At 43.4% G+C, this 68720-nt stretch overlaps 2 protein-coding genes across 2 annotated transcripts; both read left to right on the top strand.

The window, feature by feature from the left end:
- Positions 1 to 8046: 8046 nt before the first annotated feature.
- Positions 8047 to 23257, top strand: nrgna (neurogranin (protein kinase C substrate, RC3) a). Its single transcript, XM_014137124.3, has 3 exons — positions 8047 to 8196; positions 18842 to 18988; positions 22786 to 23257. The coding sequence occupies exons 1-3, from the start codon at positions 8182 to 8184 to the stop codon at positions 22804 to 22806; spliced, it is 183 nt and encodes a 60-aa protein (XP_013992599.1). The 5' UTR covers positions 8047 to 8181; the 3' UTR covers positions 22807 to 23257.
- A 12929-nt stretch (positions 23258 to 36186) lies between these two features.
- Positions 36187 to 45531, top strand: LOC106567569 (hepatic and glial cell adhesion molecule). Its single transcript, XM_014137041.3, has 7 exons — positions 36187 to 36376; positions 39478 to 39822; positions 40493 to 40774; positions 41533 to 41626; positions 44275 to 44369; positions 44482 to 44552; positions 44927 to 45531. Exons 1-7 carry the CDS (start codon positions 36289 to 36291, stop codon positions 45260 to 45262), a joined length of 1311 nt encoding a protein of 436 aa, XP_013992516.1. The 5' UTR covers positions 36187 to 36288; the 3' UTR covers positions 45263 to 45531.
- Positions 45532 to 68720: the final 23189 nt, after the last annotated feature.

Genomic DNA, 68720 nt, shown 5'->3' with positions numbered 1-68720 from the left:
AGTGCCTCTTTGCTGACATCATGGGAAAATCAAAAGAAATCAGCAGTCTGGTTCATCCTTGGGAGCAATTTCCAAACACCTGAAGGTACCACGTTATTCTGTACAAACAATAGTACGCAAGTATAAACACAATGGGACCACGCAGCCACCATACCGCTCAGGAAGAAGACACGTTCTGTCTCATAGAGATGAACATACTTTGGTGCGAAAGTCCAAATCAATCCCAGAGCAACAGCAAAGGACCTTGTGAAGATGCTGGAGGAAACAGGTACAAAAGTATCTATATCCACAGTAAAACGAGTCCTATAATCGACATAACCTGAAAGGCCACTCAGCAAGGAAGAAGCCACTGCTCCAAAACCGCCATAAAAAAGCCAGACTTCGGTTTGCAACTGCACATGGGGACAAAGATCGTACTTTTTGGAGAAATGTCCTCTGGTCTGATGAAACAAAAACAGAACTGTTTGGCCATAATGACCATCGTTATGTTTGGAGGAAAAAGGGGGAGGCTTGCAAGTTGAAGAACACCATCCCAACTGTGAAGCAAGGGGGTGGCAGCATCATGTTGTGGGGGTGCTTTACTGCAGGAGGGACTGGTGCACTTCACAAAATAGATGGCATCATGAGGTGGGGAAATTATGTGGATATATTGAAGCAACATCTCAAAACATCAGTCAGGAAGTTAATGCTTGGTCACAAATGTGTCTTCCATATGGACAATGACCCCAAGCAAAGTTGTGGCAAAATGGCTTAAGGACAACAAAGTCAAGGTATTGGAGTGGCCTTCACAAAGCCCTGACCTCAATCCTATCGAGAATTTGTGTGCAGAACTGGAAAAGCGTGTGCGAGCAAGGAAGCCTACAAACCTGACTCAGTTACACCAGCTCTGTCAGGAGGAATGGGCCAAAATTCACCCAACTTATTGTGGGAAGCTTGTGGAAGGCTACCCGAAACGTTTCACCCAAGTTCAACAATTTAAAGGCAATGCTACCAAATACTAATTGAGCATGTGTAAACTTCTGAACCCCTGGGAATGTGATGAAAGAAGTAAAAGCTGAAATAAATCATTCTCTCTACTATTATTCTGACATTTAACATTCTTAAAATAAAGTGGTGATCCTAACTGACCTAAGATAGGGAATTCTTACTAGGATTAAATGTCAGGAATTGTGAAAAACGGAGTTTAAATGTATTTGGCTAAGGTGTATACAAACTTCTGACTTCAACTGTAGATACATTTGGATTACTGTTACCAGGGATTACTGTTACCAACTTTCACTAGAGATGGGAGGGGACACCCAAACATTCTGAAATTGCATTTTTGTCCCCCCCTCCTTGGAATGTGGTACCAAGCAAGGCAAAGGTGTACTTTAGGGCCATATGGACGCCTCAGAGTGGTAGGTAGGCTGTTTGGAGTGTTTATCCGACTGGATAAAAAATGTTTGAAAAATGATGTCCCCCACCACTTCTAAAACCATAGTTGCACCCTTGTCTATTACAGTGCTATTTGAATTGTTAATAGCATTTTGCTGTACCCGCTATAACATCTGCTAAACTGTGTATGTGACCAATAAACTTTGATTTGATTTGCTTGTGGGCTGATTGACACCTTACTACCTAGAAACACATTGGTAGCTCAGCTCAGCTTTAGTTTTCACACCTCTGTTGTGTTGCACAGCAAAGTTGTGGAAATTATAATGTCATTATGGGTGGCAGGTAGCCTAGTGGTCAGTCACCGAAAGGTTGCTGGATCAAATCCCTGAGTTGACAAGCTAAAAATCTGTCGCTTTGCCCCTGAATAAGGCTGTTAACTGTTCCGCACTGTTCCCCAGTAGGCTGTCATTGTAAATAAGAATTTGTTCTTAACAGACTTGCCTAGTTAAATAAAAGTTCAAATTTAGTCTGAGCTGGACAGGACATTGCCTGACCTGGCCATGTAGGCTATCTGGACTGTGAATACATGTTTTAAATAGGCTAATTAAAACACTCACAGATCAAAACATCTAGCCCAAGATTGTGCTGGTGTGAGATACAGCAGCTTCACTGCACTAATCTAAAGTCTAGGAGTGATTCAAGAGGTGAATGGGGGAAAAAATGGTGTTATGTTAAAGGTTAACAACAACCCTGTTGATTTAGCTATGAACTTTTGGTAACACTTTAGTAGAATCCTCCATCATAACAACACCATAACATTGGCATAATTATGGTTGTCAGTGTCACCATAATTGTCATGCTGGAGGGTCATGTCAGGATGAGCCTGCAGGAAGGGTACCACATGAGGGAGGAGGATGTCTTCCCTGTTACGCACAGCGTTGAGATTGCCTGCAATGACAACAAGCTCAGTCCGATAATGCTGTGACACACCGCCCCAGACCATGAAGGACCCTCCGCCTCCAAATCGATCCCGCTCCAGATTACAGGCCTCGGTGTAACGCTCATTCCTTCGATGATTAACGCGAATCCGACCATCACCCCTGGTGAGACAAAACCCCTACTCGTCAGTGAAGAGCACTTTTTTCCAGTCCTGTCTTGTCCAGCGACGGTGGGTTTGTGCCCATAGGTGACGTTGTTGCCGGTGATGTCTGTTGAGGACCTGCCTTACAACAGGCCTACAAGCCCTCAGTCCAGCCTCTCTCAGCCTATTGCGGACAGTCTGAGCATTGATGGAGGGATTGTGCGTTCCTGGTGTAACTCGGGCAGTTGTTGTTGCCATCCTGTACCTGTCCCGCAGGGGTGATGTTCGGATGTACCGATCCTATGCAGGTGTTGTTACACGTGGTCTGCCACTGCGAGGACGATCAGCTGTCCGTCCTGTCTCCCTGTATTGCTGTCTTAGGCGTCTCACAGTACGGACATTGTAATTTATTGCACTGGCCACATCTGCGGTCCTCATGCCTCCTTGCAGCGTGCCTAAGGAACATTCACGCAGATGAGCAGGGACCCTGTTTTCAGAGTCAACAGAAAGGCATCTTTAGTGTCCTAAGTTTTCATAACTGTGACCTTAATTGCCTACCGTCTGTAAGCTGTTAGTGTCTTAACGACAGGTTCCACAGGTGCATGTTCATTAATTGTTTATGGTTCATTGAACAAGCATGGGAAACGGTGTTTAAACCCTTTACAATGAAGTTATTTGGATCTGTGAAGTTATTTGGATTATTCCGAATTATCTTTGAAAGACAGGGTCCTGAAAAAGGGACGTTTCTTTTTTTGCTGTGTTTATAATCCAAAAGGCTCTTTATCAGTCTCCATACCTTGTATTCCAATGTATCCAACAATATGCATGCCCACTATAGTATGGGCAGCTACTATTTGACAACTCATCTTGTTTAGAAATCAAACTCTGGTTTTCCTAATGCAGAGCACATTTTACAACTGTTTTTAGAGAAGATTATTTTGCAAGGTATGCTATATGTGTAGGCTATGCCATATGTACTGGCAAATACGCATACGCAGCTGTCATTTTAAAACCTCCATTCTAGCATACATGGCACACACACACACATCTTTCGATCTAGATATTTTTAAGTGGGTTTTTCTGTAAATTATATGATTGAATGTTTCTTCAAACATGCAGCTAGTTACTTGAAATGAGACATGCAGTATAATCATGCCAAAACATGACTCAAAAATGTAATTAATTGGCAGATAGCTAATAAAACACGAATGCACATTTACAGTAGCTGGCTAGGCTAGTCAAACTGTAACATTAGCTAGCTTTCAATAAATTGGCTAAATAGTCAAAGGAATTCCCTCTTCATACGAGCAAGACAATTCATACTGCATGCTGCATATTCCAATTGCACTCGAATTTTTTTTTGTCTTTGGTAGCTAGCTATATATGTTCCTCCAACCTGGTCTCATAGTCTAGATGTACTATAGTAAATATAAATCTTTAACAGTCAAATGAGTGTGATATGTTACGTTTGGTATGGTTACATAAGACAGAAGGTTACTTAAATACAACATACAGCATTACTCTCAAAGACATGGGGCTGACTTAGGATAAGTTTAGCCTTTTTGATCTCATCACAATGGATAAGATTATATGGACAGGAGTGAACTAATCTTACTGAATCCTTGAACAGCACTCCTACTCTGAGATGCTTGATACCTATACCTCGCATGGTGTATTGGGTGATATCATATCACCGATATGATATCACTCTACACCCAAATGTAGATAACTAGAAGTGTCCTCAGAAATAACTTGTGGTTCAAACACATACATTGATGTTTCACTTTATCCAGATCTGACATGTGTGCGTGCGTACATGTGTGTGTGTGTGAGAGAGAGAGAGAGAGAGGGGGAGAGAAAGAGAGAGAAAGAGAGAGAATCAAACCATCCAATGTGTAATCTCACATGTGAACGTTATGCCTAGGCATCTGATGTAGGCTCTGTTGAAATTGGCAGGCAACAATGAGGGATTGGGTTCCTCAAGTGAGTATATTACCATAGAAACATGTAGAGTGATGTAGCACCTCATGAAGTGAAAGCTTGACAATATTCGTTCACCAAAAGTTTTTGCAGCCACAAGCCATTTTACTTTCTAATGCAATAGGACTGTTAAATGGCTAACAAGCAAGAGCATGTCCTACATTGGTCCACTGTGAAGTATTTTCCCAACCCCTGGATACCACACACACACCTGGCTGGAGCACAGATTCTTGACTAGAATTATGATGCGTTCGTGGTAGCATCAACACTAAATCTGGAATCTTTACTTATGCACTTCTAGGCATGCGTGAGCAGCACAAAGTGATATTGTCTGTCTCCGTTCTCAAGAGAGAATGCTATATTTGGATGAACCTGTCACTTTTATATCATACAGTGTATATGATGTGTATTTTAGTTTTTTGAAAAGTGATTCAATAAAATGCTTACACACAGAGTAGACACTGTAGCCTAACAATGCACAGAAAAGCTTTGGATATAACCTTTTTTTTTGCATAGGACCTGTATGACATAGAATTCCTGCAATGCAATTACAGTCAATATTTATTCCATTAAGTGAGAAGTTAAAGTGAACCTTTGCCCACTCAGACTCACCAAACTGCACTGTCTAAGGGCATTGTGTGGTGATTGCTCTTAAAATAACACCACAGAAGAAGAGAAATGAAAGAGGGAGTGGAATCATATTATCATAACACCCCAGGGCAGAGAAGTTAGTGGAGGAACATGGGGGCTGAAGTTACTTATGATGAACATCATTCAGAGAATGGAAAGATCCCATGGGAAACAAGGTTTTCACTTCTAGTGTACTGTGGTACTGTTCTGCCTAAACAAAGTATGAAATGTTAGATACAGTATGATATAAGTATGATGAAGGCAAAAAAAAACGTTATTTATGATTATCCATTATCATGTTTTTTTTTATCAGCAAAATGCCCTGCATTGTGTAGGCTTACAAAAGAAAAATATGATGCCTAAAGATCAGGTGAATAAAGGGCACTATTTCAAATGTGCAGTACTTTCCCTACATATTGTCACACCCTGGCCATAGAGAGGGTTTTATTCTCTATTTTTGTTAGGCCAGGGTGTGACTAGGGTGGGCATTCTATGTCCTTTTTTCAATGTTTTGTGTATTTCTTTGTTTTGGCCCGGTATGGTTCTCAACCAGGGACAGCTGTATATCGTTGTCTCTGATTGGGAGCCATACTTAGGTAGCCTGTTTTCCTTTGGGTTTTGTGGGTGGTTACTTTCTGTTTAGTTGATGTTCCTGACAGAACTGTTTGGCTGTCGTTCGTTTTCTTGTTTTGTTTAAAGTGTTCTATTAAACGTATATGATGAGCACTCAACATGCTGCGCCTTTGTCTACTCCCTTCGACGGCCGTTACACATATTGTGTTCATCAATTTGTTTTCTGTAATAAATTGAGAGTTATAGGCCTACCTAATGTTGACATGTACAGTGCATTCGGAAAGTATTCAGACCCCTTCACTTTTTCCACATTTTGTTACATTACATCCTTATTCTAAAATGGATTTAAAAAAAAATGTGGCTCATCAATCTACACATAATAAAAAACAGAAATACCATATTTATATAAATATTCAGACCCTTTGCTATGAGACTCGTAATTGAGCTCAGGTACATCCTGTTTCCATTGATCATCCTTGAGATGTTTCTACAACTTGATTGGAGTCCACCTGTGGTAAATTCAATTGATTTGACATGATTTGGAAAGGCACACAACTGTCTATATATGGTCCCATAGTTGACAGTGCATGTCAGAGCAAAAACCAAGCCATGAGGTCGAAGGAATTGTCTGTAGAGCTCCGAGACAGGATGGTGTAGAGCCACAGATCTGGGGAAGGGTACCAAAAAAATGTCTGCAGCATTGAAGGTCCACAAGAACACAGTGGCCTCCATCATTCTTAAATGGAAGAAGTTTAGAACCACCAAGACTCTTTCTAGAGCTGGCTGCCCAGCCAAACTGAGCAATCGGGGGGAGAAGGGCCTTAGTCAGGGAGGTGACTAAGAACCCGATGGTCACTCTGGCAGATCTCCAGAGTTCCTCCAGAGGGACGACCATCTCTGCAGCACTCCACCAATCAGGCCTTTATGGTAGAGCGGCCAAATGGAAGTCACTCCTCAGTAAAACATGACAGCCTGCTTGGAGTTTGCCAAAATGCACCTAAAGGACACTCAGACCATGAGAAACAAGATTATCTGGTCTGATGAAACCAAGATTGAACTCTTTGGCCTGAGTGCCAAGCATCACGTCTGGAGGAAACCTGGCACCATCCCTACGGTGAAGCATGGTGGTGACAGCATCATGCTGTGGGGATGTTTTTCAGCAGCAGTGCCTGGGAGACTAGTCAGGATCGAGGGAAAAATGAACAGAGCAAAGTACAGAGATTCTTGATGAAAACCTGCTCCAGATTGCTCAGGACCTCAGACTGTGTCACGTCCTGACCAGTAAAGGGGTCATTTTGTTATTGTAGTTGGTCAGGATGTGGCAGGGGTGTGTTTGTTTTGTGTGTTTCAGGTTTTTTGGGGGTTATGTTCTATGTTAATATATTTCTTTGTTTGTTCTAGTTGTTCTATTTCTATGTTTAGTTTATTGGGTCGACCTTCAATTGGAGGCAGCTGTTCCTCGTTGCCTCTAATTGAAGGTCCTATTTAGTAGGGGTGTTTTTTATGGGTTTTGTGGGTAGTTGTTCCATGTATAGCTGTGTGGCCTTACAGGACTGTTTTTCGTCGTCGTCGTCGTCGTCGTCGTCGTCGTCGTCGTCGTCGTCGTTTGTTATTTTTATAAGTGTTCATGTTTATTAAAATAAAAGAAGAAGATGAGCTCGCACCCGCTGCGTTTTGGTCCACTTTTTACGACGCACCTGACAGACTGGGGCGAATGTTCCACTTCCAACATGACAACGACGCTAATCACACAGCCAAGACAACACAGGAGTGGCTTCGAGACAAGTCTCTGAATGTCCTTGAGTGGCCAAGCCAGAGCCCAGACTTGAAACCAATCGAACATCTCTGGATGACCTTGAAAATAGCTGTGCAGCGATGCTACCCATCCAACCTGACAGATCTTGAGAAGATCTGCAGAGAAGAATGAGAAACTCAAATACAGGTGTTTCAAGCTTGTAGTGACATACCCAAGAAGACTCGAGGCTGTAATCGCTGCCAAAGGTGCTTCAACAAAAAATATGTGTTATATTTCATTTTTTTACTTTTAAGAAATTAGCAAATCATTTCTAAAAACCTGTAAATGCTTTGTCATTATTAGGTATTGTGTGTTGATTGATGAGGGGAAAAACAAACAGTATGTATTATTATGAGGGTTATGAGGGAAAATTCATTCTACAATAGATATTTTCTGTTCATATGTGATATTCCCATCAATGCTTTTAATTACTCATAACCACAACTTCTGCTTACACTTTTGTAATGTTTTGTTTTGTGATCATAGGGCAGAGCAAGGATAACGTCAGAGGTCGTTCCTGCACAGCTAGCAGCTGATTGGAGAATGAATGTGCGTAAGCTAATGTATCCATTTGAATCACTTTCATTAGGGGACTTTTATTTTGATGGCGAACCGCAAATGTTACTATTGTGGCTAGCTTCACACAGGTACTGCCATACAGGAGTATAAGAGGCACGGGAGAGAAGCGCACGAACGGAGACGGGGATTGTTCATAAATATAAACCATTCTGTTTTCCATTCTCTCGCAATGGAATGTCTAAATGTAAGTATCGATCTAGGCTATTTTGTAAAAATTATGAAGTGCAAGCATTTAAAATGTTGAACTTTATTTCTTATGTTTTAGGATACTTTGTTAGATGTATTTTATAATGAAAATAACGGGAGACAAGTTGAAATAATGGATATAGTAGGCCTAAATAAATCTGATAAAACAACATTCAGGCATCCAAGCACAGTTTAGTCCAAGTAAATTGGCGTTCCAAAGTCGGTGCATTTTTGCTCTCCAAAACAAAAGCTGACCTGTGACTCAACGCAAAATTGCACCACAAATGTGGATCCATTTAGAAACAATGATGAGACATTGTAGTTATTGGCTGGGTTAGCCTGCTAATCATGAAGGTGGGAGAGCAGCTGCAGGCTCAGACTGGCATTATGTGATTATTTTCATATCAAATGTGCATAGAACTGTTGAGAGACCTGTTTAACTACTCAGATGTATTTATTTTACATTCTGTTTTTGTACTGTTTTAGTCAACTGTGTTTTCAGCTGTATGTCATTTTCAGTCCAATGTTCATTTGCTTGATAATTATTGGAAAGATAGGATGAGAAGTGACAATATTTGATAGGGGAAAATACCTTGTGGGTAGCTTATTGAGCTTTAGTATAATAAGCACAGGCACATGCAAATCACTCATGAAAATCCAAGCTTACTCCAATGACTGGTTTGTGCGATAATGCAGATATGATGTTTAACTGTGTTATAATGCAGCGTAAGACTTGTCATAAGCATGTATCACACCTTATAATGTCTTATTATCATTTCATAGTGATTCTGACTCAATTATTCTGACTAAGTTAAAATGTTATTTGGTGTTACCCGCAACAAGCAACCTGGTCTCAGAAAAAGATGTGTAATACAATACTTCTTCCAAGATGTATAAGAAGGAACAACATCCAATTCGTATGTTATTGTATAACCAAATAAGACGTAAGACACTATATGTCCTATAATTCGGATATTGTACGTTCGCTATTCCATTTATAATATAACATAACGTACATCACACTAAATGGGGTGTCACAGATTTACGTACAGAATAATACGAATTGCCCTGAGACCACGTTGTACTCACTGAATTGTACTCTGTGAATCATTTTAGAATATGAGATCTTCAAAAACAATCCAAAATAAGCAACTTATTCTATTGGGACTTAGGCAAAGGGAGATAAATATATTCAGTAGGGTTGGAGGATTTCTTGCGACAACAAAAAAATCTGGTATGGATAGCACCAGTTGGTACACTACAAAACTCATCCTTGCTGAACTGCGTGGGCTTGAAGGTTGTCTGTTTGTGGGAGGACCCTAGACTTTCGAGTTTTCGAGAAACAGCAATTATCTGTGTATAATTTGAAGACTTGCTACCGTGTGCTTGTGACTGAGTAGACAGATGGTAATTTGCATACTAACTCTTACCAGTCATTTGACCTGCATAGTTTGAAGATCCATATTGTCAGAGATGACTTGGACAATGATTGATAATTACATTAAAAGTGTATATATTGACAGAGCTTGGATTTTTTAAGCTAGAGTACATCATTTGTTGTGTTTCCGCCCGAGAGCATTCTATTGAAATTTTGAAAAGAGCTGGTGTGACACTCAACTTAAATATACCCTCTTTAATCTCTTGTTTCCATTTATAGTATACTCTAAGAAATGTGTTTGTTAAAGTGAACAATGAACAATGGTTCTTGGCAAATGTAACTGCCACCGATATATTTCAGTTATAACCACTAGTCAAATCCCTCTTTTGTCTTTGGTTTTGGTTATGTGACCAGATAATTGAATTAACTCAGGTCAACGGGTATAATGCATTATAACTTGTTGTAAGTATGTATGAGCCCTTATCATGTTTAATTACGCAGTCATAACATGCTATGCTTTACTCAATATGGCTGATTATTCAGGATTATTGTGAAATAATGCTAAGACATAAGGGGTCATATGTGCTTATGTCAATAATGCATAATGCCTTATGCATTATTAATGCACCATAATTCATTATATAATTTGTCTTTAAGTAAAGTGTTAGAGGCCAATATCAAGAAAAGGAAACATCCCCCACTAGAGTGGTTTGCCTCTGTAAAAGTCAGATAGTTTAGGCCACACTTCGTGTCTAACATACCCTTGGTTTCCTCGGCTTAGTTATAGTACATGAAACTCACCCGAGGATGTTGCTTTCATTTCATTTCACTAAACTACCTTCATGTCAAGCAAGCCGCATTGTACGAGGAAGTCTTCTGGCCTCTGATTCCCTGACACTGAAACATCATCTGTGTCCAAAATGGCACCCTATTCCCTATATTGTGCACTACTTTTGACCAGGGCTCTGGTCAAAGTAGTGCACTATATAGGGAATATGATGCCATTTGGGACGTAGCCATCCCCTAACAGCCAAGAGGAAATAGACGTGCTGATGGAAACTGAAGACCCCATAGGACCTGGGTGGAGAGGCACAGACAGAGCACAGGAGGCTTGTGTGCTTATAAACAAAGCATGAGGGATTCTGTTCCTAAGCATATTCCTTAGAGTTGAACAATGTACTCTATGAGACAGTCTGTTTATCCTGTCCGCAATGATATGACGGTACAGTGTTTCATGTCACTGTATGTTATTTGTATGGAATGATACATTTACATATTAGTATTTCCTTTTTATATATCTTTTAGGGTATAGGTTATTAATATCGATTACATTATATTTTACGTGTCCCGAATGATCACTACAAGTTGATAAGCAGGTATATGTGATAGCCTATCTACTGTTATACTATACCTGTCACGCCCTGATCGGTTTCACCTGTCCTTGTGCTTGTCTCCATCCGGATCGATGGACGGTTACGGGAACGTAGGACTCACTCACTCACTCGCTCACTCACTCAAGGATCCCACATTGCATCTGATGAACTCTGGAAGTCCCCGAGAGGATCCGAGGTTACCCGAGTTCCTCCGAGTTCCTGCCGAGTTGCCCCTTCCCGAGCCGATGCAGCTCGGCAGGGCTAGGCTGCCTCCAGTTGAACGCGTACACAGACTAACCACCCAGAGTTGTCTGTATTGTGGTACTGTCGGTCATTGTGTGTCTACCTGTCCCTTCAAGAGACCCAGCTCATTCGTTGGAGTGAGTACTATGGTGGGTCTTAAAGATAATTGTTATTCTCCCCTTACTTGCCCCCCTCTTCATGCCACCCTGCAGTGGGGCGACCAGTCCAAGTCTCTCCAGGTACTCATTGACTCTGGGGCCGATGTGAGTCTCATGGACGTTACCCTGGCGTCCGAGCTGGGCATCCCCACTCAACCCCTCTTCATTCCCATGGGTGTTAGAGCGCTGGACGGGCACTCTATAGGCTGGGTCACCCACCAGACCACCCCTGTCAACCTACGAGTGTTGGGGAACCACAGCGAGACGATCCAATTCCTGCTGGTTGAGTCTCCGCGGGTTCCCGTGGTATTGGGATTCTCTTGGCTCCAGCGACACAATCCCTCCATTGACTGTGCTACTGGTGCCACGTGGGCTGGAGCCCATCCTGCCACACTCATTACCTGAAGTCAGCTCTGCCTGTCCTGGGGGCTTGGAAATTGCTCCGCAGAGTAGCAAGACCTCCAGGAGGGGTTCAGTAAGGCCCAGGCCACTTCGCTTCCACAGCACTGACCGGTATCCAAGAAGGTCAAGCCTGAAGTGCTGGCACGCCGCTATAGTGCCACGGCTACTGGCCCAGAAGCCGAGACCTTTTCCCCCCCGCTCCAAGATCATTAGCCCCTCTGCTTTTCGTCCTCTGTTGCCCCGTACCCTCTGTATTTTTCCTACCTTTTCTGTGTCTAGAGTTAAAATCATAACTGACTGCCCCTAGTCTCCTGTTTCCAGGCCCACCCCTCTCCCTCGTCTCATCGACAGCAGCCCGGCGTACATGGTGAGACGCCTCCTGAAGGTTCGACCTCGGGGCAGGGGATTCCAGTACCTGGTTGACTGGGAGGGTTATGGCCTGGAGGAGAGGTGCTGGGTCTCCACTAGGGACATCCTGGACCCAGGCCTCATCTCTGAATTCCAGCGCCGGCACCCCGCTCAACCAGGTATGCGCCCAGGTAGGACGCCAGGTGGTGTCCCTAGAGGGGTGGGTTACTGTCACGCCCTGATCTGTTTCACCTGTCCTTATGCTTGTCTCCACCCCCCTCCATGTTGCCCGTCTTCCCCATTATCCCCTGTGTATTTATACTTGTGTTTTCTGTCTGTCTGTTGCCAGTTCGTCTTGTTTGTTCAAGCCTACCAGCATTTTGTCTCAGCTCCTGTTTTTCCCTAGTCTCTCTTTTTCTCGTCCTCCTGGTTTTTGACTTTTGCCTGCCTGACCACTGCCTGTCTCTGACCCTGAGCCTGCCTGCCGTCCTGTACCTTTGCTCCACCTCTGGATTACCAACCTCTGCCTGACCTGACCCTGCCTGCAGTCCTGTACCTTGGCCTCTGCTCTGGATTATTGACTCCAGCCTGCCTTGACCTGTCGTTTGCCTTCCCCTGTGGTTACAATAAACATTGTTACTTCACACAGTCTGCACTTGGGTTTCACCTTGATTCCTGATAATACCAAAACTGTGTTCTAGCCCTTGTCATTCGGATGTCTTTTCTATTTTCTTTTCTATTTTAAGTAAATTCTGAGCACCATTTGTGTGCCACTTTCATTTGTATCAAAGTGTTTGGAAATTATACCTCATTACATGGAGTAGAATATTTGGTCCACTTGACTCATAGCCGTACTTCTTGCCCAACTCTCCTTTAGGCAGATCATACATATTCAAACTTTCAATATCGGACCATCAAACCATCTTATCAGAGCTAGATAGCAACTTAAACGTTTATCAGCTGTAAGTTACAGCTGCCCTAGGCAGATACAGTTGCCGCCAAATATATTGGCACCCTTGCACTGTACTTAAATAAATCCCTATTTCTTCTAAAATAAGCTGAAATTTAAAAAAAAAAAATGTTTGTCTCTACACCTTGTTATTGGATTTTCAACATTGCAGAACCAATTTTATATTTGTAAACTTAAATTTACAATTGTAACTTAGAACATAAAGACAAATGGCATGGACCAAATTATTGGTATCCTGGAGCTAGCTACTTGGATGCACAGCCTTTGGCAAAGATAACTGCCAACAAATACTTTTTCCAGCAATCAATGAGCTTGCTGCACCTTTCTACTGGCATTTTGTCCCACTCTTCAGCAGCAAACTTCTCTAATTCTTCAATGTTTGAGAGGTGCCCTCCACCAACTTCTGTTTTCAGCTCTTGCCATAGATTATGGATATCATTCAGATATGGACTCTTCGCTGTCCACTCCAGCATTTCATCATGAACCATTCCAGGGTGCTTTTGATATTTGTTTGGGGTTGTCCTGCTGGAAGACCCACAACATTCTACATAGTTTTTGGACACTGGATTGAACATTGCACTCTAAAACACCTTGACAATCTGCTTATTTCATGATGTCTTGCACACATTCAAGGCCCCCAGTACCAGAGACAGCAAAGCAACCCCTCTTTTCTTTCAATGCTTAATTTGGTCATTGGTAAACACAGGAATTGTATTTATTTAACTAGGCAAGTCAGTTAAGAACATATTCTTATTTACAATGACGGCCTACAGGTGAACAGTGGGTTAACTGCCTTGTTCAGGGGCAGAATGACAGATTTTTACCTTGTCAGCTCGGGGATTCAATCCAGCAACCTTTCAGTTACTGGCCCAATGCTCTAACCACTAGGCTACCTGCCGCCCCCGAGGAAGGTTGCTGTGAGGAAGACCCCACTGCTGAAGAAGACACAAGAAAGCGTGATTGAACTTCTCATGAACCCACCTAAACAAGCCTAAATCCTGGGGGAAATGTTCTGTGGACCAATGGAACAAAATTACAACTCTTTGGCAATACATATCAGCGCTGTGTTTAGTGACGACCAAATGAAGCATTCAATGAAAAGAACACCCTCCCTACAATCAAAGATGGAGGAGGGTTGATAATGCTGTGGGGTTGCCCACAAGATGCATCTCAATTGAAGGTTGTTGGTATTACAACAGGACAATGACCCCAAACACACATAAAAAAGCACCCAGGAATGGTTTGAGACTAGATGTTGGACTGTTCTGGAGTGACCAGCGAAGAGTCCAGATCTGAATTACATCCAAAACCTATGGCGCGATCTGAAAACAGCAGTTGGTGGAGGGCACCCCTCAAAACATTGAAGAATCAGAGCAGTTTGCTACTAAAAAGTGTATTGATGGTGTAACGACCGTCGTTGGTGGAAAGAGGAGACCAAGGTGCAGCGGAGGATGTGTTCATCATGAGACTTTTAATAGACCGAATAGAACACTAATAACAAAACACGAAAAGAAACGGCAGCCAACAGTTCTGTCAGGAACTACACTAAACAGAAAACAATCCCCCACAAAACCCAAAGGAAAAACAGGCTCCTTATGTGTGACTCCTAATCAGCATCAATGAACTTCAGCTGTGCCTGATTGGGAGCCACACACGGCCCAAAACAAAGAAATACAAAAACATAGAAAAATGAACATAGAACGCCCACCCATTGTAACACCCTGGCCTAACCAAAATAAAGAACAAAAACCCCTCTCTATGGCCAGGGCGTTACAGATGGTTACAAGAAGCGTTTGTCTGCTGTTATCTTGGCCGTTGGCTGTGCAACCAAGTACTCGTTCCGGGGAGTCAATAATTTGTCTTTATGAAGAGTTTATTTAAAAAATTTTTTTTTAATTTTCCCCTAAAATGACATACCCAAATCTAACAGCCTGTAGCTCAGGCCCTGAAGCAAGGATATGCAAGGTTAACAGCAACATTTTGTGACAGATGCTCCCATAAAGCCCAGCTCATTGGCTATCTAGCTAGCTTTGTTTGACCCCGATTGGTACTTATTCGACAAAGTTACAGTCAATCAAGTGAAGACCGCCCGCGTCATCGGCATGCCATGATGGCGTCGCTCTCTAACCAAATTTGGTGTCTTATAGCATATACTATACTCCTAATAATATAGTGAAGTCTGGTTACGTTCTAGGATCTCTGAGGAATAAATACGAATGTGATTTGAATGGTTGAAACAACGTTTAGGGTTAGATTTTCACAGCTTCCTTTCTTTGCAAATTGAACGAGTGGAAATATAAAATCGACTGTGCATGCTATATGGACCTTTTTAGGATATGAAAAGGGATTTTATCTAACAAAATGACACTTCATGTTATCTCTGGGACCCTTTGGATGATAAATCAGAGCAAGATTTCAGAATGTAAGTACACATTTTGTAATGTGGTCTGTGTGTAGCTTGTGTAGAGGAGTCAGGCGCAGGACAGCAGATATGAGTAAATAAACGTAATTTACTAAAAGATAGACAAATATAATACAATAAAGCGAGCCCACATAACGGACCGTATTACATACAAACAATTACTCACAAACAAACATGGGGGAACAGAGGGTTAAATAATGAACAAGTAATTGGGGAATTGAAACCAGGTGTGTAAGACAAAGACAAAACAAATGGAAAATGAAAAGTGGATTGGCGATGGCTAGAAGGCCGGTGATGTCGACCACCGAACGTCGCCCGAACAAGGAGAGGGACCGACTTCGGCGGAAGTCGTGACACATTTCACCTTCAGAGGTGAATTTATCAAACCTATCGCGGTGAAAAAAGTTTTTGTTGTTAGGAGCTCTCCTCAAACAATAGCATGGCATTTTTTTGCAGTAATAGCTACTGTAAATTGGACAGTGCAGTTATATTAACAAGAATTTAAGCTATCAGCCGATATAAGACACTTATATTTACCGACATGTGTTGTTTCTCTAAAATCTGCGATTGTGACACACGGTGCAGCATGATTTACAACTGTCCCATTGATGGGACGCCTATCCCTAAGAAGTTTTAAATTCCAAAACGCTATATATCCATTTTCAGAAATGTTTGTAAATTCGCTTTTGTTGTTTAAAAAAGTTATGAAAGAGATTGGTGTGTTTTTTCACTATTTAAAATCATGGCATGTGATTGTTCAATGACAGACATGTATTTGTTTAAAATCTATCACTTGATGGTTTCATTTCAGGGAGACAAATAATCATGTTTTTTTGCTAAATGCTATATATCCGCCTCACCTAGTATTGCTAGGTTTTACGCAGTCAAATGTAATAAATAACAAAAAAAATGTGTAAAGAACTGTGCAAATGATACATTTGTGTCATCAATAGTAATATGAGATCTGTATGTAAAACATTTACATTTGACATTTTAATAATTTAGCAGATGCTCTTATCCAGAGTAATTTACAGTAAGTACCTTCATCTTAAGATAGCTAGGTGAGACAACCACATATCAGTCAAATATACAGGATACGAACATTCCATTCTAGCAAAACAATATAAATATAGCGCTTTGCAAAAAAAACATATTTTCATAAACATCTAAAATCATTTAATTAAACATCTGAGAACAGTCATATTTTACACACATATTAAGGTACCCATAAGGAATCAGTTCTGATGGAAATATGTGAAACATTTGTGGATATCATGTTTTGGAATAAACTTCTTATTTGTTTAATTTAAATTGGAAACTTAAGTTTACAAAAAAAAAATAGCTTCTGCAATGTTGAAAATGCAATAACAAGGTGTGGTGACCAAAAGCTTTTTTTTTTTTTGATTTCAACTTATTTGAGAAGAAATAGGTAATTACTTATTAAGAAAAGTGCAACGGTATGAATATACACTGCTCAAAAAAATAAAGGGAACACTAAAATAACACATCCTAGATCTGAATGAAAGAAATAATCTTATTAAATACTTTTTTCTTTACATAGTTGAATGTGCTGACAACAAAATCACACAAAAATAATCAATGGAAATCCAATTTATCAACCCATGGAGGTCTGGATTTGGAGTCACACTCAAAATTAAAGTGGAAAACCACATTACAGGCTGATCCAACTTTGATGTAATGTCCTTAAAACAAGTCAAAATGAGGCTCAGTAGTGTGTGTGGCCTCCACGTGCCTGTATGACCTCCCTACAACGCCTGGGCATGCTCCTTATGAGGTGGCGGATGGTCTCCTGAGGGATCTCCTCCCAGACCTGGACTAAAGCATCCGCCAACTCCTAGACAGTCTGTGGTGCAACGTGGCATTGGTGGATGGAGCGAGACATGATGTCCCAGATGTGCTCAATTGGATTCAGGTCTAGGGAACGGGCGGACCAGTCCATAGCATCAATGCCTTCCTCTTGCAGGAACTGCTGACACACTCCAGCCACATGAGGTCTAGCATTGTCTTGCATTAGGAGGAACCCAGGGCCAACCGCACCAACATATGGTCTCACAAGGGGTCTGAGGATCTCATCTCGGTGCCTAATGGCAGTCAGGCTACCTATGGCGAGCACATGGAGGGCTGTGCGGCCCCCCAAAGAAATGCCACCCCACACCATGACTGACCCACCGACAAACCGGTCATGCTGGAGGATGTTGCAGGCAGCAGAATGTCCGCCACTGCGTCTCCAGACTCTGTCACGTCTGTCACGTGCTCAGTGTGAACCTGCTTTCATCTGTGAAGAGCACAGGGCACCAGTGGCGAATTTGCCAATCTTGGTGTTCTCTGGCAAATGCCAAACGTCCTGCACGGTGTTGGGCTGTAAGCACAAGCCCCACCTGTGGACGTCGGGCCCTCATACCACCCACATGGAGTCTGTTTCTGACCATTTGAGCAGACACATGCACATTTGTGGCCTGCTGGAGGTCATTTTGCAGGGCTCTGACAGTGCTCCTCCTGCTCCTCCTTGCACAAAGGCGGAGGTAGCGGTCCTGCTGCTGGGTTGTTGCCCTCCAACGGCCTCCTCCACGTTTCCTGATGTACTGGCCTGTCTCCTGGTAGCGCCTCCATGCTCTGGACACTACGCTGACAGACACAGCAAACCTTCTTGCCACAGCTCGCATTGATGTGCCATCCTGGATGAGCTGCACTACCTGAGCCACTTGTGTGGGTTGTAGACTCCGTCTCATGCTACCACTAGAGTGAAAGCACCGCCAGCATTCAAAAGTGACCAAAACATCAGCCAGGAAGCATAGGAACTGAGAAGTGGTCTGTGGTCACCACCTGCAGAACCACTCCTTTATTGGGGGTGTCTTGCTTATTGCCTATAATTTCCACCTGTTGTCTATTCCATTTGCACAACAGCATGTGAAATTTATTGTCAATCAGTGATGCTTCCTAAGTGGACAGTTTGATTTCACAGAAGTGTGATTGACTTGGAGTTACATTGTGTTGTTTAAGTGTTCCCTTAATTTTTTTGAGCAGTGTATTTTGCCACAACTGTATAGACAACTAGCTTTTTTATAGCCTGAGAATCTGTTACTCTATTCAGAATTACACGTTGCCTTCCATTTTATGGCTTGACAGCAACAAGTTGTCTAAAGCAGAGACAGACTGGCACCCAGGCTGTCTTTCAAATTGTACAACAGTCAATCAGCGAATGGGATGAGAACAGCTGATATTGGCCTTGTTGTTTAAATGAGAAAAACCATTGAATTGGAATTTCAGTTTACTGAATTGACTGAATTGAAGTGGAACTGACCCCAACTGTGTTGTTTGTCCCTCTCAGGACGGGTGTCCCAAGACCCACGAGGAAGACATCATGGACATCCCCTTGGATGACCCCGAGGCCAACAAGGCTGCTGCCAAGATCCAGGCCAGCTTCCGTGGTCACATGACTCGCAAGAAAATGAAGGAAGACAAACCCAGGGAGGAGGTGAAAGCTTTAGCAGAATTAGTTTGCCAAAATGCTGGTAACTTTCCCAGAATTAACAGAATATTATGGAAACCCTGGGAATTCTGGGAAAGTTATCAGAATTTTGTAACCCTAATCAGAATCAGAAATAAAAACTGTAATTTTCATCAATGTTGACAGAAATGTATATGGGTGTAGTACAAGTTGTCGAAAGACAGCCCAATAGCTGTAAGAGAGAGGGATAAGGTTAAGAACTTTGGTCTTAGGAGGGAAATTGAGGGTCTATTGAGCATCAATTATGGCTCAGTGTTCCCTCATCATTGAGCTGCAGCCCTCCTCCTTCCCGTTGGACCACTTTAAGATGGCGTACCTCATCACGCTGATGTCCAGGAGGGCTCTCGCCTGGGCTATGGCAGTATGGGAACAACAGTCGGCCGTATGCTTCAGTCTGGAGGAGTTCGTGGTAGAGGTAAAGAACGTTTTCGAGGCTCCATTGTCTGGGAGAGAGGCTGTCCGGAAGTTGCTTCGACTTGACTCCTGCAGTGTAGCAGACTATGCAGTGGATTTCTACCTTTTGGCAGCTGGAACCCGGAAGCGCTGTTCAACATGTTCCTGCACGGAATATCGGAGGAAGTAAAGGACGAGCTTGCAGCCCAGGAACTACCAACAGATCTCAACTCGCTCATCGCCTTGACCATTCGGATCGATGGGCGACTACGTGAACGAATTGAAGGAGAATGGATTTCACTCGCCCGTCCAAGAATTCCACCTCACCTCCGAGGCATCCTGGAAGTCCCCGACGGCTCCGTTGCCAAGAGAACCCGAGGCTACCATAGTTCCCCCGAGAGTCTCCAAAGACTGCCGATTCACCTCTTCCTGAGCCTATGAAACTAGGCAGAGCTAGGTTGTTTCCAGCTGAACGTCTATACAGGCTTCACACTAAGAGTTGCCTGTATTGTGGGACTACTGGTCATTTCGTCTCCACCTGTCCACTAAAAGACCAGGCTCACCGGTAGGAGTTAGTACTCTGGTAGGCCATACAGAGAACTTTTCCTCTCCCCTTACTCACACCCCTTTTCATGCCATTTTGCTGTGTGGGAGTTGAAATATCTCTGGATAATCATTGACTGGGGCCGATGAGAGCTTTATGGACGCTACCCCGACTTCCGAGCTGGACATCCCCATTCAGCCCCTCTCCATTCCCATGGACGTTAGAGCACTGGACGGGCGCTCTATCGACCGGGTCACCCACAATACCACCCCCATCAACATATGTGTGTCAGGGAACCACAGTGAGATGATGCTATTCCTGCACATTAAGTCTCCTCAGGTTCCCGTGTTATTGGGATTCTCCTGGCTCCAGCAACACAATCCCCTCATTGACTGGTCTGCTGGTGCCATCATGGGCCGGAGCCCATTCTGCCATGCCCATTGTATGAAGTCAGCGCAGCCTGCCACAGGATGTTTTCCTGGGGGCTCGGAAGTTGCTCGGACCTCTCTGCCATTCCCGCGTTGTACCAGGACCTCCGGGAGGTGTTCAGTAAGGCCCGGGCCACTTTGCTACCGCCGCACCGACCATATGACTGCTGAATTGACTTTCTCAGAGGTACCACTCCGCCACGGGGATGAATGTACTCTGCCGGGTCCGGAGAACGAGGCTTTGGAGACCTACATTGAGGACCCCCTAGCTGCAGGGTTCATCTGTCCGTCTGCCTCCCCCGCCAGCGACGGGTTCTTTGTGGAAAAGAAGGACAAAACCCTCCACCCATGCATTGACTACCGGGGTCTCAATGACAACACGGTGAAGAACCGCTACCCACTACCTCTCATCTCATCGGTCTTCGAGCTGCTCCAGGTGGTCACCGTGTTCTCCAAGCTGGACCTACGGAACGCCTACCACCTTGTGCCGATACGGGAAGGGGACGAGTGGAAGACTGCCTTCAACACGGCCAGTGGTCACTACGAGTATCTGGTCATGCCATTTGGTTTTATCAATGCCCCTGCTGTGTTCCCGGCTCTGGTTAATGATGTTTTCCGTGACATGTTGAACCGGTTTGTCTTCGTCTACCTCGATGACATCCTCATCTTCTCCCACTCCATCCAAGAACACGTGCTCCACGTCTGACAGGTTCTCCAATGCCTCCTGGAGAACCAGCTTTTTGTAAAAGCAGAGAAGTGCAAATTCCATCACTCCATCATCCCTTTCTTGGTTACAACATAGCTGCAAGGAGTGTACAGCTGGATCCCGGGAAGGTGAGAGTGGTGGTGGATTGGCCCCAGCCTACATCCAGAGTACAGCTGCAACGTGCCTGGGATTCGCCAACTTTTATCGCCGCTTTATCCGCGGCTAAGCACCTTGGCTTCCCCCCTGTCTGCACTCACCTCTCCCAAGGTTCTGTTCACGTGGTCCCCAACTGCTGACCGGGCATTACAGGATCTCAAACACCGCTTCACCACAGCTCCCATCTTGGTTCATCCTGACCCGTCCCGCCAGTTCGTGGTGGAGGGCGATGCTTCGGATTTCAGAGTGGGGGCTGTCCTGTCCCGGCGATCTGCCCTGGACCTCAAGTTACATCCCTGTGCCTTCTTCTCCCACTGCCTCAACACCACAGAGAGGAAATATGATGTGGGGAATCGTGAGCTTCTTGTGGTGAAGATGGCATTGGAGGAGTGAAGGCACTGGCTGGATGGGGCAAAACATCCGTTCATTGTGTGGACGAACCTGGAATATCTCCACGCCTCAATTCCACGCAAGCTAATGGGCCCTGCTGTTCACCCGGTTCAACTTCTCCCTCTCATACCAGCCGGGATCCAAGAATGTCAAGCCGGATGCGCTGTCACGCTGCTATAGCCCCACGGGTACAACCCCGGAACCTGAGACCATCCTTCCCACCTCGTGCCTGGCAACGGCAGGGGAATAGGGAAGCAGGTTTGTGAGGCGCAGTGTTCCCAGCCGAACCCCGGGTCTCCCCGTCTGATGGCAACACCGCCGTCCTGACTGTAGTGGATTGTTTTTCCAAAGCTGCCCACTTCATTCTTCTCCCCAAGCTACCCTCTGCCAAATCTACTGCGTGTGTTCCACAAGGAATCAGTAACCCAGCCAGCCTCCTATCATCCAATCCCCAGATGGGGAAAAAGCTTTCTGAGCGATGCAGACTTAATTGCATGTTGCTAGGCAATAATACAGATGACATCCAGTTTATGTCATGAGAGTGCAAGATCTCCACTGAGTAATGAACGCTCACACCAGTCACATACTGTATATTTGAAGACGACGAGGAGTTTTGCACATACAATATTTTCTATAATTTAAGTTATAGCATCATGTCTGACAGTTTTTCATAATATTATTTACTTCATAACATTTGCTAAAACACCATGATGGTTAGGTATAATAGAGTGAATATTTAGAATATATTTTCTTTGGACATCCTACACTTTTGGTGTCATAATGTCCTCTCCTCATAACTTTTAGCAATACAGATTTAAAGGTGCGCATCTAGGATTGACCTGCGTCATTCATGTTCAAAAAAGCTTTTTTTTGTTTCTAGCTTTGTTTCTAGCTTTCTGTCTTTCTTTTGTTTGTTTGTTTCTTTTGTTTCTTTCTTTATTTTGTTGCTAAAGTCCTGGTGGTAATATGCTCTCATCATCAAGTGAACCTTTTAAAAGCTGTCTTTTAGATAGCCATCATTATGAGTTTGATGAGTTTGACCCATTCATATCCTGCCATTAAACCCTGTGATGCCGTGTGTGTGTGTGTGTGTGTGTGTGTGTGTGTGTGTGTGTGTGTGCATGCATGTTGTGTGCATACTTTTCAGAAGCGACGGGAGCAGAAGTAGAGGGGAGAGAGAGAGGTTCCTGTACTGTGAGGTCACGGATCCAGGCAGAAACACACACGCTACTGCAATATCAAGACCTGTATTCATGAAGAGAAATAATGTCACCGTATCACACAAATAGAACTAACTAGATGTAGGTTTGGTGTACCTGATCAGTGAACTCTCTCCTTCTCACTAACACACACACACTCACACATACTCTCTTGTTCACAAACACACTCCCCTTCCTCCACTAGTATCAGGGTAAATGTCTGTGACCCAAAATAATATTTCACGCCATGATTTTTTTTTGTAAACAAAACAAGTGCACTCAAGTGAAAAGTATGTTTTGATGGATTTGAAGGATGAAGTGGGACTTTGCTCCTTCCAGAGCAAGTGTAATGGCAAGGTGGACAGTTGATTTGGGAAATGTTTGTGCTCACTTAACTGGCTATATAATCATATACATTTTACAATAGAAAGGTACATTTCTTTGTGTGTTTTGTGTCACTCTAATAAAGTGAAATTGATTGAAGTAGAATTGATAGAACTGCTCAGTATGTGACGTATTGATTTATGTTAATGTTTCGTTATTTATGGGGGGGATGACCCAATGGCACCATTTTCTTTGTACTTTTTTCTTGACTTTGTTTCTTTGATTGTCCCTGATATATATATATATATATTTATTAAAAGTAAAGTATCTACATGGTTCAGTAAAAACGGACAAGTGTGAAAGTCTGTGTGGTGTTTGGCTGGTTTGATTGCTGTGAAAAACAAATAAATAGAGGAATAACGATTGAAGCAAGTTTGTTACCTTCTTCTTGCCTTAGGCCCTAAACAGCTTGATTTCTTTCCTTGTGTTGTGGCTAATAAATATTTTAAATCTAGCAAATTTGTCTCCCATGCAGAACTGTTGCTGGTTAAAAATGTGTACAGTGAAATGCACTCGCGATGTTCAGTCTTGCAGAATAACACATCAGAACACCTTTACACTGCATGTTGGGATTCATCTGTTTGGAAAGCTTTTAGGAGGATATAGCTCCTACTGCAACAAAGGTATGTATGCCCGCCCACCCTTTTTTTCTCACTGTCTCTCTTTATCTCTATTTTCTCCTGTCTCTCTCTCTCACACATACACATAGACCCCCCCCCCCCCCCCCCCAACACACACATACTGTACGTACATCACAGGAGGTTGGTGGCACCTTTAATTGGGGAAGACGGGCTCATGGTAAAGGCTGGTGCAGAATAGATGGAACGGTATCAAATTCATCAAACACACATCCTCCCCTCAGCAACCTCCGCTGATGTACATGAGAACAGCAGTGTTAAGACCCACTCCCAAACACCTTGCACATTCCCTAAGCTAATGCACACTGTGTGCAACTTTATACCAGCAGCTCTCATGTTTTAATTACTATGCACAAATCACAATGGTAAAGGGAGGACAAGGGAAACTGGAGCGTGTGGTAATTATCTTGTCCTGTTTTCTCTCCTGACAGTAGCTACCTCAGTTATATTTAACGCCAGCTAAAAGGGCAAAGGCTGAAGCACGCTACCGATACAGGATTCATACGTTAGCCACATCAGCAACTGTTAAGTGAGACAGATCATTGCGGTGCTATTGGTTGCTATGTAGTTGTTGGAGTTGGTGGTTGATAGTTGTCAAAAAAAGCCAAGTTGCTGTGTATTTTATTGCCATTTCTTTTGGGGTTGCCATCTCAGTCAAGAGGTGCTTGGCTGTACAAATTGTGACCTAGCTTTGCAACCGTTTCTTTGCTCATTCTCGAGGATAAGAACAGTTTGCTGGTGATTGCCTCAACTGTTTCCTTTTCTGAACTGAATCACCCTCCATGAAATAGACTGTAGTGTATAGCCACAGACTAAGCAGCACAACATATTCATTCAAATATCCTCATTACTAACTATAGCACATGTAGCCAGTTTTCCCATTTCAATTTGAACCCTCAACCTCAGGTACTGAGATAGCAAAGACACAGCAGCCCCAGCCATACAGCGTGGAGCCACACATCAGATATTTTTATGTTGCTCTTCTTGAAGTTGAACCCTCCTGTGTAGACTTGCACTCGGGCCGCTCGGAGCCCAACGGCCGCCCACGTAGGCTCCCACTCACACTGCCATGGAGTGGGAATCAGCTCTGGGATGCTAATGCAGACTCGACTCACCGAGGTGAGAGTTATGAAAGATTCATTTTTCAGGGGGTTTCCAATAGCAACCCACCACAGCCACTGTTTACTCCTCCTCTGGTCTTGTCGGTTTGAAACCCGCCACTTGGAGTTGTGGAGAACGAGTGAGTATAGCTCATGTTTAGGGAATTAACACAGTTTAAAGAGAGTCATCGTAGCACAATTGCTGAGGTGTGGTCGGGCATATGAAGGATTTATGAAGGTTGAGGTGAGCATTGAGAGGAACAGGGGGGAATGAGTGGTTCAACCAAATGGCATCTTTACCATAGAGCCTTAAAATGTTTGACAGTAGCATTGAACAGTACAATGGATCCCAATGGATGTTTGTATTAAGCCTAATGAAAAAGTAAAGACGTTTGTCAAAGTGGATAAAGTGGGTTTCGAGCTAGGCCAGATGGTATCTGGGATAGTTTATAATGGTGTCCCCTCTCAGGCCTCACTCACCCACTACCACAAATGGGAAGAGCCTGTCAATGACTACAGTAGGCAGGGCACTTGAAGCATGTTAAAACACAGACAAGCACTGACACAGCCGAACACACTCCTGTGCAGAGTATCTGCAGGAGTTAGCATGAGGGTGGGGTGTAATGGAATTGAATTGTACCACTCCAGGTTGCGAGACAGCACATCATGGAAATGGAACCGTTTACAATAGAGTTATCATTAAAAAGCACCACAACCTACAAAATCCGAATCTAAGCCCCTTATAGGCGAGGCTACTAAGTGCACACAAAGTACTGTGTCAAATTCATTGGGAACTAAACAAGAAATGCTCATTTACATTTTCCATTATAAAATGCTTTGCTATGGTGAATACCACCCTGCTGACTCATGTACACAAATTTGCTGAGCCGGATATGTTGTTTCTTCGTTTTCTACATTTCTACAGTGAAAATGTTTGGTTTTGTCACTATTGGCCACTATTCGTTGAACTTGTCATGGCCACTTGAGCTTGCTATGGTGTAAAGTGAACAGCAGGGGGTGTCATCAGAGCATAAGAACTGTGATAAGTGCCAGAGAGGATCGATGAAGACAAACAAATAGAGTAGCCCAGAGGTCTTATACCTATGGATCTGTGAAATGTAAATGAATTGATATATCTCAATATAAGACTATGCTGGTGTCAATGAGACTTCACTGGTGGGGGGGTCTTTTGTTTACATTCAGTTAAAGATACTGGGTTTCCTAGTGGCGCAGCGGTCTAAGGCACTGCATCTCAGTGCTGGAGGTGTCACTACAGACCCTGGCGTGATTGGGAGTCCCATAGGGTGGCGCACAATTAGCCCAGTGTTGTTAGGGTTGGCCGTCATTGTAAATAAGAATTTGTTCTTAACTTACTTGCCTGTGTAACCGATGTGAAATGGCTAGTTAGTTAGCGGTGGTGCGCGCTAATAGCGTTTCAATTGGGTGACGTCACTTGCTCTGCGACCTGAAGTAGTTGTTCCCATTGCTCTGCAAGGGCCGCGGCTTTTGTGGCGCGATGGGTAACGATGCTTCGAGGGTGACTGTCGTCTACGTGCAGAGGGTCCCTGGTTCAAGCCCAGGTTGGGACGGAAGCTAAATTGTTACACCTGGTTAAATATATATATATATTTTTTTAAATAGATCAGGGGTGTCAAACTCAGTCAGTGCAAGGGCCATATTGAAAAAAACACAACAGATTTGCCACCCAGACATAGCCTATTATGTTTGTTTTTACACAGAAAGGTACATACAACTGCAACCCAAATTACCCATTGTTTTATTTGAAAAAAAATGAACCTTTATAATATCCACTTAAAAGTACAGTGCATTCGGAAAGTATTCAGACCCCATCCCTATTTTCACATTGTGTTACGTTACAGCCTTTTTCTAAAATGGATTAAATAAAAAAATGTCCTCATCAATTTACACACAACACCCTATAACAACAAAGTGAAAACAGGTTTTTAGAATTTTTAGGAAAATGCAATAAATAAAAACATAAAGACCTTATTTACATAAGTATTCAGACACTTTGCTATGAGACAAAAAATTGAGCCAGGTGCATCCTGTTTCCATTGATCATCCTTGAGATGATTCTACAACTTGGAGTCCACCTGTGCTGAATTCAGTTGATTGGACATGATATGGAAAGGCACAAACCTGTCTATATAAGGTCCCACAGTTGATCATGCATGTCAGAGCAAAAACCAAGCCTTGAAGTCGAAGAAATTGTCCGTGGAGATCCGAGAACGGATTGTGTCAAGGCACAGATCTGGGGAAGGGGAAGGGGGAAGGGTACCAAAACATTCTGGGGAAGGGTACCAAAACATTTTTACAGCATCCCCAAGAACACAGTGGCCTCCATCATTCTTTGGAACCACAAAGACTCTTCCTAGAGCTGGCCGCCTGGCCAAACTGAGCAATCGGGGAAGAAGGGCCTTGGTCAGCGGGGTGACCCAGAACCTGATGGTTACTCTGACAGAGCTCCAGAGTTCCTCTGTGGAGATTGAAGAACCTTCCAGAAGGACGACCATCTCTGCAGCACTCCACCATTCAGGCCTTTATGGTAGAGTAGCCAGACGGAAGCCCCTCCACAGTAAAAGACACATGATAGGCCGCTTGGATTTTGCCAAAAGGCACCTAAAGGACTCTCAAACCATGAGAAGCAAAGATTCTCTGGACGGATGAAATCAAGATTGAACTCTTTGGCCTGAATGCCAAGCGTCACATTTGGAGGAAACCTGGCACCATCCCTACGGTGAATCATGGTGGTGGCAGCATCATGCTGTGGGATGTTTTTCAGCGGCAGGGACTGGGAGATGAACGAAGCAAAGTACAGAGAGATCCTTGATGAAAACCTGCTCCAAAGCGCTCAAGACCTCAGACTGGGATGAAGGTTCACCTTCCAAAACGACAACAACCCTAAGCACACAGCCAAGACAACGCATGAGTGGCTTTGGGACAAGTCTCTGAATGTCCTTGAGTGGCCAAGCCAGATCCCGACTTGAACCTGATCGAACATCTCTGGAGAGACCTGAAAATAGCTGTGCAGCGATGCTCCCCATCCAACCTGACAGAGCTTGAGAGGATGTGTAGAGAAGAATGGGAGAAATTCCCCAAATACAGGTGTGCCAAGCTTGTAGTGTCATACCCAAGAAGACTCGAGGCTGTAATCACAGCCAAAGTACTGAATACTTATGTAAATGTGAAATTTCAAATTGCAAAAATGTCTAAACCTGTTTTTGCTTTGTCATTATGGGGTATTGTGTGTAGATTGATGAGGGTAAAAAAAAACAATGTTATCAATTTTAGCCAGCAGTAATCATCATGAATCAAGTCAGCAATCTACTGGCAAATCCTATTTAATCCTTGTCATATGAAGATAAATAGTGTAGAGAAATTATAGATAAAACAGCCATTGGACATAAACATTACACAACAAGTTGCAAATCGCAAATTCAGCAATGAGTGGTTTGGAAGGAATCTGTAACATCGGCTGTGTACGGCGGCTGTGTGGTCCCAAATCTGGGGTTAAGGGGATCTTTTCCAAGTTTAAAATAATAAACATTCAACAATGACCATGCTGTCAATGAAGCATGATTTGTGCTGCCCCCAAAACAACTGTTAATAACTCTGAACTGTGAAAACTTGAGTTCAGTGAGTTCAACACAACTGGGAAGTCGGGAATAAACGAGCTCCGGCTGGGAAAATACATTTTGTACGGTCATCCAACTCGGAATTGTAAATCCGGCCTCTTTCTAAAGCTACGACCTGAAGTTCAATGACTTCATCATGATTCGACCTTGTTTTTTCCTGAGTTCACAGTTGTTTTGAAAGCACCATAAGTCCAGAGGATTTGATGACAAAATGTGCCTGCCGCGCCACCTTCCTGTTCAAGTACGCACAGCACAACAAGGTGAGTCCAAAAATGTATTGTATGCTGCTGCATACATGATGTAATATGCCAGGGAGATAAGTATACTGTAGCTAAGAAAGTAATACTAAGTGAATGTTGTGTAGCAAGATGTTAGTGGCCCATGTGCCTCACCCATATAATTTGGTCTATTTACCCCTCTTATTTTTCGCATACTGTTCTGACTTGGTGGTGCATGTGTAGCCTATTACTTGTTTTAGAGAGCTTTCATTGTCTGCTTATATGCCCCCTTTATTTATCCTAAGGTTCTGACTTGTTGTACAGGGAGAACACTGTAAGAACGACCCATGTTATGAATTCTGTCGCTGTGCATTTCAAAAGGGCTAAACAAATAGTTATATTCACTATGTCTCTCCTCGCTCGCTTATTAATGTCTTAATCGAAATTACGGATTGCCTCTTATCTGCTTGTCGTCCCCTTATTCCATAGTTATTAGTACATCTCAATTGTCATTAGAAACCACATTTGTTTAAGCAAGTCAGCCATATCAGCTATGTTTTTTCTAAACACAGTAAATGAGGCTGAATGAACTGTTTCACTGCCAGTCAAGGCTTCGCTGATAGCCAGGTGTAGCAGTGGTAAGATGTTGGTACTGCTGCTGGAAGTAAGTAAGTAAGGAAGGAACAGCTTTATGTAGTCCCTAACAGTTTGCGGGCACCGTTTGTCACCATAATTAACATATTGTTTAGTGTTATGTTGTGTATTGGCTTTGCTGGCATGCATCCCACTTTTTTTTTTTTGCCCCACCAAGATTTACATGCTAAAATCGCCCCTGCATTTGTAACATATTAAAACAAAACAGGAGATTAATAATATTTGTCCAGCCTTTGCTGCTATGCTTGCAGATATGCATAATATGCTGCGACTCTAATCAAAAACTATTTAATAACTCCAAATAACAAAAACGTAGCTAGGTTGTTGTAACATGTTAAACATTTTTTTTTAAATTTTTGCACTAGCAATGATCACCAGAAAGGTTGAATGCAGCGTTGCTATATGGCAGTGGAGGCTGGTGGGTGGCGTTCTAGGAGGACAGGGTCGTTGTATTTGCTGGAATGGAATAAATGAAACAGAGTCAAACATTTGATTTCCATATGTTTGATGCAGTGGTATAAAGCGCTTAAGTAAAAATACTTTAAAGTACTACTTAAGGAGTTTTTTGGGGTATCTGTACTTTACTTACCTATCTATATTTTTGACAACTTTTACTTTTACTCCACTACATTCCTAAAGAAAATAATGTACTTTTTACTGCTTACATTTTCTCTGAGACCCAAAAGTACTCGTTACATTTTGAATGATTAGCAGCACAGGACAATTGTCTAATTCACACACTTATCAAGGGAACATCCCATCCCTACTGCCTCTGGTCTGTCAGACTCACTAAACACAGGCTTCATTTGTAAATTATATCTGAGTGTTGAACTGCGCACCTGGCTATCCATAAATTTAAAAAACAAGAAAATTGTGTTGTCTGGTTTGTTTAATATAAGGAATGTTAAATGATTTATACTTTTACTTTTGATACTTAAGTACATTTAAAACCAAATACTTTTATACTTTTACTCAAGTAGTATTTTACTGGGTGACTTTCAATTTTACTTGAGTCATTTTCTCTTAACCCTAGGATGCACATGCCGGATCAAAATGACCCGGCCAAATGTTTTTTTTTGCTGTATTGTTTCCTCAGACCAGAGAATCTTGTTTCTCATACTCTGAGAGTTGTTTAGGTGCCTTTTGGAAAACCTCCAAGCGAGCTGTCATGTGCCTTTTACTGAGGAGCGGCTTCCGTCTGGCCACTTTACCATAAAGGCCTGATTGTTAGAGTGCTGCAGAGATGGTTGTCCTTCTGGAAGGTTCTCCCAGCTCCACAGAAGAACTGAGGCAATGGAAACATGTGGGGTGATGAAAAAGAGCCATGCCACCACCACTCAGAGCAGCCAGGGCCAGAAGAGGAAGAGGTGCCAGCTCTGCCTAAGCGCAAAGGATAGAAAAGTCAGCTGCTGGTGTTCTCAGTGCAACACACCCGTCTGCAAAGAGCACAGTCACATGCTTGTGGTTTGTAACAAATGCATGGACTAAGACAGAATAAGTAAGCACCACACCACACACACACACTTTGTTCCTTTTAGTGTTCATGTTTTCTGAATTCACAATTGTTAGTGTTGTCGTTTATATTAATGATGAACTTTGGATTTTCAAATAAATGTTTTGAAATATTATAAAACATGCATAAGGGGATTTTATTTAGTTTTTCACACTAAAAGGTTGAATGTGAAACTTTGATCGTAAGATTGATTGTAAGAAAAATATGCTCATATTTTCAATAGCTGTTATGAATTGTAATAACACAGTTGAAGTCGGAAGTTTACATACATTAGACCAGAGGACATTTCTCCAAAAAGTACAATCTTTGTCCACATGTGCAGTTGCAAACCGTAATCTGGCTTTTTTTATGGCGGTTTTGGAGTAGTGGCTTCTTCCTTGCTGAACAGCCTTTCAGGTTATGTCGATATAGGACTCATTTTACTGTGGATATAGATACTTTTGTACCTATTTCCTCCAGCATCTTCACAAGGTCCTTTGCCGTTATTCTGGGATTGCTTTTTGCACCAAAGTACGTTCATCTCTCGGAGACAGAACGCGTCTCCTTCCTGAGCGGTATGGTGGCTGCATGGTCCCATGGTGTTTATACTTGCGTACTATTGTTTGTACAGATGAACGTGGTACCTTCAGGCATTTGGAAATTGCTCCCAAGGATGAACCAGACTTGTGGAGGTCTACAATTTTCTTTTGCTGATTTCTTTTGATTTTCCCATGATGTCAGCAAAGAGGCACTGAGTTTGAAGGTAAGCCTTGAAATACATCCACAGGTACACCCCTTCTCCCAGAACCCCCCCCCCCCCCCCCACACACACACACACACACACACACACACACACACACACACACACACACACACACACACGAGACAGCCAGTGCACTGTATGATATCATCAATAATGCCACTGACCAAATCTTCTACCTGACCGAAAGTTTAAACGTATTGTAGGCAAAATGTCCATGCCAAGTTTCGGTTCCAACGGTCATTGCCATGGCCTACAGAACATTTGATCTTGGTTGTCAAAAAGTTATAAGATAAAGGATTCACACACAGGTATAAATAACTACAAATAGACACACAAGCAAGTATAATTGAGTCAACAGTTGAGTTATCTATATACTTCATGAAATTACGGCCTGATGCGCTCACATTGTGAATTCAATGTCAGTTGCGCTGCTTTAGTGTGTCCGTTTACCACATGCAGTAGAGGGAAAATGTACAGACACATGCCACATCCTAGCTAGGCTACTAAAATGTTGCCTTCTAGCTTCTGTTTTTAAGCTTGATACTGAATAACCAAAAAACTAAACCTGCAACAAAACACCATGCAAAGGATAAACATGAAGGCATATTACAGCAACATTTGAGCAATATTCTAGGCTGGCTACCCAAATACAAGACATTTTGAGTGCACCATACAGCAATGGAGGCTGGTAGGAGGCGCTTTAGGAGGACTCTGACTGATCGGCTATGAAAAGCCAACTGACATTTACTCCTGAGGTGCTGAACTGTTGCATCCTCGACAACCACTGTGATTATTATTATTTGACCCTGCTGGTCATCTATGAACATTTGAACATCTTGGCCATGTTCTGTTATAATCTCCACCCGGCACAGGTGGCTCTCTAGGTTTCTTCCTAGGTTCTGGCCTTTCTAGGGAGTTTTTCCCTTGCCACCGTGCTTCTACACCTGCTTCTACACCTGCATTGCTTGCTGTTTGGGGTTTTAGGCTGGGTTTCTGTACAGCACTTTGTGACATCAGCTGATGTAAGAAGGGCTTTATAAATACATTTGATTGATTGATTGATTATCAGGATGACCCCAGGGCCAACGAGATACGCCATATCCTGGGTTGATGACATAAAATCCTGCCACTATTTAAACATTTGAAATGGTTTCAAAACAAATGTCCTTGTTAAACTTTGACACAAAATAGTCTGTGATAAATAGCACAATATGTTTCATGTGAGTATTTGTTATAGTCAAAATAATCCATACATTATGCTTTTCTTTACTCAAAAATGAGTTGTATGAGCTCAGGTCAATGATTCCTACAGGCCATAAATAGCAAATAGAAGTTCAAAACTTGTAATGTTCACAATAACTTAAGTTGATACAAAGATCTAACACAACATTAGGTGATAATATATGTATTATTATGGATTTATAGTCAGCTATAATGGGGCGGTCATTTTGGACGGGGAACACAGAATTAATTAACATGAAACGAACACAACAGGAGAGTTAATCTGTTCTATTGTAATCATAGTTTATTTGATGAGTACTTAATGTAATGAGTCGGCTACATAAAGGGACATTACAAGACTGTCAGATGTTTATAGACCCCTAAAGTATTCTCATGTTGTGGGATGTGGTTTCAACTTGACATTACTCTGCTTTTGAGGTCTGAAAAGATCCATCAAATTTCCATTTATGAGTGAAATGTTCCTTTAAGGCAACCAAATAAAACAGTATTTTTCTTTCCTCTCTCTCACATAGCTAGAATATTCTGCAAATAAATGCAATTTTATCAACCCACCTTCCGTTCATCAAGAACTGTATTTGGCCCATATACCCTGGCTGTGTCCCAAATGTCACCATATTTCCTATATAGTGTTCTTTTGACCATGGGCCCTGGTCAAAAGTAGTGAACTACGCTGACCAAAAATATAAACGCAACATAAAATGTTTCATGAGCTGAAATAAAAATCTCAGAAATCTTCCATACTGTCACGGCCGTCGTAGTGATTGGACCAAAATGCAGCTGGTATGTGAATGCTCATATTAATTTTTATTGAACACTACACAAAACACGAAAACAAATGAACGACAGCTAAACAGTTTTGCAGGCTAACACCAGCAGTGCAAATACAACTTCCCACAAAAGACAGGTGGAAAAAAGGGCTACCTAAGTATGACTCCCAATCAGCAACAACGATGTACAGCTGTCCCTGATTGAGAGCCATACCAGGCCAACACAAAGAAATACACAACATAGAAAAAACATAGAAATACAAAACATAGAACAATACCCAAAAACCGGCAACACAAAACAAACACACCCCTGCCACGCCCTGACCAAACTACAATAACAAATAACCCCTTATACGGGTCAGAACGTGACACATACGCACAAAAAACTTCTTTCTCTCAAATGTTGTGCACAAATTAGTTTACATTCCTATTAGTGAGCATTTCTCATTTGCCAAGATAATCCATCCACCATGATAGGTGTAGCAAATCAAAAAGCTGATTTAAACAGCATGATCATTACACAGGTGCACCTTGTGCTGGGGACAATAAAAGCCCACTTTAAAATGTGCGGTTTTGTCACACAACACAATGCCACAGATTTCTCAAGTTTTGAGCGTGCAGTTGGTATGCAGACTGCAGGAATGTCCAATAGAGCTGTTGCAAGATCATTTAATGTTAATTTCTCTACCATAAACTGCCTCCAACCGGCCTCACAAATTGAGGATTATTTCTGTCTGTAAGAAATACCTTTTGTGGGGGAAAACTCATTCTGATTGGCTGAGCCTATGGCCTCCCAGGCCCACCCATGTCTGCCCCCCTGCCCAGTCATGTGAAATCCATAAATTAGGGTCTAATGAATTTATTTAAATTGACTGATTTCCTTATTTATTTATTTTTATTTTTATTTTTATTTCACCTTTATTAACCAGGTAGTGTCACACCCTGATCAGTTTCACCTGTCCTCGTTATTGTCTCCACCCCCTCCAGGTGTCGCTTGTTTTCCCCAGTGTACAGTATTTATCCCTATGTTTCCTGTCTCTCTGTGCCAGTTCGTCTTGTTTGTTTCCAAGTCAACCAGTGGTTTTCCCCATTCTCCTGCTTTTTGTATTCTCCTTTTTCTAGTCCTCCCGGTTTTGACCCTTGCCTATTTCTGGACTTTGTACCTGCCTGCCTGACCATTCTGCCTGCCTTGTCCATGAGCCTGTCTGCCACTCTGTACCTCCTGGACTCTGATCTGGTTTTAACCTTTTTGCCTGTCCACGACCATTCTCTTGCCTACCCCTTTGGATTAATAAACATTGTAAGACTCCAACCATCTGCCTCCTGTGTCTGCATTAGGTCTCACTTTGTGCCTTGACAGGTAGGCCAGTTGAGAACAAGTTCTCATTTACAACTGCAACCTGGCCAAGATAAAGCAAAGCAGTGCGACGAAAAAAACAACACAGAGTTACACATAAACAAACGTACAGTCAATAACACAATAGAAAAATCTATGTACAGTGTGTGCAAATGTAGAAGATTAGGGAGGTAAGGCAATAAATAGGCCATTGAGGCGAAATAATTACAATTTAGCATTAACACTGGAGTGATAGATGTGCAGATGATGATGTGCAAGTAGAGATACTTGGGTGCAAAAGAGCAAAAAGATAAATACCAATTTGTGCACCGCCTCATGGGTCTCCCATGCATGGCCAATGTGATACAGCCTGGAATCGAACCCAGGTCTGTAGTGACCCCTCATGCACTTTGATGCAGTGCCTTAGACCACTGTGCCACTCGGGAGGCCGCTGCAAATTGATTTTAACAAACAATTGGTCCCCCAAAAGATGCGGCCCTCCGTTGAATTTCAAAATCCCGATGTGGCCCTCAAGACAAAAAGTTTGCCCACCCATGCCCTAACCCTAATCCTAACCTTAACCCCTAACCCTGACCCATCCCCTAACCCTAACCTCTAACCCCTTACCCTTACCCTTGTAGCCTATTGGTAAGAGCGTTGGGCCAGTAACTGAAAGGTTGCTGGATCAAATCCCTCAGCTGAAGGTAAAAATCTGTTGTTCTGCTCCAGAGCAGAACAGCAGTTCCCCAGGTACCGTGGATGTTGATTATGGCAGCCCCCCGCACCTCTCTGATTCAGAGGGGTTGGGTTAAATGCAGAAGACACATTTCAGTTGAATGCAGACAGTTGTACAACTGACTAGGAATCCCCCTTTCCCTAATTGTAACCCTAACCACTAAGCTTAAAATAGCCTTTGTCCACATGGGGATGTGGGAAATGTCCCCACGAGGGCAGATTTTCTTTGTTTTCGATACTTGTGGGGACTTTTGGGGATTCTAGGTCCCCACAAGGATAGAAGAACCAACCCACACACACACACATCACTCTGTCTTGCCTGCTGGTGCGTTGCTTTGTTGTGCAGTGCACCCAGTCCTAGTGGAGCCCTGCCTTGGAGGAATGACTGTGCGCTCTCTGGGGGACGTGGCCAGAGTGGACAAATCATGCTGAATGTCTGGGACAGAAACGGAGTGCTAAACCCAAGATGAAGGCAGAGAGAGAGGCTCTCTCAAAAGCCATAGCCGCTCCTCAACTTTTGCTGCTCTGGTGTCTCCTTGTTTTGTCCCAGTCAGGTAAGGGAAACTTTCCCCTGTTTTTGGGAAACACATATGTGCTGACTTAAAGCAATGTGTAGTGTACACTTGCAAGGCAAGGCAATGTGGGTGGGAGGTATTTAGAATGGAGTGGACAAGTAAACGGTTTCTGACTGAGAGATTTGTTTGTCTGATAGGTTGGACACATACATTTTGTGTTTTTCATATTCTACTTGCAAGAACATGTTAAATTATGCCTACTTTTGCTTGTAAATGTGTTTATGAAAATGCATACATTCAATTCAAAATATGCTTTTCTATGTCATTCAACAGCAGCCAATGTCCCTATTATGAATGTACATGTTTCTGCATTTTCATACATTTGATTATTATATGTGCATTAGTATCATATAAAAACTATTACATTAAACACAATTTCCATGTCAAACAAGCAAATAAATGTTTCCTTATTATATATTAGCTTACACTGAGTGTACATAACATTCCTTTGGTTTCCTTTGGTCTCTACTGAGTTAAGTAAATCAGCTCTTAGGTTTTTTTTGCATGTTATCTGTGGAACAATCTTCTAAATGTTCTTAAATTTGATGTTTTGGTGCCTCTAGGCCAATTCAGAAAGCTGATTGAGGACCTTATTACTGATGAATGTGTTTGTTTTTTAATGAACGTGTTTTTGTTTCTGCTTGCATTTTGCATTTATATTTTGATGTGTGTATTTTCTGTAATTTATGAAATGTAGGGTTCATCTGTAAAAGAGACCTCGGTTTCAGTATGACTTCCTGATAAAATAAAGATTAAACAAATAAAAAATAGGAACCCCTGCTTTTTCCATAACAGAGACTGACCAGGTGAATCCAGTTGAAAGCTATGATCCCTTACCGATGTCACTTGTGAAATCCACTTCAATCAGTGTAAATGAAGGGGATGAGACAGGTTAAAAAATTATTTTTAAGCCTTGAGACAATTGAGACATGGATTGTGTATGTGTGCCATTCAGAGGGGGAATGGGCAAGGCAAAAGATTGAAGTTCCTTTGAATGGGGTATGCAGCACAGGGCTGCTGAAGGGAGAACGGCATCAAATACCTGGAAACCATGTGTTTGATGTATTTGTTACATTTATATTTTAGTAGACACTCTTATCCAGAGCAACTTACAGTAGAGTGCATACATTTTCATATTTGTTGGTAGTGGTCCCCAACGGGAATCAAAACCACAACCCTGGCATTGCAAGTGCCATATTCTACCAACTGAGTCCCACAGAACCATTCCACTAATTCCTCTCCAGTCGTTACCACGAGCCTGTTCTCCACAATTAAGGTGCCACCAACCTCCTGTGGTATGCATGTAGGTGCCAGGCACACAGGTTTGAGTGTGTCAAGAACTGCAAAGCTTCTGGGTTTTTCATGCTCCACAGTTTCCCATGTGTATCAAGAATGGTCTACCACCCAAAGGACATCCAGCCAACTTGACACAAATGTGGGAAGCATTGGAGTCATCATGGGCCAGCATCCATGTGGAACGCTTTTGACACCTTGTAGAGTCCATGCCCCCCTGAGGGCAAAAGGGGGTGCAACACAATATTAGGAAGGTGTTCATATTGTTTGTACACTCTGTGTATTTTCATTCAATCTGATTGCACAATGCAACACAGTACATTTCTTCATATTTTTAATCCTAAATTACTAGAAAACCATTTTGTTGTCAAGCTGATGACACTCATAAAACAACACATAACCTGTGGATTTAAAAATTGATGAAGATATATTATTTGTCAGAAAGCAGTCACAATAGGACCCAGAAAAAGTCCTGGAGTAAAATGTACTTTCAATGGACATTCTCCACTGAGAATGATTTTTTTGTACAGAATGGCTTAATCTGAGTTTGCGAAACCGGCCCACAAGGTTTAGACTTTAACGAGTTTAAGTGTTTGTATTTGACCTCTGTTGAGCCCATGTGGGCACTACACTACTCAAATGTCTGCCGGTTGGTTTAGCAGGTTAGCCAAAGTCCTCCACCAGTATGAATGGTGATGTCATGGAGCCAAACTGCTCTGTGAGAATGGCACAATCAGAGGATCCTCCAAGCAGAGAGGATCATGGTGAAAGGGCAGATGTTGGTTGGTGAAGGACCTGAGCTCAGGGTATTGAGGTACGACCTAGAAACATAAAAGGGAAGATATACGAAGAATCTATACTTTTGTAAATATATCATTCTAACTTTACATGAGATATATAAAAAAGGTGTGAAGATACGAACATAGAAAGAGGTGCGATTGTGTTGTCATCAGCAGAATCACTGGGGTCCTCTGTCTCCGGGCTCAGCCAATCGGGGATCTCGTGTTGCTCTGAGGGCTCTTTTCATGGACTGCCAGGGAGGAAGTTGGTCCAAACAATCGCCACTTTTGTCAGCTCATCCCAGCGGTCCCAGAGAACTGCGAGCCGTTACCACGGCGATGCAGTGCTGCCACGCAGGCTCGCTTCAGCACACTCTGCCCCAATGGAGGAGGGGGCCCGGTGCCCACAGTCGAGTCATCAGCAGCCTACCGCCCACAACAACAGCCAGCAGAGCCAGATACAGTCATTTGGCTCTCACTTTATTAGCCCACTCTGAACACATACTGTAGGCTATTTCCCTCACAGAGAAGAAACCTCAGGTCAATGAACTCAGAAAGTATTGCTGCAAAATCTGTTGGCCATAAATTAGACTGTTTGAGATATGCTGTTGAAATAGCTAAGGGGCTGAGAGGAGGAAGCTTAGCATATGCCCGGACAATGACCTGTTAATGATGAATCAAAGCATGCCACTCAATCAAAGACCGTCTAGTTACGGCTGGGATGGTGGTACTGGTGTGGCATTGCAGCTAGGATACACCTGTGCCCTATTGCGATGTAATGTGTCAGTTAATCTATGTCTCACATGCGTGTAAGTTCCATTGATATAAACTGAGACTCTAATCTGATAAGATAAAGAATAAAAATATGAATATGAATAGAAATATGCTAAATATAATATGTATGGTGGTGCTTACACATGTTCCAGGAGACTATAACCTGAATAAATTGACTAGATACAATAAAGTGGATCTTATACATCCAGTCTGTTCCATCTCCTCTATGACTAGGAAGTGTCGAGGGGGTCAACATCACCAGCCCTGGCTCCCTGATCCGGGGCACGTTGGGTGGGGAGGCACTCCTCTCCGTCCGCTACAGCAGCTCCAGCCCCGACGCGCCTGTCATCAAGTGGCAGCTGAAGAGGGACGACAAGCCTGTCACCGTGGTCCAGTCCATTGGCACCGAGATCATTGGGAACCTGAGGCCAGAGTACCGGGACCGCATCCTGGTGTTTGAGAATGGCACCCTCCTGCTCCACAACCTCAAGCTCTCGGACGAGGGCACCTACGAAGTGGAGATTTCAATCACGGATGATACATTCACTGGAGAAGGGAGTATCGACCTAACTGTGGATGGTAGGTGGTTCATAGTGTAAGTAAGTAAGCCTTGGAAAAGTAAGCCTTGTCCATGCCAGAATGGACCATAGGGTAGTAGCCTATGTCCTTATTCTGTAGCGTGAGGCAGTTTGATATACAAGTACACCTCCTGGACAGGATGCTAGTCTATTGCAGGACCTTATCCCTAATCCATCTCTTTAATGCTGAGTGTCAAGCAGAGGCATTGAGTACCATTTTTGGAGTCTTTGGTATGACTCTACCAATTTCAGGGTGGACACTAAGGTCACTAAGTTTGTGAATAGTCCTCTATGACATGATTTGCATTAAAGAGGCACTGCTTGCAGGGACTTCTGGCATTGTCTGTGATAAAACCAAAGGCTTTTTGCCATTTTTGTTTATATTTCTCATTTATATGACTGGGCTGAATTGCATGAATTTGCTGAATTTGTATGAATAGCCTGAATTGTCAAGGAATGTGCAAGGCACAGTAGCCCAAACAGTGTTGTTCCTGTAAAGTCATTGTCGCATGGGTCACCTGAGAAGTTGCATATGTACATTAGCTCATGTGTGACACATTTTTTTACCATCATATCAGCATAACCTTTGACCCTGAACAAACAAGAGATCCTAATCTTTTCATTGGGGGTATTTCAGAAACATGTGTGACTACTATGCTTCTTCTCCATAGAGCCCATATCCAGGCCTTATGTCCACATGGAGGCCTCCTCAGTGCTGGAGCTCAGCGAGCACTTTACCCTCAACTGCTCCCACGACAATGGAACGAATGCCAAGTACAGCTGGCAGAAAGGCGGTAAACCGCTGACCAATGAGACGCGCCTACAGTTGTCACCTGACCAGAAGCTCTTGACAATCGTGCGGGTGCTGATGGTGGATGATGACATCTACGGCTGTGTGGTGGAGAACCCTATTGGCAGCATGAAGAGCCTGCCCATTAAACTCACTATCTACAGTAGGCTTAACAGTGGTCCTATAGGCTTGAACCAGTGGCAATTTAAAGCCACAATCTGCAATCTGGTTTTCTGTAAAATGGCAGCCCCACCACTTGCTTGCTATAAAGTTGAGGGTTGGGGATGGAGAAATTTAGCTCCTGTAATACTCTCGCACTCTCTAACCCATGATATAGACTTCTTTAGTAAGTACTCACTAAGTAAAATGGAAGTTGTTTTCATAATTTCATCTCAGAGCTCTTTCTTAGGCGTACAAGCCAGTGGTTCAAGCCTAGGGCATGAAACATATACTTCACTGAAAAGCAAGTCCTTGTACTTTAGGGAAGGGGTGAATAAAGGCAAATGCAAATCGTAGATAGCTTCTGTAAAATAAAATAAACCCAAAGCCCTCACTCTAGAGGGGAAAAAAACATCATTGTAATGTACCATTAGCAAACAGACAATGCGTGGGAGGGAAGTCGATCACTGGCTATACATACAGTACATGACTACATCACAGAGACATGAGTGTGTACGTGGGAGGACAGGAAAGAAAGTACATACTGTAATTCTGCTTGAACATACTGTTAAGTAGCTCTACTGGGGCATTTATTTTCCTGTGTGGTTACATAGTGCCGTATTCCCAATATAGTGCATTACTTTTGACCAGAGCCCTATTGACCCTGGTCAAAAGTAGTGCACTGAATAGGGAAACAGGTGCCATTTGGGACACAGACTGTGACACTGCTATCCTCCTGACCCTCCTATGTTCCCCCCACAGGGAGGAGTTCCCTCTACATAATTCTCTCCACCGGGGGTATTTTTCTCCTCATCACCTTGGTTACAGTATGCGCCTGCTGGGGGCCATCCAAGAAGTAAGAACTGGTTTATTGATGTTTGTCTCACTCTCTACATGTTTCTGGATGCTTCTCTGTCTGTACATCAAATCAAATCAAAGTTTATTTGTCACGTGCGCCGAATACAACAGGTGTACCTTACAGTGAAATGCTTACTTACAGGCTCTAACCAATAGTGCATAAAAGGTATTAGGTGAACAATAGGTAGGAAAATAAATAAAACAACAGTAAAAAGACAGGCTATATACAATAGCGAGGCTATAAAAGTAGCAAGGCTACATACAGACACCGGTTAGTCAGGCTGATTGAGATAGCATGTGTAACCGATGTGAAATGGCTAGTTAGTTAGCGGTGGTGCGCGCTAATAGCATTTCAATTAGTGACGTCACTCGCTCTGCGACCTTAAGTAGTTGTTCCCCTTGCGCTGCAAGGGCCGCGGCTTTTGTGGCGCGATGGGTAATGAGGCTTCATGGGGTGTCAGTTGTTGATGTGCGCAGAGGGTCCCTGGTTCGAGCCCAAGTTGGGGCGAGGAGAGGGAGGGAAGCTATACTGTTACATTGATGCTGTTGACCCGGATCATTGGTTGCTGTGGAAAAAGGAGGAGGTCAAAAGGGGGGTGAGTGTGACCGATGTGAAATGGCTAGTTAGTTAGCGGTGGTGCGCGCTAATAGCGTTTCAGTTGGTGACGTCACTCACTCTGCGACCTTAAGTAGTTGTTCCCCTTGCGCTGCAAGGGCCGTGGCTTTTGTGGTACGATGCTTTGTGGGGTGTCAGTTGTTGATGTGCGCAGAGGGTCCCTGGTTCGAGCCCAGGTTGGGGCGAGGAGAGGGACGGAAGCTATACTGTTACACATGTAGATATGGTTAAAGTGACTATATGATGAACAGAGAGTAACAGTTGCGTAAAAGTGGGGTTTGGGGGTGGTGGGTGGGACACAATGCAGATAGCCCGGTCAGCCAATGTGTGGGAGCACTGGTTGCTCGGCCCAATTGAGGTAGTATGAACATGAATGTATAGTTAAAGTGACTATGCATATATGATAAACAGAGAGTAGCAATAGCGTAAAAAGAGGGGTTGGGAGGGGCACACGATGCAAATAGTCCAGGTAGCCATTTGATTACCTGTTCAGGAGTCTTATGGCTTGAGGGTAAAAACTGTTGAGAAGCCTTTTTGTCCTAGACTTGGCACTCCGGTACTGCTTGCCATGCGGTAGTAGAGAGAACAGTCTATGACTGGGGTGGCTGGGGTCTTTGACAATTTTTAGGGCCTTCCTCTGACACCGCCTGGTGTAGAGGTCATGGATGGCAGGCAGCTTAGCCTCAGTGATGTACTGGGCCATACCCACTACCCTCTGTAGTGCCTTGCAGTCAGAGGCCGAGCAATTGCCGTACCAGGCAGTGATGCAACCAGTCAGGATGCTCTCGATGTTGCAGCTGTAGAACCTTTTGAGGATCTTAGGACCCATGCCAAATCTTTTAAGTTTCCAGAGGGGGAATAGCCTTTGTCGTGCCCTCTTCACAACTGTCTTGGTGTGTTTGGACCATTCTAGTTTGTTGTTGATGTGGACACCAAGGAACTTGAGGCTCTCAACTTGCTCCACTACAGCCCCGTCGATAAGAATGGGGTTGTGCTCAGTCCTCCTTTTCCTGTAGTCCACAATCATCTCCTTAATTTTGCTTACGTTGAGGGATAGGTTGTTATTCTGGCACCACCCGGCCAGGTATCTGACCTCCTCCCTATAGGCTGTCTCGTCATTGTCGGTGATCAGGCCTACCACTGTTGTGACGTCTGCAAACTTAATTATGGTTTTGGAGTCGTGCCTGGCCATGCAGTCGTGGGTGAACAGGGAGTACAGGAGGGGACTGAGCACACACCCTGGGGAGCTCCAGTGTTGAGGATCAGCATGGCAGATGTGTTGCTACTTACCCTCACCACCTGGCGGCGGCCCATCAGGAAGTCAAGGATCCAGTTGCAGAGGGAGGTGTTTAGTCCCAGGATCCTTAGCTTAGTGATGAGCTTTGAGGGTACTATGGTGTTGAACGCTGAGCTGTAGTCAATGAATAGCATTCTCACGGTCCTATGGTCGGGGGAATACAGTGAGAAGAGTGGTAAAAAGGCAGAAGCATATTGATAGTCAATTTCTTTAAGGCCCACAAACCTCAAAAGACTCATTTGAAGGTCCCCGGTACCAGTTAAAAGAACTTATGGAAGTATATATGGAGACAGTTTAGTGCCTAAAATAAGGGAATAAATACATGTTAAAAAAATCCTGATCTTTCTTATATCTCTCAGATATAGGACAGACACTACAAAACAAAGTTCCTTTAGATTTTTTTGGGGGGGACTATCTGTTGTTCCATGTACTGAATCTGTTATTCAATGTGTTTCTATTGGCTAATAGCAGTAATGCCTAATAAAATGTTGATCTAATAATTTTTGTATATATTTTTTGATACATTAAGGGCTCTTAAAATAAAATAAAATAAATAAAATAGCTAAATGATCCTTGGTATGACCATCTTAAAACAATTCCATATGTTAGTTTAGAACCCCCCCCCCCCCCCCTGACTTAGACAGGGCTTAGGCTCTAAAGGGTTTAACAGTTGTATACTGTATCATTTTAGCACACAGTTTAATCTCACATATATTGTACGTTTATTATGCAGAGAACGTCAGAAACGGCAAATGAAGCCCAGAGGTTTGGCAGGGCTGCCAAGGCATTTAATAGAACACCCTGATTATTCCCAAATCAATCATGCAGGTAAGAAAACTTATAATAACTTTGATTTATATTTCCTATTTATTCATAACACACAAAAAAAATGTGTGCTGCACCAAAGGTGTTCATCCAATGTCTTTTTCATCCTGTTCAGTTAGAGTTTTACCAAAACTTATGACTGAACATGAACGTAAGAATCCAGTGGCACTCTACATCCTCAAAAAGGTAACTCTCAAAATAACAAAAAACATGTAAAGCTGTCACCATCAGTATCTGACTCAAAACATAACTAAATAAATCCATGTCTGAATAAATGTTAATTTAATAAATCGATAAAATGCCCAGAGATACTGTGGGGGTTTGTACATTTTTATTTCTCAACCCTCATTCATCTGTTAGGATGACTACAATATCTCAATTTAGAATATAATACAGCCGCGACACCTTAGGTATTGTTTGGACCTGTTCAGAGAGCAGTGTGTGTGTGTGTGTGTGTGTGTGTGTGTGTGTGTGTGTGTGTGTGTGTGTGTGTGTGTGTGTGTGTGTGTGTGTGTGTGTGTGTGTGTGTGTGTGTATTGACTTGGTTTCCCTCTTTGTAGGATTCCCCTCAGGAAGACCATGACTCAACCGGCAACATAGGCCTGGGCCTCCCCTCTGTACCACCTAGAAGCCCTCCCAGCTACAGCAGCTCCCTGCCCCCCTCCTCACACTCCCCTGACCCCCCTGCCCGCTCTTCTCGCACGTACCCCCGCACCCCAGTCAGCTCCCCCCCTTCACATCACAACAACAAGGTGCAGAGCAAAACCTCCACCCCCTCCCCGCCCCGCACTCGAAGCTCCAGGCGCATGTTCCGCACCCCAGTGGGCATACTGCCTGCCCCTCAGCTGGAAGAGCCCACCCCCATACTGGAGAGCAACGGCACCACTCAGCCCTGATTGTCTATATGCAAGTCCTGGAGAGATGCAGCGTGTGCAGGCTTTTGTTTCAGCCCAGCACTTACACATCTGGCCTAAATTTAAGACCATGATTAATTGAAACAGGATCGTATTCATTAGGCACCAAAGGGAACAAACTGGACATTCATTTTCTTTCTTCATTGCAAAATGGTTTAAAACAGTTTATTTTCAGTGCCCTAATGAATATGACCCTGGTGTGTTGAAGCTGGGCCAGGGAAAAAAGCTTCCACACACTGTGGCCCCTGTGGTCCATGCCTTAGAGCTGCAGAGAGATGTGTATATTTCTGTATATTCACATGGTGACTGTATGTATGTAAATATGTTTTTATGACGTGATAGTGCAGTAATGTTTGTCTCAGAACCCAACGCAGCACTTTAATATTCTCTCCTCAATGGGTTTGTAAATACACTGTCATCCTCCACAACTGTATGGGTCAGTTTAGTTTTTAAGTTCTCACACGTTAGCCAATTTGTTTATGTTACATTTCATTATGTCCCATTCTTAAGACCTAAACTGTACAATGTATAAAACCTCTCTTTTTAAGAATCCAGTTTCTTGTTAGTACATTTTGTATGGTGTGGATGTTTATAATTGAACTACTAATTGTCTGTGTTCTTGGTATCATAGTTGAATAATCATTCAATATTTGTTTTCCTTTGTCTAGATTCATAGAATTGTTAAGAAAATCGGATGCATTGTACATATCATTGTACATATCAGTAGAGATGTTCAATAAAGCTATGAGGAAGAAATATTTGTTGTCATTTCTAAATTTGTTTCACTTAGGGAAACTTTAGGGAAAGTTTAAATGTTTCAGACACTTTGTCCTCAATATTGTTGGTTTGTAAGTTCAAGCGACTCGAGGAAAGCATGCATTTTTGTCATTTATCCATGCAGCTTACATGGGGTTTCTTCAGACAGTCATCGTGGTCGACATCAATGCAATCTCTTCATCTCTGTTCACAGGGAATGTTTGTGCCCTGCAATAAAACAGAGGGGACATAGTTTCAACACAGTACAGTACAAGCTTTATGTAACTTGTTGCTTTTTGTCTAATGCTCATCATTCTGTTCTCAAACACACAGAGAGAATCTGTTTGCTCATTCAGGTTCACCAAGAGGACAAAAGCATGCCTGTTCAGTGACGACTATGGCTGTGTGGTTGAGGCAAGGAGAAGAAAGAAAGCAATTCATCTGCCTATCCCAATATATACATCAATGAATAAATTGGAGAGTGGAGACATTACACAATTTCTCCACAGAACAGGGATGCCTGGATAACAATTAGGTGTTGTTACCATGTTTTCTCACTAGAAAACTATGTCACTCGCTCTACTTGGACTTTTCAGTGGGTCTAAATCAAACAGCCTATTTCCATAGATGTAAATTAGCAATTTATCTGCAAAAGTATTACAAGCCAATCTAGCTTGATTCAGCTACTGGAGAAGAGTTTGACAAAATGCATTTGTAGCCGACCAGTGTAGAGAGAGTGACAACAGCTGAAATGGGGAACTGTAGTGCAGAGCAAAGCATCACAGCCCTATGGTCATGAACAGTACTGCAAAAAACGACAGGTAGACCTTACCGTGAAATGCTTACTTACAAGCCCTTAACCAACAATGCAATTCAAGAAATAGAGTTAAGAAAATATTTACTAAATAAACTAAAGTAAAAAATAAAAGAAGAATTAACACAATAAAATAACAATAACGAGGCTATATACAGGGGGTACCGGTACCGAGTCAGTGTGCGGGGGTACAGGTTAGTCGAGGTAATTTGTACATGTAGGTAGTGGTAAAGAGACTATGCCTATGCATAGATAATAAACAGTGAGCAGCAGCAGTGTAAAAACAAAAGGGGTGGGGGGGCTTGTCAATGTAAATAGTCTGGGTGGCCATTTGATTAATTGTTCAGCAGTCTCATGGCTTGGGGGTAGTAGCTGTTAAGGATCCTTTTGGAACTAGACTTGGCGCTCCAGTACCGCTTGCCGTGTGGTAGCAGAGAGAACAGTCTATGACTTGGTTGACTGGAGTCTCTGACAATTTTTTGCGCCTTCCTCTGATACCATCTAGTATATAGGTCCTTAATGGCAGAAAGCTTGGCCCCAGTGATGTACCGGGCCGTACGCACTACCTGTAGCGCCTTACAGTCAGATGCCGAGCAGTTGCCATACCAGGCGGGGATGCAACCAGTCAGGATGCTCTCGATGGTGCAGCTGTAGACCCTTTTGAGGATCTGAGGACCCATGCCAAATCTTTTCAGTCTCCTGAGATGGAAAAGGTGTTGTTGTGCCCTCTTCACAACTGTCTTGGTGTGTTTGGACCATGATAGTTTGTTGGAGATGTGGACAACAAGGAACTTGAAACTCTCGACCCGCTCCACTACAGCCCTGTTGAGAGACTTGAGGAAAGCTACGGCTCACCCCAAGCAATTGAAAGGGCTCTCTTTGCCAAGTTGGAGAACTTCCCCAAGGTGACAAATAAAGAACCCCAGAGACTCTGTGACCTTGGAGATCTACTATTGGAGCTCGAAGATGCAAAGCAAGATTGCTACCTACCTGGCCTATCGTACCTGGAGACATCCAGAGGGGTGAGCCCTATCGTAGAGAAGCTCCAATATGGCCTGCAGGAAATGTGGACATCATATGGGTCAAAATTCAAGCTAGAAAACAACGTCACCATCCATTTTGGGTGTTCGCCAACTTCATCCGTAGAGAAGCCAAAGTCAGGGCAGACCCCAGCTTCAACCTCTTATCCTCCCATGCGGCACCTCTCAGAAGAGACGAGCAAGACAGACATGGGAAGACAATATCTGTCCACAAAATACAAGTATCTTCAACAGAGAACACGGGGGATCAGAAGAAATCAGTCATTAAATCTGCAAAAGTAGATTACATACAGTCACCAAGCCTCATCCGTTAAAGAAGTGTGGAGGTTTCAGAGAGAAGTCCCTGGAAGACCGCAAACAGTTCCTCAAAGAGAACTATGTGTTTTTTCAGTGCTGCTCTTCCACAAATCATCTCGCCAAGAACTGTAAGGTAACGGTGAAATGCAACAAATGTGAAAGCGGCTGGCACCTCTCAGCACTCCATCCTGGTCCAGCTCCATGGAAGTTAAGCTCATCCCCTTCCTCTTCAGAGCATAGCGGGGAGGAAGAGGAACCAGCCAATCAGGAGGTCACATCTAAGTGCACCGCGTTATGTGGAGAAGGAATGAGCGCGAGAGCATGCTCCAAGATATGCCTCGTAAATGTGTTCCAGAAGGACGCCATGAAGAATCAAAAAGGATGTACGCTACAGTATACTGGATGAACAAAGCAATCGGTCTCTAGCAAGATCAGAGTTCTTCAACATCTTCAAGGTCAAAGGTAGTTCATCACCATACACACTCAAGATGTACGTGGTACTCACAGAGACAGCTGGCAGGTGGGCCCATGGTTACGTTGTGGAGTCAGTCGACGAGAAGATGAGTCTCCGCCTTCCCACGCTCATCGAATGTAACCAAGTTCCTAACAACCACTCAGAAATTCCCACTCCAAACGCAGCTCGCCACCACAGTTACCTGAGGCGCATCGCAGACGAGATCCCACCTCTGGATTCCGATGCAGACATACTTCTCCCCTTAGGCAGAGATGTCTTGAGAGTACATCAAGTCAGGAACCAAATCAATGGTTCAGACAATGCTCCATTTGCACAGAAGCTAGACCTAGGTTGGGTTGTTGTCGGGGACGTGTGTCTCAGAGGTGCCCACAAACCATCTCAGGTGAGTTCATTCAAGACATCCATCTTGGAAAATGGTCATCCTACCTACTTCAGCCCATGCAACAGTCAGGTTAGAGTGAAAGAGAAGCTCAGTTACGGAGCACCGCAGAAGATCCTTGACGAGCCAAACCTTCAAGACAACTCACTGACACTTACCGGAGAGAACCTGGGTCAGCCAATCTTCTGTCGCACCACTAGCGATCACAAACTTGCACCTTCGATTGACGACACGAGATTCCTTAAGATCACGGACAACAAGGTCTGCCAAGACCACTCCAACAGCTGGGTCGTGCCCTTGCCCATTCAGAAACCCAGATGACGGCTGCCAAACAATATGGAGTACGCTTACAGTTGTCTCACCTCACTCCGTCGTACTCTAGCAAAGCAGGCTCAGATGAAGGAGCACTTCCTAGAGTTCACGCAGAAAATGCTCATCAACGACCATGCAGAGGTAGCTCCACCAGGAAGGTCAAGAAGGCTGGTGCCTCCCTTCATTTGGAGTCTACCACCCTAAAAAGCCAGACCAGATCCGTGTGGTGTTCAACTCAAGTGCACCATTCAAAGGAGTCTCCCTCAATTATGTACTCCCCACAGGCCCTGATCTCAATGACAGCCTGCTGGGGTACTCATGAGGTTCAGGAAAGAACCTGTGACCATCACTGCTGATATCTAGCACATCTTCCACTGCTTCGGGATGAGGGAGGACCACAGAGACTTCCTTTGCTTCCTGTGGTATCGCAACAATTGTGGACTACAGAATGGGTGTCCATGTTTTCGGCAATAGCCCGTCCCCTTTTGTCACCATATACAGTTGAAGTTGGAAGTTTAGGATATAGACATACAGCTGAAGTCGGAAGTTTACATACACTGAGGTTGGAGTCATTAAAACTTGTTTTTCAACCACTCCACAGATTTATTGTTAACAAACTATAGTTTGGCAAGTCAGTTAGGATATCTACTTTGTGCATGACACAAGTAATTTTTCCAACAATTGTTTACAGACAGATTATTTCACTTATAATTCACTGTATCACAATTCCAGTGGGTCAGAAGTTTACATACATTAAGTTGACTGTGCCTTAAAACAGCTTGGAAAATTCCAGAAAATGATGTCATGGCTTTAGATGCTTCTGATAGGCAATTGACCTCATTTGAGTCAATTGGAGGCGTAGCTGTGGATGTATTTCAAGGCCTACCTTCAAACTCAGTGCCTCTTTGCTGACATCATGGGAAAATCAAAAGAAATCAGCAAAGACCTCAGAAAAAAAATTGCCAAATGCCTGAAGGTACCACGTTCATCTGTACAAACAATACACAAGTATAAACACCATGGGACCATGCAGCCACCATACCGCTCAGGAAGGAGATGCGTTCTGTCTCCTAGAGATGAACGTACTTTGGTGCAAAAATCAATCCCAGAACAACGGCAAAGGACCTTGTGAAGATGCTGGAGGAAACAGGTACAAAAGTATCTATATCCACAGTAAAACGAGTCCTATAATTGACATAACCTGAAAGGCCGCTCAGCGAGGAAGAAGCCACTGCTCCAAAACCGCCATAAAAAAGCCAGACTATGGTTTGCAACTGCACATGGGTACAAAGATTGTACTTTTTGGAGAAATGTCCTCTGGTCTGATGAAGCAAAAATAGAACTGTTTGGCCATAATGACCATCTTTATGTTTGGAGGAAAAAGGGGGAGGCTTGCAAGCCGAAAAACATCATCCCAATCGTGAAGCAAGGGGGTGGCAGCATCATGTTGTGGGGGTGCTTTGCTACAGAAGGGACTGGTGCACTTCACAAAATCATGAGGCAAAATCATGAGGCAGGAAAATTATGTGGATATATTGAAGCAACATCTCAAGACATCAGTCAGGAAGTTAAAGCTTGGTCCCAAATGGGTCTTCCAAATGGAGAATGACTCCAAGCATACTTCCAAAGTTGTGGCAAAATGGCTTAAGGACAACAAAGTCAAGGTATTGGAGAGGCCATCACAATGCCCTGACCTCAATCCCATATAACATTTGTGGGCAGAACTGAAAAAGCATGTGCGAGCAAGGTCTGCAAACCTGACTCAGTTACACCAGCTCTGTCAGGAGGAATGGGACAAAATTCACCCAACTTATTGTGGGAAGCTTGTGGAAGGCTACCCGAAACGTTTGACCCAAGTTAAACAATTCAATACTTCTTTCCCTCATTAAAATGCAAATCATTTTATAAAATTTTTGACATGCGGTTTTCTGGATTTTTTTGTTGTTATTCTGTCTCTCACTGTTCAAATAAACCTACCATTAAAATTATAGACTGATCATTTCTTTGTCAGTGGGCAAACGTACAAAATCAGCAGGGGAACAAATACTTTTTTCCCGGACTGTAAGTACAGGGAAGGTTATTTGTCACATTACTTCAAATTGATTAAATACAGAATATCATATTTTATATAATTGTAATTAGTAGACTTTAGGGAACACCCATTTGTCAGTTTTAAGTGTTTAAATGTAGATAATAAGCAGAATCTACCAAACACCCAAAGCTGATTTGAGAATGTGCTGGAAGCAAAAGGCAAAACTGGAGAAACAGGAAAAAGGTCTCTGCACACTTCCAGTCAGATGCAAAGATATTTGAATTATAGCTGAGCATTTGGTCAGTGTACCTTCATCAGAGTGTTTAAACGTAAGATACTGAAAATGAGGATGAAAGTATGTTCAAGAATCAGTCATTTTAGTCAATTATTTGGAGACATATGGTATGGCATACTTGGGCCATTTTATTCTGTTGCCAGACCACCTCAAACATTTAAAGCCATAATTGCCCTCTATATACCTATTATTTATGGAGATATGGCCATGTGAATCCTGTAGTGTCTTAGCTCTTACTTATTTATATAATAAGAAAGACTCTGAATACAAGAAATTGAACTGGAGCTTCACATTTCCTAAAAACGAGTTAGTACCAGAATAACATAGAACAATGCGCATGACCATGGGTGCTCCATTCTTAAAGGGGACATCAGTAATTAACAGAATATAACATTCCTTCTCTTATACAATCAGAGTTACTTTTTCCAAACTACAACTGAAACATTTCCCAGAACTTGTAGTTATTTTGCATCTTTTGATTTGAACTTGAACAGTTCATTTTTGTTTGTTTGTTTATAAGTCCAGTCTGTCTGGTGGACGGTGCCTTCGTTCTGGGTAGTGTCTAGGATTGACTGGAGGCTCCTGAACATCCTCAGTGTGTGCTTGTTCCATTATAGCTTCTGCTATAGCAGCACCTTCATCAACACGTTCCCTTCTTTCAGCCTGGGGTCTCTTTACTGCCCCACTATCCTCTACAGTTCCCTGTGTGCCACTCTCAGGAGCTCTCTGTGCCTGTTCTCTCTCGATTGTTGTGCTGTTTTCCGTGGAATGCATTTGGTTAATGTGACGCCGCCACATTATGTCTGGGCTCACTTGAACCTGGTAAGTTCTGGGTCCCGTTTGTGTATGTACGGTCCCTCTTGTCCATTTCCCTCCCCGTCTGTAGTCTCGCACCATCACTTCCTGTCCTGTTTGGAGATGGTGCTCCTGGCCACCGGAGAGCATCTTGGCTTGTTTGTTCAGCACTTCATTACGCCTGTTTGGCTTCATGATGTCCAGCTGTGTGCAGAGAGGCCTCCCGAACATCAGTGCGGCTGGGCTTTCATTTGTCGTGGCATGTGTGATGTTTCGGTAGGAGGCCAGGAACTTGGCCAGTTTTGTTTGCAAAGTCCCTTCGTCTCATTTTGCTGCACGGAGTCCTTGCTATAGGGGTTGCACAAAGCGTTCTGCCAGCCCATTGGTGGCAGGGTGGTACGGAGCTGAGGTTGAGTGTTTGATTCCATTTACTTACATGAATCTTGTAAACTCATCACTTACAAAAGCTTGCGCGTTGTCACTTACCAGCTGCAGCGGCAATCCGAAGCGTGCAAACGTTCTGAGACACTCTATCGTCTGAGCTGAGGTGGAGGAGTCAGTGCAAAACACCTCTGGCCATTTGGAATGGGCATCAACTATAACCAGAAACATGTGCTTTTCAAAGGAACCAGCATAGTCCACATGAATTCTCTGCCATGGCTCTGTGGGCCATTCCCATGGGTGGACTGGGACAGGAGCAGGCATGTGAAGGGTTTCCAAATATCTGCTACAGTTCTTCACCATGTTTTCTATCTGTTGGTACAGACCGGGCCACCAGAAGTGGCTCCTTGCGAGCAGCTTCATTTTGACAATTCCAACATGACCTTCATGTAGTTGCTGCAAAACCTGATGTTGGCATTTCTGGGGTATCATGACGCTCATTCCCCACATCAAACATCCATGGTACGTTGTAATTTCGTTTCTCCACTGGAAATACGGAGTCAGATCCTTTCTGCCTGTAGCTGGCCATCCTGACATGGTGTAGGTGTACACTTTTGACAAGGTCTGTGCTAGTGCCTCGAGCTGAGCGGTATGGAAAATGTCCACTGCATCCACACTCCTTTGTCTTTCTCTTGTACACGGCAGTCTGGATAATCCATCTGCATTTGTGTGGAGGGACGACGGCTTAAACTCAATGCCATACATATGACTGGCAAGGAACAAGGCGTATCGCTGTAACCGGGCTGCTGTCATTGCCGGAATGCCTTTCTTTGGACTGAAAATGGAAAGCAACGGCTGATCCGTAACCAGTGTGAAACGCTTGCCATATAGGTATGCGTGGAATTTCTTGACGCCCCACACTAATGCGCCAGTGCTTCTTTGTCGATTTGTGAATAGTTTTTCTTTGCATCATTCAATGTTCGTGACGCAAATGCAACTTGCCTCTCTGACCCATCTTTCATTGCGTGTGAAAGGACGGCCCCTAAGCCATAAGGGGACGCATCACAAGCCAACCTCACTGGCAGTTCAGGGTCGTAATGCATCAGGACCTATTCAGATGTGATGAGCCGGTTTGCCTCAAGAAACGCATTTTCACACTGTTCTGTCCACCGCCATGTCCTATTCTTTTCCAGGAGCTGATTTAGAGGTTGGAGTACTGCTGAAAGTTTTGGGAGGAATCTTCTGTAGTAATTGATCAGTCCCGTAAAAGATCTCACTTCTGTGATATTTTGTGGTCGTAGTGCCTGTACCACTGCATCGATTTTGTCCTGTGTTTTGTGCAATCCATCGCGGTCGATTTCATGTCCACAGAAGACAATCTTGTCTTTGAAGAACTCACACTTCTGTAAGTTTGCCTGTAGACCATACTCTTTCAGTCTTTTCAGGGCCTCTTCCAGGTTAGCCAGGTGCTCTTTGTCGGTGCGTCCTGTTATGATCATGTCATCCAGGATACACTGGGTTCCTGGGATTCCTTGCAAAATCTGGTCAATAGTTCGTTGCCAAATGGCTGGGGCTGATGCAATGCCAAAAACCAGGCTGTTATACCTGTATAGACCTTTGTGTGTGTTTATTGTCACGTACTGTTTGGAGCTCTCTTCAACCGGTAGCTGCAGGTAAGCCTGTTTCAGATACATTTTACTGAAGTGTTTCCCACCAGCTAGTGCAGCAAAGATGTCATCCAGACGTGGCAGGGGGTATTAGTCCACATGCAACATTGAATTCACAGTTATCTTGAAGTCCCCACACATTCTAACAGACCTGTCTTTCTTTACAATAGGAACTATGGGTGTGGCCCATTCGCTTCTGTCCACTTTCATCAGGATCCCTGTATCCTGCAAGCGATCGATTTCCGCTTCCACCTTTGGTCTCAGGGAGTATGGAAGAGATCTGGCTTTGCAGAATTTTGGGGTTGCGTCATCTATTAGTACAAGTTTTGCTGAGGAAGCCTTTTACTGTTCCCATCTGATCACTGAAAACTGTGTTGTATTTCTTCCGCAGTGTTCCAGTGTTTGGTCTGTGCCTTTCTCTTTGGACTGGAACGTGTGGAGCATTTTCAAGTCACACCAGTTCAGCTTTATTTTTGAAAGCCATTCCCTGCCAAATAATGGGGGGCCAGTTCCAGGCACCACATACAGCTCCCATTACTCACTCTGACCTGCAATGCCCCCATTGGGCTCAATCTCTCTCCTGAGTAGCTCTTCATCAACACATTTGTGTTCTTCAGCTTGATAGCCTTGAAGTGCTCATTGTAGACGCTAGTGGAAATTATAGACACTGCAGATCCTGTGTCCAGCTCCATTTTAAGGGGTTTGCCTTCGATTTCTGGTGTCACCCATATTATGCTACTGCTGGGAGAAGTCACTGTGTTTAACTCCATTGTACCAATTAATCGTCATCTGAATCACTGCCACTGTTCTCTGCTAGTGCATTCACAGACCCTTTAATTTTCTCAATTTTCCTGTTGTGACTGAATTTTGCTCTGCATGCTCTTTGAATGTGACCCCTTCTACTGCATTTGTGACAAATTTGGTCTTTGAAACGGCAGTCCTCTGCTCTGTGACCATCTCTGTCACACCTGTTGCATTTTTCGGCCACACGGGGGCGCTGTCGGCTGCGTGTGAACTTGTGCAGGGAAGTTTATGATAGGTCAGTATTTCTTTTACTTTGCAACTCAAATGCATCTTTAGTCGCGATTTCCATAGCCACAGCAATTTCAACAGCCTTTGCAAACGTGAGATCTGATTCTGTGAGCAAACGTTTTTGAATGTGTTCATGTTTCAGTCCACAAACAAATCTATCCCTTAATGTGTCATTTAGGTTCTCTCCAAAAGTGGCAATGTTCAGACAGTTTCTTCAACTCTGCTACATATGTACTAACACCCTCCCCCTCATTCTGATCTCTCTTGTGGAAACGAAAATGTTCCGCGATGAGGAGTGGTTTAGGTGATAGGTGATTTTGCAATATCTCCACAATCTCACTGAATGTTTTATTGGAGTGCTTCAGAGGGGCCGTCAGATCTCTTAGCAAACTGTACGTTTTTGGGCCAATTAAACTCAACAACGCTGGTACTCTTTTGTTATCAGCAATGTCGTTTGCAATGAAGTACTGTTCCAGTCGTTCAATGTAAGTTGCCCAGTTTTCTTGCGTGTCATCAAACACATCTATTTTCCCGATGCTAGCCATTCTCTTTACCTCCGGCTCCACGGGTCTTTGATCTGCCGCCTCGTTCTCATCAGCTCTCCCCTCGTCGTCACTGCTTGCTATCTGTTGTGCTACAGAGTCTAAATCTTCCTCTCTTCCTACGAGCTCCATCTGCATTCATGATACACACTGCAGGTAATCATCCTCGTCGCCATTGTAATGTCTTAGCTCTTATTACTTATTTATATAATAAGAAAGACTCTGAATACAAGAAATTGAACTGGAGCTTCACATTTCCTAAAAACGACTTAGTACCAGAACAACACTGCGCATGACCAAGGATGCTCCATTCTTAAAGGGGACATCAGTAATTAACAGAACATAACAAATCCTGTCCAAAATGGCCCTATGGAGCTGGTTGGTGGTCATTTTGGAAAACTGAGTATAAATATGGTGCAGTGCTGCAGGTGTGCACCGGAGTGACTAATCAATGTCTCGCAAGATCACTTAATTAATGATTAATTAATTAGTATTCTGCATAATAGCCTGAGAGAGAGTATTCAGACCCCTTGACTTTTTTCACATTTTGTAACGTTACTACCTTATTCTAACATGTATTAAATTGTTTTTTCCTCATCAATCTACACACAATACCCCATAATGACAAAGCAGACACAGGTTTTTAGATATTTTTGCTAAAAAAATGGAAATATGACATTTACATAAGTATTCAGAGCCTTTACTCAGTACTTTGTTGAAGCAACTTTGGCAGCGATTACAACCTTGAGTCTTCTTGGGTATGACGCTACAAGCTTGGCACACCTGTATTTGGGGAGTTTCTCTCATTCTTCTCTGCAGATCCTCTCAAGCTCTGTCAAGTTGGATGGGGAGAGTCGCTGTACAGCTATTTTTAGGTCTCTCCAGAGCGGTTCGTTCGGCTTCAAGTCCGTGCTCTGGCTGGGCCACTTAAGGACATTCAGAGACTTGTCCCAAAGCCATTCCTGCACTGTCTTGGCAGTGTGTGTAGGGTCGGTGTCCTGTTGGAAGGTGAACCTTCAGCCCAATCTGAGGTCCTGAGCACTCTGGAGCAGGTTTTCATCAATGATCTCTCTGTAATTTGCTCCGTTCATCTTTCCCTGGATCCTGACTAGTCTACCAGTCCCTGCCGCTGAAAAACATCCTCACAGCATGAGGGGTTTCCTCCAGATGTGACGCTTGGCATTCAGGCCAAAGAGTTCGATCTTGGTTTCATCAGACCAGAGAATCTTGTTTCTCATGGTCTGATAGTCTTTAGGTGCTTTTTGGCAAACTCCAAGCGGGCTGTCATGTAAAAGTGACCAAGCCACTCCTTTTACTGAGGAGTGACTTCCGTCTGGACACTATACCATAAAGGCTTGATTGGTGGAGTGCTGCAGAGATGGTTGTCCTTCTGGAATGTTCTCCCATCTCCACAGAGGAACTCTAGAGCTCTGTCAGAGTGACCATCGGATTCTTGGTCACCTCCCTGACCAAGGCCCTTCTCCCCAGATAGCTTAGTTTGGCCAGGCGGCCAGTTCTAGGAAGAGACTTGGTGGTTCCAAACTTCTTCCATTTAAGATTGATGGAGGACACTGTGTTATTGGGGACCCTCAATGCTGCAGACATTTTTTTGGTAGTCTTCCCCAGATCTGTGCCTCGACACAATCCTGTCTCGGAGCTCTATGGACAATTCCTTTGACCTCATGGCTTTGTTTTTGCTCTGACATGCACTGTCAACTGTGGAACCTTATATAGACCGGTGTGTGCCTTTCCAAATCATGTCCCATCAATTGAATTTACCACCGGTGGACTCCAATCAAGTTGTCGAAGCATCTCAAGGATGATCAATGGAAACAGGATGCACCTGAGCTCAATTCCGAGTCTCATAGCAAAGGGTTTAAATACTTATGCAAATAAGGTATTTCAGTTTTTTATTTTTATTACATTTGCAAACACTTCTAAAAAACTGTTTTCCCTTTCTCATTATGTCGTATTGTGTGTAGATTGATGAGGAAAACATTTTATTTAATCAATTTTAGAATAAGGCTGCAATGTATCAAAATGTGGAAAAAGTCAAGGGGAGTGAATATTTTCTGAATGCACTGTATATATGGCATTTTGTGGCATTTTATTGTCTTTTTCCAGACCCTCTCAAACATTTTAAGCCATAATTGGTCTGTAAGTACCAAATATTTACGGAGATATGGCCAAATGAATCTTGTCCAATATGCAGTTGGTTGGTGGCCATATTGGAAATGGCCGACCAGGGAGGCAATGGACAAAATCTGTGATTGTACTATAGCCAAAACTACTTATTTAGACATGCCCCGCTGTGTGTGAAATTTGGTGGTGCTATCAGCAATTTTTTCCTGTAGCCGCTAGACTATGTGTCACGTTGGTTATATATGATTCAGGAGACAGGCGCAGGAATGCGTAATATGGTTTTTTATTCAGCCCAAATTACGGTGTGCCGGGTAAAGGCACAGGGACGAAGACCAAACATACACGTACCCAAAACACAGGGTTGAAACCCAAACAAAAGAGCGAGGAGTAGCTCGAATAAATACACACGCGCACAATGATTAACACACGGGACGAGACCCGTAATCAATCTACGCAATCCACAAGAGCACGAAAGCCCAAAACACACAGCACAGGTACTCACACGCACCAACGGACATTGTAACAATAATCGACAGCACCATGGTGAACAAAGGGCACATATATACAAATACAATCAGTGGGAATAGGGGCCAGGTGTGCGCAATGAAAGTTCCAGAGGGATCCGTGACACTATGGTTAAATGGACCTCAATATGACCCCCATGAACGTCTTAAGAATATTTTATGATCAGAATTATTGTCTGTATTATCTGTGGGGTTTATTTAGTGGGTATATAACATTACAAGGTCATTGATTTTACCCTCTTTTTTTCTAAGAGGAAATCCAATGGCCGCTCTGGTTGACTGACATGCTTCCCAGAATACCTTAAGGTATCCAGTATTAGTATACTACGTTTGATACTTATATCATAAAGTGGAACGATCTCGGGTCTATTTGGTTCTTATCATCACGCACATAGCCAGCTGCGACAGGAGGACACTTCCAACAAAAGCCTGGGAATTATCGCACCACAGTAGTAGACCAATTTAGACAGTGAAAACAGCAGAAGGGGGACTCAGTCAGTGGACCACTGGTGCAGAGGTGAACACCAGGACCAGGAATTTGTGTGTCTGTATATGTGTCCAAGCTTTGTCAATGCTGTCAGGTCCACAACCTAAAGAAAAGCCTGGCCTTATTGGCTACAGAAAGTATACTCTCCACCACTTATTGCTGCTTTTTTACCATGTATCAAATAATTGCCCATGGCAAAGAAAACACAGAGGCAGGTTGATTACATCTGTTTATTGAATTCTAACAGCCAAAATATATTTTTAATCAACTCACTTCTATGCCTAATGTTTGCTCTGTGCTTCTGAGCCAAGAGGACATTTTGAACGGGCTAGAATGGGCCTGGTTTGAGTTCAAACCACATTGACTGGCATCTGGTACGACTATTCAGATTGCATTCACAGATTCTCTAGCGGGAACCAAAATAACTCAAGTAGGTGTTTCAGGTCCCAAGCTTACCGTGGGGGGAAAAAGTATTTGATCCCCTGCTGATTTTGTACGTTTGCCCACTTACAAAGAAATGATCAGTCTATAATTTTAATGATTTGACTGGAGTCCACCTGTGGTAAATTCTATTGATTGGACATGATTTGGAAAGGCCAACACCTGTCTATATAAGGTCCCACAGTCATTAGTGCTTGTCAGAGCAAAAACCAAGCCATGAGGGTGAAGAAATTGTCCGTAGAGCTCTGAGACAGGATTGTGTTGAGACACAGATCTGGAGAGGGGTACCAAAACATTTCTGCAAATGTCTAAACCTGTTTTTCGCTTTGTCATTATGGGTTATTGTGTGTAGATTGATGAGGATTTTTTAACATTTGTATCCATTTTAGAATAAGGCTGTAACATAACAATGTGGAAAAAGGGAAGGGGTCTGAATACTTTGTTTTAAAAACATTTGTGTTATAAATATGTGGAAAATGTGTTTTTTATATATATATCTGAAAACATATAGGTATACAGTACCAGTCAAAAAAGTTTGGACACACCTACTCATTCCAGGGTGTTGCTTTATTTTTTATTATTTTCCACATTGTAGAATAATAGTGAAGACCTAAAAACTACAGTGAGGGAAAAAGGTATTTGATCCCCTGCTGATTTTGTACGTTTGCCCACTGACAAAGAAATGATCAGTCTATAATTTTAATGGTAGGTTTATTTGAACAGTGAGAGACAGAATAACAACAAAAGAATTCAGAAAAGCACATGTCAAAATGTTATAAAATGATTTGCATTTTAATGAGGGAAATAAGTATTTGACCCCTCTGCAAAACATGACTTAGTACTTGGTGGCAAAACCCTTCTTGGCAATCACAGAGGTCAGACGTTTCTTGTAGTTGGCCACCAGGTTTGCATACATCTCAGGAGGGATTTTGTCCCACTCCTTTGCAGATCTTCTCCAAGTCATTAAGGTTTCGAGGCTGACGTTTGGCAACTCGAACCTTCAGCTCCCTCCACAGATTGTCTATGGGATTAAGGTCTGGAGACTGGCTAGGCCACTCCAGGACCTTAATGTGCTTCTTCTTGAGCCACTCATTTGTTGCCTTGGCTGTGTGTTTTGGGTCATTGTCATGCTGGAATACCCATCCAGGACCCATTTTCAATGCCCTGGCTGAGGGAAGGAGGTTCTCACCCAAGATTTGACAGTACATGGCCCCGTCAAATGATGCAGTGAAGTTGTCCCCTTAGCAGAAAAACACCCCCAAAGCATAATGTTTCCACCTCCATGTTTGATGGTGGAGATGGTGTTCTTGGGGTCATAGGCAGCATTCCTCCTCCTCCAAACACGGCGAGTTGAGTTGATGCCAAAGAGCTCCATTTTGGTCTCATCTGACCGCAACACTTTCACCCAGTTGTCCTCTGAATCATTCAGATGTTCATTGGCAAACTTCAGACGGGCAAGTATATGTATTCTTGAGCAGGGGGACCTTGTGGGCGCTGCATGATTTTAGTCCTTCACGGCGTAGTGTGTTACCAATTGTTTTCTTGGTGACTATGGTCCCAGCTGCTTTGAGATCATTGACAAGATCCTCCCGTGTAGTTCTGGGCTGATTCCTCACCGTTCTCATGATCATTGCAACCCCACGAGGTGAGATCTTGCATGGAGCCCCAGGCCGAGGGAGATTGACAGTTCTTTTGTGTTTCTTCCATTTGCGAATAATTGCACCAAATGTTGTCACCTTCTCACCAAGCTGCTTGGCGATGGTCTTGTAGCCCATTCCAGCCTTGTGTAGGTCTACAATCTTGTCCCTGACATCCTTGGAGAGCTCTTTGGTGTTGGCCATGGTGGAGAGTTTGGAATCTGATTGATTGATTGCTTCTGTGGACAGGTGTCTTTTTTACAGGTAACAAGCTGCTGTTAGGAGCACTCCCTTTAAGAGTGTGCTCCTAATCTCAGCTCGTTACCTGTATAAAAGACACCTGGGAGCCAGAAATCTTTCTGATTGAGAGGGGGTCAAATACTTATTTCCCTCATTAAATGCGTTTTTCTCTATATTTTTGTTGTTATTCTGTCTCTCACTGTTCAAATAAACCTACCATTAAAATTATAGACTGATCCTTTCTTTATCAGTGGGCAAACGTACAAAATCAGCAGGGGATCAAATACTTTTTTCCCACACTGTATGGGCATGTGGCAGCAGTGTGTAGGAGGGAGGTTCCTATGAGAGAATTGTACAGAAGGTCATGAGACAAAGGAATGTGTAGTATCGGTGAAAGAAGCAGTACGTGTTCATTGTAGGGGTTCCCATGGTGCTGGAGATCAGAAGTGTCCGGTGAGACAGAGGCAGGTTGAGGTTGCCAGGGTTAGGAGTTGTACAGAAGGTGTTGTTTGCTGAAGCAGTGAAGAAAGTCGAAAAAGAGAGGTCAAGGGATAGGGATCCTAAGAGGCTCCCAGTGAACTTGACGTACTGTCATGCCCTGACCATAGAGAGACTTTTTTTATTCTCTATTTTGGTTAGGTCGGGGTGTGACTAGGGGGGGTGTTCCTATCTAGGTTGTCTAGTTCTATGTTGGCCTGGTATGGTTCCCAATCAAAGGCAGCTGTTATCGTTGTCTCTGATTGGGGATCATATTTAGGCAGCCATTTCCCCACTGGTTTTTGTGGGATCTTGTTTATGTGGAGTTGCCTGTGAGCACTCCATAGCTTCACGTGTTTGTTGATCTTTATTGTTTTTGTGAGTTTCATTTAATAAAGATGTGTTACTGACTTGTTGCACCCTCGACAACTACTATGATTATTATTATTTGACCATGCTGGTCATTTATGAACATTTGAACATCTAGGCCATGTGCTGTTATAATCTCCACCCGGCACAGCCAGAAGAGGACTGGCCACCCCTCATAGCCTGGTTCCTCTCTAGGTTTCTTCTTATATAGCCCTTCTTACATCAGCTGATATCTCAAAGTGCTGTACAGAAACCCAGCCTAAAACCCCAAACAGCAAGCAATGCAGGTGTAGAAGCACGGTGGCTAGGATAAACTCCCTAGAAAGGCCAAAACCTAGGAAGAAACCTAGAGAGGAACTAGGCTATGAGGGGTGGCCAGTCCTCTTCTGGCTGTGCCGGGTGGAGATTATAACAGAACATGGCCAAGATGTTCAAATGTTCATAAATGACCAGCATGGTGAAATAATAATAATCACAGTTGTCGAGGGTGCAACAAGTCAGCACCTCAAGAGTAAGTGTCAGTTGGTTTTTCATAGCCGATCATTGAGAGTATGTCTACCACTCCTGCTGTCTCTAAAGAGTTGAAAACAGCAGGTCTGGGACAGGTAACACATCCGGTGAACAGGTCAGGGTTCAATAGCCGCAGGCAGAACAGTTGAAACTGGAGCAGCAGCACGGCCAGGTGGACTGGGGACAGCAAGTAGTCATCATGTCAGGTGGTCCTGAGGCATGGTCCTAGGGCTCAGGTCCTCCGAGAGAGAGAGAGAAAGAAAGAAAGAGAGAAAGAGAGAATTAGAGAGAGCAGACTTAAATTCACACAGGACACCGGATAAGACAGGAGAAATACTCCAGATATAACAGACTGACCCTAGCCCCCCGACACATAAACTACTGCAGCATCAATACTGGAGGCTGAGACAGGAGGGGTCAGGAGACACTGTGGCCCCATCCGATGATACCCCCGGACAGGGCCAAACAGGAAGGATATAACCCCACCCAATTTGGCAAAGCACAGCCCCCACACCACTAGAGGGATATCTTCAACCACCAACTTACCATCCTGAGACAAGGCCAAGTATAGCCCACAAAGATCTCCGCCACGGCACAACCCAAGGGGGGGCGCCAACCCAGACAGGAAGACCACGTCAGTGACTCAACCCACTCAAATGACGCACCCCTCCTAGGGACGGCATGGAAGAACACCAATAAGCCAGTGACTCGGCCCCTGTAATAGGGTTAGAGGCAGAGAATCCCAGTGGAGAGAGGGGAACCGGCCAGGCAGAGACAGGAAGGGCAGTTCGTTGCTCCAGAGCCTTTCCGTTCACCTTCACACTCCTGGGCCAGACTACACTCAATCATAGGACCCACTGAAGAGATGAATCTTCAGTAAAGACTTAAAGGTTGAGACCCTGTCTGCATCTCTCACATGGGTAGGCAGACTATTCCATAAAAATTGAGCTCTATAGGAGAAAGCCCTGCCTCCAGCTGTTTGCTTAGAAATTCTAGAGACAATTAGGAGGCCTGCGTCTTGTGACCGTAGTGTACGTGTAGGTATGTACGGCAGGACCAAATCGGAAACATAGGTAGGAGCAAGCCCATGTAATGCTTAGTAGGTTAGCAGTAAAACCTTGAAATCAGCCCTTGCCTTAACAGGAAGCCAGTGTAGGGAGGCTAACACTGGAGTAATATGATCACATTTTTTGGTTCTAGTCAGGATTCTAGCAGCCGTATTTAGCACTAACTGAAGTTTATTTAGTGCTTTATCCGGGTAGCCGGAAAGTAGAGCATTGCAGTAGTTTAACCTAGAAGTAACAAAAGCATGGATTAATTTTTCTGCATCATTTGTGGACAGAAAGTTTCAGATTTTTGCAATGTTACATAGATGGAAAAAAGCTGCCCTTGAAACAGTCTTGATATGTTCTTCAAAAGAGAGATCAGGGTCCAGAGTAACGCCGAGGTCCTTCACAGTTTTATTTGAGACGACTGATCAACCATCAAGATGAATTGTCAGATATAACAGAAGATCTCTTTGTGTCTTGGGACCTAGAACAAGCATCTTTGTTTTGTTCGAGTTTAAAAGTAGAAAGTTTGCAGCCATCCACTTCCTTATGTCTGAAACACAGGCTTCTAGCGAGGGCAATTTTGGGGCTTCACCATGTGAATGTACAGCTGTGTGTCATCCACATAGCAGTGAAATTTAACATTATGTTTTCAAATGACATCCCCAAGAGGTAAAATATATAGTGAAAACAATAGTGGTCCTAAAACGGAACCTTGATAAACACCGAAATTTACGGTTGATTTGTCAGAGGACAAACCATTCACAGAGACAAACTGATATCTTTCCGACAGATAAGATGTAAACTAGGCCATAACTTGTCCGTGTAGACCAATTTGGGTTTCCAATCTCTCCAAAAGAATGTGGTGATCGATGGTATCAAAAGCAGCACTAAGATCTAGGAGCACGAGGACAGATGCAGAGCCTCGGTCTGACATCATTAAAAGGTCATTTACCACCTTCACAAGTGCAGTCTCAGTACTATGATGGGGTCTAAAAGCAGACTGAAGCATTTTGTATACATTGTTTGTCTTCAGGAAGGCAGTGAGTTGCGACGCAACAGCTTTTTCAAAAAATTTTTGAGAGGAATGGAAGATTCGATATAGGCCGATAGTTTTTTATATTTTCTGGGTCAAGGTTTGGCTTTTTCAAGAGAGGCTTTATTACTGCCACTTTTAGTGAGTTTGGTACACATCCGGTGGATAGAGAGCCGTTTATTATGTTCAACATAGGAGGGCCAAGCACAGGAAGCAGCTCTTTCAGTAGTTTAGTTGGAATAGGGTCCAGTATGTAGCTTGAAGGTTTAGAGGCCATGATTATTTTCATCATTGTGTCAAGAGATATAGTACTAAAACACTTTAGTGTCTCCCTTGATCCTAGGTCCTGGCAGAGTTGTGCAGACTCAGGACAACGGAGCTTTTGAGGAATACGCAGATTTAAAGAGGAGTCCGTAATTTGCTTTCTAATGATCATGATCTTTCCTCAAAGAAGTTCATGAATTTATTACTGCTGAAGTGAAAGCCATCCTCTCTTGGGGAATGTTGCTTTTTAGTTAGCTTTGCAACAGTATCAAAAATAAATTTGGGATTTGTCACGATTCCCACCGACGGTGGCGCCCCCTCCTGCTCGGGTGGCGCTCGGCGGTCGTCGTCACCGGCCTATTAGCTGCCACCGATTCCCTTTTGCTTTTCCCTTTTTTTATTTTGTGACACCTGTGGTCAATTAGCCATTAGAGGGGCTATTTAGTTTAGCTGGCCCGCTCCTGTTCGTGCGGGATTAATGATTGTTTCTTGTGAGACGGCTTGTGTTCATGTCGACGTTGTTGTACGCCGCATGTATTTTCTCCCCTGTGTGTGGGAACATTTGTTTTTTTGTGAGTGTATATTAAAAACACCACTACCCTGTGTTCGCTGCTTCCTGCGCCTCATTCCTCCTCCACAATTACCAAGCCGTAACAGGATTGTTCTTATTTTCCTCAATTAAGTTGGAAAAATAGGATGATCGAGCAGCAGTGAGGGCTCTTCGATACTGCACGGTACTGTCTTTCCAAGCTAGTCGGTTTGGTGTGGCGCCATTTCCGTTCCAATTTTCTGGAAGCTTGCTTCAGAGCTCGTGTATTTTCAGTATACCAGGGAGCTAGTTTCTTATGACAAATGTTTTTAGTTTTTAGGGGTGCAACTGCATCTAGGGTATTGCGCAAAGTTAAATTGAGTTCCCCAGTTAGGTGGTTAACTGATTTTTGTCCTCTGATGTCCTTGGGTAGGCAGAGGGAGTCTGGAAGGGCATCAAGGAATCTTTGGGTTGTCTGAGAATTTATAGCACGACTTTTGATGCTCCTTGGTTGGGGTCTGAGCAGATTATTTGTTGCGATTGCAAACGTAATAAAATGGTGGTCCAATAGTCCAGGATTATGAGGAAAAACATTAAGATCCACAACATTTATTCCACGGGACAAAACTAGGTCCAGAGTATGACTGTGGCAGTGAGTAGGTCCAGAGACAAGTTGGACAAAACCCACTGATTCGATGATGGCTCCGAAAGCCTTTTGGAGTGGGTCTGTGGACTTTTCCATGTGAATATTAAAGTCACCAAAAATTAGAATATTATCTGCTGTGACTACAATGTCCAATAGGAATTCAGGGAACTCAGTGAGGAAAGCTGTATATGGCCCAGGAGGCCTGTAAACAGTAGCTATAAAAAGTGATTGAGTAGGCTGCATAGATTTCATGACTAGAAGCTCAAAAGACGAAAACGTTTTTTTTTTTTTTGTAAATTGAAATTTGCTATCGTAAATGTTAGCAACACATCCGCCACATCCCATATCCCCCGTGCGGGATGCACGGGGGATATGGTCACTAGTGTAACCAGGAAGTGAGGCTTCATTTAACAAAGTAAATTCATCAGGCTTAAGCCATGTTTCAGTCAGGCCAATCACATCAAGATTATGATCAGTGATTAGTTAATTGACTATAACTGCCTTTGAAGTGAGGGATCTAACATTAAGTAGCCCTATTTTGAGATGTGAGGTATCACGATCTCTTTCAATAATGGCAGGAATGGAGGAGGTCTTTATTCTAGTGAGATTGCTAAGGCGAACACCGCCATATTTAGTTTTGCCCAACCTAGGTCGAGGCACAGACACGGTCTCAATGGGGATAGCTGACTACACTGACTGTGCTAGTGGCAGACTCTACTAAGCTGGCAGGCTGTCTAACAGCCTGCTGCCTGGCCTCCACCCTATTTCATTGTGGAGCTAGAGGAGTTAGAGCCCTGTCTATGTTCGTAGATAAGATGAGAGCACCCCTCCAGCTAGGATGGAGTCTGTCACTCCTCAACAGGCCAGGCTTGGTCCTGTTTGTGGGTGAGTCCCAGAAAGAGGGCCACTTATCTACAAATTCTATCTTTTGGGAGGGGCAGAAAAACGTTTTCAACCAGCGACTGAGTTGTGAGACTCTGCTGTAGAGCTCATCACTCCCCCTAACTGGGAGGGGGCCAGAGACAATTACTCGATGCCGACACATCTTTCTAGCTGATTTACACTCTGAAGCTATGTTGCGCTGGTGACCTCTGACTGTTTCATCCTAACATCGTTGGTGCCGACGTGGATAACAATATCCCTATACTCTCTACACTCGCCAGTTTTAGCTTTAGCCAGCACCATCTTCAGATTAGCATTAACGTTGGTAGCCCTGCCCCCTGGTAAACAGTGTATGATCGCTGGATGATTCGTTTTAAGTCTAATACTGCGGGTAATGGAGTCGCCAATGACTAGGGTTTTCAATTTGTCAGAGCTAACGGCGGGAAGGTTCGGTGTCTCAGACCCCGAAACGGGAGGAGTAGAGACCAGAGAAGGCTTGGCCTCTGACTCCGACTCGCTGCTTAATGGGGAGAACCGGTTGAAAGTTTCTATCGGCTGAATGAGCGACACCGGTTGAGCATTCCTACAGCATTTCCCTCCAGAAGCCATGAGAAAGCTGTCCGGCTGCGGGGACCGTGCAAGGGGATTTATACTAACGTTACTATCTGTACTTACTGGTGGCACAGACGCTGTTTCATCCTTTCCTACACTGAAATTACCCTTGCCTAACGATTGCATCTGAAGCTGGGCTTGCAGCACAGCTATCCTCGCCGTAAGGCGATTGTTTTCAGCGACTGCATTTAGAAGGCATCATGTTAATGTTACTTAGCTTCGGCTTTTGGATGTCCTGACGAATCATGTCCAGATAAAACGTCCGGAGTGAAAAAGTTGAATGAAACAAAAGTTGAGCGAGGGAAAAACTACAAATATAAACGGTAATTAAAAAGTAAAAACCGTAAAGTTTTCCGGTAGCAAAGTAAGGTTGGCAACAAAATCGCACAGTAGCACGTAAACAAATCTGCAAGTTGTGACAAGACTCCATGTTACACAATAAAATTTCATTTTGTTCGATAAAGTCCCTCTTTATATCCAAAAAACTCAGTTTTGTTGGCGCATTTTGTTCAGTAATCCACTGGCTCAAAGGCGGTCACAACAGGCAGACGAATAGATCCAAATAGTACTGGTAAAGTTTGTCGAAACATGTCAACCGATGTTTTTTTATTAATCCTCAGGTTGTCTATTGTCTTTATAATCGATAATATTTAAACCGGACAATAGCGTATTCAATACAAAGGAAAAAGAATGGAGGGCTCACTCCCGGTCGTGCGCGCAAAAAGCTCTTGTTCATTCGACTGAAAATGTTGCCATTCTTACTCATTTTTCAGAATAA

This window comes from Salmo salar, chromosome 13 (genome assembly GCF_965601325.2).
Source record: "Salmo salar chromosome 13, fSalSal1, whole genome shotgun sequence".
Lineage (NCBI taxonomy): Eukaryota > Metazoa > Chordata > Actinopteri > Salmoniformes > Salmonidae > Salmo > Salmo salar.
This window is presented reverse-complemented; position numbering and strand designations above follow the sequence as displayed.

Coding starts and splice junctions, on each gene's coding strand:
- LOC106567569 (XM_014137041.3), top strand. CDS start 36,289: ATGAAGGCAGAGAGAGAGGCTCTCTCAAAAGCCATAGCCGCTCCTCAA. Junction 44,370..44,481: donor TTCCCAAATCAATCATGCAG/GTAAGAAAACTT, acceptor CATCCTGTTCAG/TTAGAGTTTTACCAAAACTT. Junction 44,553..44,926: donor CACTCTACATCCTCAAAAAG/GTAACTCTCAAA, acceptor CCCTCTTTGTAG/GATTCCCCTCAGGAAGACCA.
- nrgna (XM_014137124.3), top strand. Junction 18,989..22,785: donor AAGACAAACCCAGGGAGGAG/GTGAAAGCTTTA, acceptor CATACTTTTCAG/AAGCGACGGGAGCAGAAGTA.